This window comes from Manis javanica, chromosome 2, assembly GCF_040802235.1.
Source record: "Manis javanica isolate MJ-LG chromosome 2, MJ_LKY, whole genome shotgun sequence".
NCBI classification, from domain to species: Eukaryota; Metazoa; Chordata; class Mammalia; order Pholidota; family Manidae; genus Manis; species Manis javanica.
The window spans coordinates 214,782,148-214,854,236 of NC_133157.1; the positions used below are offsets into that span (position 1 = coordinate 214,782,148).

At 40.1% G+C, this 72,089-nt stretch overlaps 2 long non-coding RNA genes across 3 annotated transcripts; one reads left to right on the plus strand and one right to left on the minus strand.

Moving 5' to 3' along the window:
* Positions 1-8,586: 8,586 nt before the first annotated feature.
* LOC118972818 (uncharacterized) lies at positions 8,587-38,923 on the plus strand. 2 transcript variants are annotated; one of them, XR_005061918.2, is made up of 5 exons: positions 8,587-8,986; positions 10,914-11,082; positions 33,335-33,441; positions 34,195-34,259; positions 38,729-38,923. It is a non-coding gene; the product is annotated as an uncharacterized lncRNA (long non-coding RNA). The 2 variants fall into 2 exon arrangements; XR_012128524.1 differs by lacking the exon at positions 34,195-34,259 and having other exon boundaries at positions 8,600-8,986.
* Positions 38,924-61,650: 22,727 nt separating this feature from the next.
* On the minus strand, positions 61,651-66,888 carry LOC118972821 (uncharacterized). The gene is made up of 3 exons (XR_005061924.2): positions 65,372-66,888; positions 64,938-65,101; positions 61,651-63,919 (listed from the first exon to the last, which is right to left on the minus strand). It is a non-coding gene; the product is annotated as an uncharacterized lncRNA (long non-coding RNA).
* Positions 66,889-72,089: the final 5,201 nt, after the last annotated feature.

A 72,089-nucleotide genomic window follows, 5' to 3' on the forward strand; every position in this document is an offset into this window, starting at 1 on the left:
TAGAAAGTCAATGAAAAATGTTTCTTTGAAGCTCTGCAGTGTCTATGGATCCAGTGGGCTGCTTTGCCTTGTGTCAGACACACTTGGAGCTATGTCACAACACCCTCCCCTCATACTGTCAAGGTCACTTAAAACAGGCAAACGTACAGTGCTCCTGGTCCAAACAGCCATGCAGATAGAGCTGGGAGAGCGCCATGACCCACCGAGATCTACCTGTTCCTGGGCTCTGTGGATTGTGCCTATCTTCTTGCCTCACACCAGGCTGTAAGAGACTGTTTATCCGTGGTCAGTTTCCATGGCAACCACTTTTCCCACAGTACTATCTTTTTATTCTAGGAATTGCTAAAAGAATAAAAATCTATAGAAAATAATTAGGAGTTTTTATGCATGCTTTCTCCAGAGTGTGGCAGGTTGGGGAAGCAGCGGCAAGCAATGGCTGGGAAACTGTCAGGGCATCTCAGCATGCAATGCTATTAATACAAATCATAATCTCATGGCCAAAGTGGAGTATAACTTCCTGTCTCTGCTGCGGCAATACGTGAATTCTCATTTTTACTCATGGATGGTTACAAGGAGCAGGTGAAAGACGCTTTACTCCTGGTATCTTTGCCTTGGACAAGGTCCTGTCCAGATTAATGAAATTCAAGTGTCCACGGAATTTGGTGGCTTGATTAGCTATGGAATCAATGAAACCCACTGCATCCTTGTTCAGTGTTGGTCAGGAAGGTGCTGCTTCACTTGGGGTCTAAACTTTTGAGCAATAAAAGGTCCTTTTGGGAGCCTTTGGGAATAAGATGAGGTAAGAATGATTGCTGGATTGGGAGTCAGGATACCTGTTTTTGACTCCCAGATTAATAATTTAGCTAGCTGTGTGATCCAGAGCAATTCCACCATCTATAGAACAGGAGGCTTGGATCTGATAATTCCAACAAGCTCTGAAAATCTTGGAGCCCAGATTGGTGAGCTCTAAAGAGCTATGCCTGGATGGCAAGGAAAGACAAAGTAACCAGGAAAGGTGTAATAATGACAAGAGTGGCTACTTGTTTATGGCAAAATCAGGTCTTTGTCTTGGGCAGTGTGCTACGTGCTTTATGAGCAGCATCTCACTGGATCTTCATGATAATATTATGAGGGAGTAATTATTGTCCCCATTTTGCAGATGGAGAAGCTGAGGAGTAGAGAGATGGAGTACAGAGTTAGTATAGAACACAGCTCACCTCCAAACCCACATCTGCTGGACTCTAATGCAGACACAGGATTGCGCCCTACCCTGACAATGAGAGACAAAATTATTACTCAGTCCCCAAACAGCCTGAGCAAATGTGTAATATTTTATGTTCGTAAATCACCAAACTTATTACACTGAAAAAAAACAAAAGTGCCCCCACGGCAAGGAACAAAAGATCAGGCAGGGTCATCTCTCTACATCATTACTATGTGCAACTAAGATACACCTGTGAGAACAGGACTTGGAAATCAGCAGAACCAAGCTCCGGTTCAGATCTGTACTCCCCCACGTCTGGACCCCCCCCCATCACCTTTCATCACCTAAAGACAAAGAGGTATCACATCCAATGTCCTCTGAGAGATGGTGAGGTTTTTGGGGGATAGGGTTTCTGTGACCTTAGCATCTAGAACAGAGCTTGGCACAGAGTAGTCATCAATAACATTTGAATAAAGGATAAATGCTCCATATCTGTCACTTCTGATTCTAAGCTACCCATCTTAATTAGTATGCTATGAATCTCTAGTTTACTGCACTAACATTTCTCTTTAGTACAAAAACTAGTTTGGCTACCTTGATAATATTGCTGTATATGCCTAGGGTTTGCCTGCATTCCATTTGCCCTGAAGAGCCCCAGTGTGTTGTGTTGCTGTAATTGTAATGGTGGCCTTTCCACTTTTCAAAGTATTCAGGTTTGGACAGTAATTTATACAGATCCCCCTCTGTGCCTCACCACTAACGCTGCATGTCATATTCACACTGGAAACAGAGGGACAAGGAAGATGTAGGAAAATATTCCCAAAAGTTTGAGTTGCTGAACTTCAAAATGATTTGGTAGAAAGGACCCGACAGCTTCCTCTCTAAATATCTTCAGAAACAGAATTGAGCTGCATGTCACAATATTATTGAAACACCAATTTCTTCTGTGATAGGAATGGACTAGGGAACTCCACCCAGTAAGAACTACGTTCTGATCAGCGGCTCTAAATGATAGGGAATCATGTACAAAGCAGGGAAAGGTAAGCCACGGCTGTGGCAGGTGGCTGTTAAAGGCTGCAGAGCAAACCAGAACCGCTTAGCTCTTAGGCACCTGTTTATATCAAAGTGCATGATTTTCAAACTGAAAGGCCAAGAACAAGTGCAGTTAAGAGGGAACTGAAAGTTACAATAGGTGAGAAGGTAATTAAGGAGCGAGCCCCATCTTTTATATATTCATTCAAGTTTCCAGATGCAGACAAATTACATCCCAAGATACCAAAAGATCCTGCTAATACGAGTACGGAGGAATTGCACGTCATGTTGTAGATTCATGTAGAATGAAATGTATCAGAAAGCAGGAAAAGGGGGAAAAAACTGATTCCAGAACCAATGAACAGATGAGTTCCTTTATCACTCCGAGGAAAAATTCTGGGACCGATGATGTAAAATATGTGTGGTTATAACACATCAAACCAAATGGGGATACGAGAAAGCCCACATAAATTCACTATGAAGAACTTAAGCTTTTATTTCCCAGTTTGATGAAGTCATTAGAATATTTAAACAAAAGAAAGAAGTAACTTTCATCCTGCCTTCATATTAACAATATATGACAAGGTCTCTCCTTATGGTCTCATGAACACGTTAGCAAAGTGTATACCACATAGAGTGGATTATAGCTGTTACACTATTCTCAGGAAGACCCTAGTTTCTTCCTATTAACAGAAAAAATAACCCATGGCCCAAGGTAACCAAAGAAGAATTGGGGAAGCCAGGTTTCAAACTCAGCAACTTGCTTTCAGAATCCAAGCACAAGGTGACTATTACAATGTCCCTCCACTCTATAAAATACAGACGGCTCTCAATCAAATGCACAGATGGCGTAAAACCAGAAGAAAGAGCAAATGACAGAATCAACATTTAAAGATACCTACATAGGCCTGGAATGTGGTTCAAAGCTTTGCAAAAAAATGCAACATTGTTAATCCATTTATTGAACTAATATTTTCTCAAATCTGTGTACTGGTTTTGTACTAAGCAGTCTGAGAAGACAAAGCTTATTTGTAAATGATTTCTGCCTTCACAAACTTTCTATATAGTAAAACCCATGTTCAGCAATTAAGAAAAGACCAGTGGTAGTGACAGATTAAGAGGCTGAACTTTGGAGCCAGCCAGAACTGACCAAAGCCTTGCATCAGCCACTAACCATATCAGCTCACCCATGTTACCTAACCTTGAAAGCAGGAACATCATGTAAGATTCTAGCATTCTGAGAGTAATTAGGAGATTGCTGCAGGTCATGTGATCACAGTGGAACTCTGAAAGTGAAGTCTTTTGGGCAGTCTTGGCTCTGTCTACCAGATTCTGAATGATAGCAAAAATAATCATTGCTTATGGAGCTCTTACTATATGCTGGTGCACCTACCATTTGCTAGGTGCATTATACACACCTGAATTAATCAATTCTATTAACAATATGGAGGACCTGCTGTGTGCCTCTCTGTGCTGAGCCTCAGAAACTTAAATAGGAATAAGAGAATAGCTGTCATCAGCTCACAGGACATGCAAAATCATGCTTTCCCAGGAGAATACTTCTAAGAGCCTGACCAGAGCTTGCTCTCTGCCTACACTGGCCTCCCTCTCCTAATATCCTGGAAATCCTCCAGGGAATTGTGAACCCTTGGCCCCCTTTCCCCTGTTTTCCAAGCCAGGACATCCCTCCTTTTTCTGTCTTCATCACCTTTGGCTCCTTCTCTCTGGCCATTTCTAATTCACTCTCACCCACCCCAGCCGGTCCTTTCCCCGCCTGTCTTTCACTCCCCGCACCTGGCCAGAATGCTCAGCAGTACAGGTCAGAGAAACAACAGAATCGGCACCGGCGTTGGGTCATAGCACCTGGGTTCAGATCTTGGCTCTGAGTTTTATATCTGTGTGACCTTGAAAGAGATCTTTAACCATTTGGAGACTCATTTACAAATTGAGAGTGAACAAATTAGTGTGATAATTTGATGTATTTTTAACCTGAGGACCAATCTAGAAGACAGGTAACTGGAGATCAAACTTAACTGTGTCCTATGGATAAAACTGGGTTGGAGACCATGGCTTGAGCTATTATCACAACCAAGTTTCCTAATAAAATTCCTGAGAAAAAGACATTTCTGTGGAACCACTGGCTTCCTCATAACAGGCTGGACTAGAGCAGGGAAGCCAAGAATGTGTGAGTCTCAATAACAAGTTAATTTGCAAAATAAAGGAGGAAAGAGGCCTTCATCATGCATACTTAATACCTTACTAATTTCATGAACCCTTTTGATAACACCCCCTCCCGTGGGGAGAAATGAGAGCAGAAGTGGAGAGAAGGGTCAATGCTACTTCCTAGAGAACAGTGCAAAGAGTCTGTTGTACGGACCCAGGTGGAAACTCTAGAAGGAGAAGAAAATATTCCTCCTACACAAAAAGGCAATAAATGAGAAGACAGACACAGGATATGACAGTGTTCTAGGCTGGACACAGAAAGCTTTGATGGTAGATGTGGTTAATGGGAAAAAGAGGAGAGGTTGCCCATCTCAGTGTTTTTTTTAGAACAAGAAAATTCACAAAATCTAGATCATAGACTCCCTGGTACTGCACAGGTACAGGGCAGCAGAGGTTTAAGACAAGTCACTTCAACTCCTGCAGGATGATGTTACTGATGCAAACAGAAAGCCTAGAGAGCAAACACATTTGTAATGAATATATACATTTTCAGGTTTTTCTGACTTTTTCACCAATGGCAGTTATCATTGACTATCCTCCCTTGCTTATGCTTTGCTATCATGTAAGTGTGCATCTTAAATTTTTCATTTACCTAATAGTTTTGCTATCGAATACTCAGTCAAAACACATTATTCAGCAAGCAAAGCATTCAAGAGTGAGGCTTTCTGCCAGAATATCCAAGTACTATAACTTCAGATACTGCCTAACGTATGATTATTTTAATGTCATCCTTATGCTGTTGCCTTAAATGAGATGTTGCCACAGCTGGGTTTTCTCATTGGTTGTCTTTGGGTTATAATAGAATATAGTAGCTTCCAAGGACAAAAAATCAATACGCACTGCTAAAAATACCTTGGTGTTATCCCAGCTTGCAACTCTGCCAACCTTACAAGGGAAGGACTGAGCAGTGGCAATAGGTTTACAGGCCTTGGCATTTAGGATTCCATTTGATGATTTACAAATCAATGCAACAGAAATATCGCCAACATTTCACTTGTGAGGCCGCTCTCTTGCCTTGCTTTTCAGCAACACAAAACCCACACTAAAAACTGCACTGATGTGGTTCTGCTGTGCATGTCTCCACATCACCCCTGCTCTCGGATTCTTGGTCACAAGGCTGGTTGTGCTGAAGTTCCCTGGAATGGGTGTGTGCCTATGTGTGTTGGGATTGGGGAGTCATGTGTGCACTTTGCGTTCCCAGAAGCTCAATTTCAAAAATTCGGGGAGTCTGGGAGTAATGCCCAGAAGCACAGGAAAAAAACTCCTTTTCCAGTCCCGACCCAGGCAATGAGGAACTTTGCTCCTTGGGACTGGTCCAAACTGCTGTCTGGCTTGCGACATTTTCTCAGACTGGAGAACGTCCTTTCTGGTAAATATTCCCTCACTACTGCTGATGGGGAAAACTAGAAGTTGACAGGGTTTGATACCACATGTAACATGATTTAGTTTAAAAAGCATTTACTAAGATCCTGCCTGGTGTCCAGCCCTTTATCAGACCCTCTGGTGACTATAAGCCTCTAATAAGACACTCCCTGAGAATCATCTTACCATGCAACTAGTTAGCATCCAAGTGTGAGTCTTGGCTGAGCTGGTGGTAGGAATTCAAAGGAGGGTCTATTGTAGAGACCATCTGGATTGGCTTTTTGGAGAAGATGGTGGGTGTGACGGGAATTTAAGGATGAGTAGGATTTGAATAAAGTGAGGACCAACATGGGAAGCATGCTGACAATAGTAGGTCATGGGTTTTTCTTGAACTTGAGCAGACAAGGGACTAGACTTGTGTGAGGTTATTTAGGGAAGCTGCTTAAATGTCATTCTGAGCCAGAATTGGATATTGGCTAAACAAATGAGCTTTGAAATCAGGTAGGCCTGCATTTTAAATCTGGGTCTCTCCAACCATCTTGGGTAATTTACTTAGCCATTATCAACCTCAGATTGAAACCTGTAAAGAATACATATTATATACCAGACGAGATAGTACTGAAGATAAAATAATATAATTTATTCATTCAACCAATATTCTTGATGTCATCTTTGTACCAGATATAAAGAATTCAAACATTCTAGAAACTGAGGTGTAAATACAAACAGACAAAAGTGATTATGCCCATTGTTCACCACGTGGCTAACAATTAGAACCAATGATAATTTTTATGTGATGCCTTCAGCTTTATGAAAGAGGAGCTGAAGTGGTAGGGATTGTGAATAAGGAATATAGACCATCCTTGGTAAATAGAATGAAGGGAGGGTGGGCAGAGAGTGAAGCAGACAGACCAGCTAAGAAACTTGCAACAGTCCACATATTGAGAGTCAACTAGGGTGGGAGCAGGGGATAAGAAACTTGCTGAGAGGGTCTCAATGTGGCACATTCTCCCCTAGAATTGTATGTTGACATACCCAGGAAGAGTTCAGAGTTCCCAGGCTCACCCATCACAAAAGAACCATCGCTAGACTTTCCATTGAGTATATATTAAGGCATCCTGACCTTTATTTACTTCTGAGAACAGCAGTTTTCCCAGGATCCCAGTTGGGAAAGAGGCTTATAAATAAACCATTTTGCTTGTTCACTGAAGTAGCCCATCGTTTGCAAGGATGTGCTGACTCAGGTGATGCTGAGTGAGCTGGAATGTTAACATGAAGGTCTTTGAGGGGAAAAGAGACAACACTGCTCTTTCCTTTAAGTCAGAGAAGTAAAACAGAGGCGGCTGTGGTTTCAGCTCATTAAATGGTCTCCCGTGTACTCAGCAAATGCCTCCTCAAGAGCAATCGACAAAGGGAGTCTCTTTCCTCTAAGGGCATATACCTGAGAGCCTAGGAAATTGCCTGTTTTAAAGGCAAATAAACCACTAGAAACCCTCCCTCATATAGATCACTAATATAGGACTTCCTGATTTTTAAGTCATGAGTTTACCTGGAAAAAGAAAGCAATAACCATAGCAATAATAACAATGTTGATGGAACTCTTACCATTTGCTGGGTGCATTTTATTTTTTTTTATTTTGGTATCATTAATCTGCAATTACATGAAGAACATTATGTTTACTAGGCTCCCCCCTTCACCAAGTCCTCCCCACATACCCCTTGCTGGGTGCATTTTAACACCTGAATTGATCGATTCAATTAACAATGTAGGGAGGACCTACTATGTGCCCATCTGCTGAGCCTTGGGAACTTAACTAGGAATAAGAGAATAACTGCCATCAAGGGAAGATCAACACCATCTTCAAGCAGCTTGCAAGGAAATGCTAACCGTACTTTCCTGGTAGGATATTGATAAAAGCTTAACCAGAGCCTACTCTGCCCGCATTGCTGCCCCTCTCTTAATATCCTAGAGCTCCTCCAGGAAGACTGCAAACTCCAGAGAGCTCAGTAGAATATCTTGACAAAATAATACAATGAGCACTGGCCTAGGGTCATGGCATCTGGGTTCAAAGCTTGGCTTTGATCCATGTGACCTTGAGAAAGATCCTTAACCTTTCTGACCCTCATCTATAAAATGAGTTCACAAGCTATTGTGATCAATGTGATGATAGGTACACATGTACACAGCAACATATGTATATATTGATATGTACATATGTATTTAGATGTGAATGTTAGTATACACATGCACAGTTGACTACATATAAATCACAATCTACAATTACCTTAATTATGTATTAATTTGTCTATTTACCATTCTGTTTCTTACCACAAATTGCAAGCTGGAAATAAAATTGTTCTGTCTTGCTATTGCTCCATCTTCAATGCCTGGAACAGTGCCTCGAACATAGTAGGTATTCAATAAATATTTTTGTAGAAATGAAGAGATGAATTGTTGATGCTAGATAAATATTTTTTCTTTCTGAGCTTCAAGAGAACACTGGGGAGTTTGGCTTCTGTTCCCCAGCTGTGAATTATTGGAGGAAAATTTCATAATCATGCTAATTGACTTCATAACAAATTTATGATTTCCAACCCTAGCCAAGCTCTAACTGTTTCTTGAGAATTCTTTAACATGTGTCTGCACCATTTCCTTTCCTTTTTTCCAAAACAGTTGTTTCTAACCATCACTTTTTCCCCTGAGTTCCCCAGTCTTCCCGTTCACCCCTTCTACCCATCTGTGGAGAAAAGTAAGAGCCCACAGAATTTCACTCAGCTTTTCCTGTCCCTCCTGCCACATGATGGTTAATTTTATGTGTCAACTTGACTGGCTAACAGATGGGCTGTCAGATAGCTCGTAAAATGTTATTTCTGGGTGTGTCCATGTTTCTGGAAGAGATTATCATTTGCATCATTAGACTGAGTAAAGTCACACCAATTGGGGGGACATCACTCATTTAGTTGTGGGTCGGAATAGAACAAAAAGGCGGAGAAAAGGATGAATTCGCCCTCTGCTCGAGCTGGGACATCCAACTCCTTCTGCGCTCAAGAGATCGGCTCCCTGGTGCTCAGACCTTTGGACTGGGACTGAATTACACCACTGGTTTTCCGTGGCCTCCAGCTTATAGACCACAGATGGTGGGACTCCTCCACCTCCATAATCATGTGAGTCAGTTCCTGTAATGAATCTCCTCTTACGTATATCCTCTTGGTCCTGATTTTCTGGAGAAGCCTGACTTTATCTGTCTCCTGCTAGACCTTGCTCCGACTCTCCCCCACCTTCACTTTCTCTTCCCCCACAGTCTGTATGAATATGCCCTCTACTGACGTTTGATGGAATTCCTCAGGGGCATTAGCCCCTCTTTACATGTGCAAAGGGTAACAAACAAAGGCGCACCATGAACAAAACAGAACGAATCAGTTTTTTAAGGATTAACATGAAACGCGTAGGTAGCAAGAACCAAGGTCTGAAGATATAAAAGATGTTCTTACCGGACAAGTCTTTCCATCTTGGCGGCACATAATCCCAGGGATCTGAAAGAAACAAAACACACACATCAGATGGAAATACTATTTTAGCTTTATATACCCCATTAAAATGATGTTTGCACACCACTGAACTACATGACAACTTAAAAACTGAGGAGCAGATGTTAATGTCCCCATGTAATAAATGAGGAAACAGGCTCGGAGAACTGAAACGACTTGCCCAAGGTTACAACCTCCGTAATTTTCATGGTTGCCACTGGGCACCAGATCTTTACTTGAAATCCCAGGCTCTCTCCACCAGACCTGTCTGACCTCTGGCTTAGGTGTCACAAATCCACAGACATCTATTTTATGTTCCAGTTTTTGACCTGGACTTTTCTTCCATGAATGGATCCCTAAAAGGCTATGATTCCAGATGCATACTGTATAATAGGCTATGATGCATACAATATAAAGGTTGAGCATGCTATCTCAGAAGCCAGGCTGTCTGCTTTCAACGCCTGTCTATAAAAATCATTAGCTATGCAATGTTTAGTAATTTCCTTAATCTACTTGCCCCTCATCTGTAAAATGGAGATAATATCCTAATATCATACACTTATCTGAAGATAATTAAAAGACGTAAAGCACTTAGAACTGGAGCACAGAAAGGACTCCACACACACGTGAACTGTTCTTATGCAACCGAGTAATGTGTGAAGGTTTCTTTTCCCTTCCCTTCCTCTATGTAACACTATAGTTCACAGATACACATTTATCAAAAGCGTAGTAAGTGCCACCTTCCTTTTCCTTTTTCTCTGTCCTGATGTGCTTCACCTGATTTTGAAGTTTTGATGCAATTCCTCCATTCTGCTTCGGCAGACTCTTGAATGGGGTAGGCCACTACCAAGGTGACTTGCCAACGGGTTTCAGCCCCGAGCAAGTTCACTGTGGATTCAGTGTGACCAAAGGAATGACAGTAGAATGTTCTTGGAGTGAAAGGGTTTATACCCAACTTTATTTCCACAGTGGCAGGTCAGTCACTAAAATCCTGTTCCCTCAGAGCAAGTTTGCATGCAGCAAGCCAGTTTCCACCTCTTGGCCTCTCTGTCCTCGGCACTGCCACCACTCCAGCCTCTGCTCTGCTCTCCTGCAGCCTTGCAGCGGTGCCACCGTGTCGTACCGAGCCCTGGGCGGAGCTCTTTATATAGTCAATAACAATGTATTGCCCACACTTGTGTAGTGAGCTAGCTGACCAGGGCCAGGTGAGAATCCTGGCCATAGGAACCTTCACTTTATCCACACAAGGCACACCTGATTCGGTCCCCTTTGCCTCCCCATAATCCTTTCACCTATCTTGCCCTCAGTTATAAGCAAGAGCAGTATGGCAGGAATTATTTCTAGAAATGGTCCCCAAGATCCCCCACCCTAATCCCCTGAGCCTGTGAATTGCTCCTATGATTATGTCACATGGCACAGTTGACCTTAAAAAGAGGTTATCCAGATAGTCATAATCTAATCACAGGAGCCTTTAAAAGTAGAGAATTTTCTTCATCTGGTTGCAAAAGAGAAAGTCAGAAGGTTTCCAACAAGAGAAAGAACTGGTATTCTTTGCCCGTTTCAGGATGGAAGGGGCCACATGAGAAGGCATGTGGGCAGCTTCTCAGAACAAACTGCAGTCCCTGGCCCCCAGCCTGCCAGCAGACAGGGACCTCCATCTTACACCTGCAGGGGACTGAATTCCGTCAACACCTGAAGGAGCTTGAAAGGAAGTTCTCCCCCAGTAGCTCCAGGTAGGAGTCCAGCCCATCCCTCCATTGCGGTCGCGGTACCCTGAGTAGAGCCCAGCTTCGCCGGCCCAGCACTCCTGACTTACAAAGCCACATGGTGATAAATGAGTGTTGCGTTGTGCTAAGTCTGGGACAATTTATTTTGGCAGTGACAGAAAATGGATACAGCCAGGAGCCCACCAGTTCTCCTCAGGAAAATATCTGTGCTGCTGGAAGGGGGCCAGCACCAGGGTTCTTGCACTGTTGCTCAGTATTAAAATCTTTTCTCTGAAGCTGGTATCTCCATTCCACTTCTGAAAATTGGGGATAGGAGAATGGACAAAAAGGAAATGTTTGAGACAGAAACACTGCCTAATCAAGGCCTCCAGGTAGGGTTTTAGCATCTTGGTGATAAAACTACTGTTATTTGTATGTGACAATTGTAGAAATACTTTGAACTTATGCTTTGGGTAGATAAGTTTGTAGAGGAAAGTGTGGAGTCAGACATCTCCTGCTACCACCGACTGGCTGTGTAACCTTGAATTAAATACTTGGTCTTGCCAAGTCACCCCTATCTGTGAAATGGGGAGAGTAACAGCACCAAGGTCAGTGGTCCATTGGGAGGGTTAAAAAATGCTTATAAAGTACTTTCTTCAACACCTGGCACCTATTAAGTGCTCAATAAATGGTTATAATTATTTGTGTATTCATTCAAAAAGTATGTATTAATCATCTGCTCTGTACCAGGCATTGCTAGGCAATATGTGAACACAAATATGAATAAGGAATAGCCTCCACCCTCAAAAATCTCTCAGTGTAGTGTATCCATATGGATCCTTTTCATTTATTCATGTATGTAAATGTTCCTGTGTGTGTTGGGCCCAAGGGGGGTGAACCCTGCATCCCCTTGAGACCACAGAAGAAGAAAGCAGGGCATTCAGAACTCGTGGAGGGGTGCAGGCCCGGCCACCCATCTTTCTCCTTCTCCTCAGAGGTAGGCGGTTGTTTGCTCTGGGAACACTGACAATATGACTATTAAATCATTCGGAGCTAGAGGTGGGAGGTCCCAGCAAGGCCTTCCCTCTCACCCACCAACTCTGGCACAAAGAGGAAATGTTAAGCCTCATACACACGCCGGCAGGCGTGCCGCAGGAAAAGGGTTCCCTGTGCCAAACAACTGTGCCCAGTCCTACCCTCGGCCCGGGGAAGCCCAGTGATCCATCAGCTCAGTTGTTTGGGAGTCCCAGAGCGCCTCCAAACAGACCCATTTGCTGAAACGATAAATATTTACTCTGGGTTCATCTGAATAACCCAGAAAAGGGATTCTGTGTTTTATCAGTAATAAAAAACACTCCCCACCTAAGCTTGGGTTCAGAGCTTTTTGTCTTTAAATCTTCCCCCCCTTGAACTGTTCAAACGCCCCCGTGAGAGAGGAGGTGAGGCCGTCCTGCGCCTGGAGCAGGCTGGGCTGGGGGCTGGGCAAGGGCGCCCAAAGGGAAACGTTCTGACAGGGGCCGTGTTTTCCTTTACTAAGCAAAGTATGTGTGGCCTCAGCCTGGCTCCCACTACCCAGGTAACTGAAATATTTGCCCTTGGGAGAGAAGGGGCAGAATGTTCTCTTAAAATGCTCCAACCAGTGAAATAAGAGATTTTAGATAAACAGCTTTCGAGGGACCCCATTTCCCGAGCTATGCTTTGATCACATGACAACAGCACCAGTGAAAATACTTTTGTTATCCTTCCAAAGAAGACACAGTAAAAAAGGCTCGCCTGGGTCACGAAGGTGAGAATATGCGCCCGGGGGAGAGAGGAGTGGAGGCCAGTCTGGGATGAAAGAATCAAAGAGCCAGGCAGGAGACTCTTCACAACAAGCCTGGGGTGACTGTTTTCACATCCTCCAGCCCCACTTTCCTTTTTTTACCTCCTGCCCCATCTCCTTTCTGGAAGCTAGACCAACCGAGCAGATAGAACTCATATTGTGAAATAAAATAATTGTATCCAAGCACAGGCCCAATGCAGAGCCTGGACTATAACAGACCCTCAGAATCTGCTAAGAATCTGCTCTTTCCATCACAAGGGTGTTCTTTCTTTATTCCCTCTGAGCCTCAACTTCTCTATCTGCATTAAGGGATAATAACACTCACCTCCAGGGTGGTGTAAAGATAGATAAGCTGACATAGGTGTATGCACCTACCACAGAGATTGGTGCACTATGGGGGCCCAGTAAGTGTTAGCACAAATCTTACCATTAAAGGGCTTTGCAAACTGGCAGTAGAACCAGGTGCTTTGAACACCATCAGTCCATTGGTCTCTCACCATGGTGGATATGTCTATACTAGTTCCACAACAGGGGTTAGGCGCCCATATCAATATAACAATAAATGTTCAATTAAATTTTTAGTGCAAGTGATTAACAGATGAAAGAAATAATGAATGCATGCAAAAATGTGATGATAAATCTCCATAATATTCTTTTGGATCATAATGTGCTGTCTTCCAGTCTCACAGGTCACTTACCTTCCGGTTGCCATAGGGTTACCCTAGCTGCTTTGTCAGCATATGGGGGCTTTGAGCTGTCATGGATGCTGGCAAGAGAATTTGCATGGCCTGGTCATAACTGGAGAGGTGTTTGGGGAAGAGAAGAAAGTCTTATTTCTCTCTGTCAATGTTGTAGCTGCAAAATGAAGCTCATCTTAGTCCTTGCCTTCCTGTCTGTTATGGTCTGTACCCATGGTCCTCCCAAGACCCCAGGAACTGGGACATCTTGTCCACTTGTGACCCCACCGAAGGACAGCTTCCCCACCTCATAATGCAATTGTTCCCAGAGAGAGAAATCAATCTGGTCCAGATTTCAGGACAGACCACATCCCGTCTCAGTCTTGGGTTGTTTGTTTTTGTGACTCTCCAGGTTTGATCCCAGCACCTGGTCTGAATGGAGAGTGAGTATATTATTTTAATATCTTTGTAGCATCAATCTATTAATATATAAAAATATATTTATTTTATCATATTTACATATTTGTATTTATTTATATTTAATGTATTTCATGTAATTTTCATTCTTTCCTTATTGCTAAAGATTTATTGAGTGCATAGTTTGTTGAGGCATTTTTTATAAACACAGTGGGTATCATTCCTGACACTATGGAGCTTATATTCTAGAAGAGGTAACAAATAAGTAAGAAATAAATACACAACTAAGTTCAGATATGTTAGCTGATAAATGGAAACAACGTGTGAAGACTATAAAGCTTCCTTTTAGAACTCTTCTATTCTATCACTCATTCATCAGACATTTAAGTGCTTACTGTGCACAAACATTCTCCTTGTGCTACAGATAGAGGAGTGAGCAAGATACTGTCTTTGTCCCCAGTAACATGCATTTATCTTCTTTTTATCCCCTTCACCTTCTTTGACCATCCACCTACTTCCCTTCCCTATGGCAACCAGCATACCTTTAGCTAGGGAGTCAGAAGTTAAATATAAAATTATACAATTAAGTGTTTAAGGAGAAGTACAGGGTGCTAACAGAGTATAAAACAATGCATTATAACTTTGTCCCAGGCTGTCAACAAATTCTTCCTGGTAGACAGTCCAAGTTATGGTCACTAATGAATTATACTTTGCGGTATCCACACCCTTATGAGGTTCCCTTCCATACTGACTCCTCTGGCGTGGCCATGCAATTAACTTTGGTCAGTGAGATATTAGCAAGCCTAAAATGCACAGAGGTGTGAAAAGCCCTGAGCACTGCAACTACCCTCTCTTGATGCTGGGAATTCTTCTGCTACCACATGAAGAAGCCCAGGCTGATCAGCAGGAGATATGTCACCCAGCCAGCACCTGCACCCAGGGACAGATGTCTGAGTAAGAACATGTTAGACTACCCAGCATAGTTGAGCTGCCAGTGACGTCAGGAGAAGACCTAGCCAGCCAAGACAAGCCTGAACTACTGACCCCAAGAAACCTAACCAAGTTGAATGGTTTCTGTTTAAAGTCCACAAGCTTTAGGATAATTTGTTATGCAGCAAAGGCTAACTGATACAGAAACAGATACCTAGAAGTGGGCTGTTTTCATACAAAAATCGAACACATGAGTTATGACCTTTCAGAATGGAAAATAGGTGGGTGGGGGAGGGTGGAAAGTGGGTGAAAAGTGAGGAAGCTGTTATCACAGTCTTGTAAATAGTGAAAAAAACTTTTTTAGAGCCTGGAGAAGTACTAAGAAACTGCTTTTGAAAGCTGGAAAACAGTTGATCTGTTTTATGTAACAGTGCCAAAATGTCATGAGTTAACTGGAAGAGAAAACTATTCCTAATGAAAATGGAAATTTGGCCAAGATTACCAGGAAGAGTGTTGAAAGTGTCCACTGGCTCCTTTCAGCTGCGTGTGGTAAGGTACAGGAAGAGGGAGGGGCTAGGGAGAGGCCTGTTTACTTTGTCAACAGAATTTAGAGGAGCTATAATGTAACCAAGGCCTTCTGTTTTGGAAAATAAAACTATTTCACAGCCTTTTTTTTTTCCACAGCTTATTTTTAAGTAAGAAATTGTCTCAGATTGAAGATCTAATCAAGGGTGTGGCCATACAATTCTTTAATATCTCTAATAAAAGATTTAAAGTTATGCTTAATAGGCCTACTCAGCTAAACACTACTGTTTCTCAGAATCTTAATGGCATCATCCTACTAAAGTCTTATCTCCAAATAGCCCTGGTAGGTCTAGTGTGAGAAGGCTACCTTAAAAAGGAATTTTGGATATAGATTTTGACTAGTAAAGTGGATGTAATGCAAGACATGGCACACCCAAAAAGGTTTTAAGGGAGTTTATACAATGTAAGATTAAAGGACATGAGGACTTTCCTCCGAGTACCGTTTTTCTTTGAATAAGAGGCAGTTTGAAAAAACCTCTAAAGTGAAGATTGTTTTAAGTTAAGAGGTGCTATCTCAGAGGATAAGGACACGAATATTGCGGGTGAAACAGGAGCATAGAGAATAGCAATCTAAGGAACCAATCCGCGCGAGCCCACAGCATGGGAGGGTTGCCTAAAGCTTGCACCTGGTGGTATTTTATGATGTCTATAAACCAGTGACTGGTCTTTTTGCTTCCATTTCCTTCGCTTTTTGAATAGAAGTATCTATTACAGTTTTCCTGTTCCTATGTTATTATGAGTTAACTATTTGGGGGTACATAACTTGTCTTTTTATTCTCCTGTCTCTGTATCAGAGAGAATTATAGGCAAGGAATGGCACTCAAGGAGCTTCACCTGCATCTTGACCTAATAGAGATAACAAGATCAGGGACTCTGAGACTAATTCTCTGAGGGAATGATATTCGGGGGCTCTTGTTAGGGAGTTAATATGTTTTGCAGGTTAGAGAGGCACGAATCATTGGGGTCAAAGACCGTGGTGATGCTTTGTACGCCTACCCTTGGGTAGACCCCTCCCACATTGACGCTGGGCTTGGCCATGTGACTTGTTTTCACCAATGGAACATCAGAAGTTGTGATGGGACAGTCACTGTGCATAGAGACTTGCTCTTTCTTGCTGCTGCGGACTCTGCATCCTATGAAGAAGCCCAGGCTAGTCTGCTGGAGACATATGGCCCAGCTGAAAGCTACTATGCCAGACAGGCAAATCTTACACTACCTATCCCCACATTCTGATCACCTAGATGACTGAAACTGCACCAGTGATCCGAAGAGGATAAGCAGAAGGACTTCCCAGCCTATATGTTGACCCACAGTTCCATGAGAATAAAACAGATGTTTCAGCCACGAGGTTGAGGGCAGTTTGTTACTCAGCAAAGGTGTGTACAGCTTCTCTGAGGCAGAGATACTTAAATTTAAATATGAAGGTTCAGTGGAGATTAGTTAGGCAAGGAGGAAAAGGGGTGATTTTTCAGGTAGAGGGAAAGCATAGATGAATAACTTACATGATGAGTTTGAGTAGCAGCAAGGTTGTCCTAGTGGCTAGAACAAGAGTAAGAATAATATGAAATAAGTTTGCAGAGGCAGGAGGGAGCCAGATTATTCATGGCTTCTGTATTTATTAACTATTGCCACAACACGGCTACGTAATAAACAACCACCAAATTCAGGCTTAAACCACTGTAACCTGTCACATTTCAGCCTCAAATTTAAGATCAGCTGCTCCAACCTGGGCTCAGCAGGGTGGCTCTGTTTCAGGACGCTGGTGAGTCTGTGATTGGCTTTTCACTGTGGTTTGAATTCAAGTCTTTTCCACATGTTTTCATCCATACAAGAAGGCAGAAAAGGCAGTAGTTACCCAGAAAGCTCTTTTCATGGTGGTGGCAGAGGTGCAGGAGAGAAACCTACTCGTGCCAGCACATTTCTGTTTATATCTCATCTACAAATATCCTACTGGCCAAAGCAAGTCACTAGATGAGCCCAAAGTCAAGAGCAGGAGGTACATTCTGACCATCATGACTGACAAGGAAGTAATTCGGCCAATGCAGGTCACACCGTTCATAGCAGAGCTATTCATAGTAGACAAAAAGTGGGAGCAGCCCAAATACACGTTAACTGGTGAATGGATTTTAGGAATGCATATCCATACAATGAAATACTCTTCATAAATAAAAAGAAACAAAGTACAATATGATGAATCTCAACGATGCTATGATAAATAAAAGAATCCAGACAAAAAGGACTGAATCGTATGAGTAGGTTTATAAGAAATTTCAAGAAAAAGCAGATCTATAGGGACAAAGTGTATCAGTGGCACTTGGGGCTGCGAGTAAGAGTGGAGATTTATTGGAAAGGGACAAAAGGTTGATGGAAACGTCTAAAACTGGATTTGGGTAATGACTGCATGACTATATAATTTACTAAAAATCAATGAACTGTTCATTTACAGTAAGTGAATTCATAGTATGTAAATCATATCTCAATACTGGTATTAAAATATATAACTAATGGAATGAATGATCCCTTCATATTATGTTTATAACAAGGAAACATTTTCAAAGGCACTATTAAATGCCTGACTTGATATGATGTGGAGGTATTTGCAAAACTAGCTGACTACTGACTATAAGCAATGGATGAAGTTAAATTTTTTTCTTCAGAATTATTATTCTGAATTTTAGAATCATTTCCTTGATATATTCAGCTCTGGCTGTAAATAATAAACTTTTTTTTTTTAATTTTGTCCTTTGAGCTACCACATTTTAAATTAGTGCAGTAGTAAAAAAAAAAAAAGGCACACATAAAAAGCAGCTGCAATTAATGAAGCATGCTCTACTTACTGACTTTCCATATAATATGTACAACAGAAACATGCTCTTATAAACAGGTCAAGAACTGTAAAATGTTCACTAATTGATGGAATTTATTCTGTTTGGAGTAGAAATGGATTTAACAATCATAAGAGTATTTCAAGGGATAATAGAAGCAGGAAGGAGGGACCTTTGTTATTAGCTAATCTAGCAATTATTCCCATATCGGAGCTTGTGTTCTACAGGAATACCAACTGAGTTTGTTAAGGAGGTGCAGCTGGATATGTGAAAACAGCTGCCTACTCTAATGCAAAATTCCTTTGGTTAGGAGAATGCACTAACATTAATCCAAGAGATGGACAATTCTCTAAGTGGAAAATGCCAAGTTCTAGCCCAGGCCAACAGCAATTCCTCACATTTCCTTTAAAGGCACATGGAGAAAATGCCCACTGCGACATCACTTCACTTATGAACTCTTCAAAACTATTGTTTATGTGTTAATCTTTTGTACTGAAACCAGGTGACTGCCTCCTGAGATCCTGGTCAAGGGTGGGCTTAGGAAATTGTTTCCTTTCTACATTCTCTTCCTATTAAGAGGCTGGAGAGGGAGTTAAAAAACTAAAAATGAACACAATAAGAACTGAATGTCAGAGCCTACAAAACATGGTCACAGGCATTGCATCAAAGTTAGTATTTATTCAACAAATATTTGTCAAGATAGTTTCATGAGCCCTGTTCATCCTGCTGGGTGCTCTACTCATGTTATTAAAACTACTGCCTTTGAAGAAATGCTAGCTTAAGTCCTTGAGGTGTTCATATAATCATTTGGTTCTTAGCTTCATGAAGTCTGTGTCATTTCAATGTACATTTGTGGGTTCAGGGACTTAAGGTGTTTATTGTTCAATGGCTTTCCCTAGATTGCAAATGGTCTGGGGAAACAGGCAGACCTAATATACTACTGATCATTTTGCCTCATAACTCCATGACTTGAGGCACGTTTCTTTACTTTTCCAAGTTTCAGAGTCCTCATCTAAGGGAGATTTAATGATACACATTTCTTGATGTTCAATGAGAAAATTCTCTCTTGATCCCACTTCAGCCCCCATCTACTGCCCCATTTCTCTTCTTAACAGAAAAATTTATTTTTGAGTTTGTACATTTAATCTCCAGTTTTTCTCCTCCAATTTTTTCTTGACCTACTCCATTTATGTTCACTTCTTAATCACTTAACCAAGACTTCTTGCCACAATCAAGAAGGATCTGCACATTGCATGCCTTCAATAGCCACCTGGTTCATTTCCATCCTTCCACAAATGTCGTGTTAAATTCTACATCCCATCATGTTAAACCTCTACTCCAGACCTTCCAATAGTTCCCATCTCATGAAGAACAAGAACGAGACTGTCTACTCCCTTCTCTCTGACATCATTTCGTATCATTCTTTCTAGGCTCATCCATGTAGACCTCATTGGCATCTGACTCCTTCTTCTCTCTTTAGAAGCATTTCCTTTTTTGTTCCCTCTTCCTAAAATTTTCTTCTCCCCATAATGCATGGATGACTCCCCACCTTCTTATCCAAGTGTCAAAATCTCAGTGAGGATTTTCATAACAATCCTATTTAAATCTGAAGCCTTTCTACCCACCAGCCACTACACATTCTACCACACACACACACACACACACACACACACAATTTAGTTAAGAAACAAAAGCTCTAAGAGGTTAAAGAACATTCTTACCATTCTCATGATTCATGTAGTTGGCGACAAAAATTGAGTTTCAAGCCTCCAAACTTGTGTTCATTGCAGAAGAAATGTTGGGTTAAGGGTTAGGAGGGCCATGTTTGCAGTTCTACTTATTCGTATATGCATATGAGATCTTAAAGAAGCCGAATCAACTGGCTCTATATTTCCTCATTTGTAAATGATATCAAAACATGATTCTTCCTGTTGTATGCATTTTTTTTTAAGATCTCAGTTGTCACTGGGAGCTAAAGATTGTCCTATAACTGTCTAGTCCACTCATGTAAGAAGTTGTTGTTATCTTCATTCCCAACACAGTACTGCTAGTAAGTCACTATAGCTGATGATCACAGAGAATAAACTTCTTATCCCCACAGTTATGTTTGAATAATTCCCTTTTTCTGGGGAGAATCAGAGAAAGAGGCCCCTGGAATTGTCTTTAACTCTGTGGTGAACTGCTAATTTAAAACCACAGGGTGCTCTCTGAGAAAATGCAGACTTGCATCTGATAACCATTTTATGGGAATGTGCCTCGGTCCTTTAGTTGTGGTTCCCCGCAAAATGCCATGATGAGTGACATGCTTCCAGCAGATGAAAGCTCCATGGGGGTCTGTGCCAGAGACCTCTGACTACATCACTTGGCATTTTCTGATTTCTGCCTATTTTCTGTATAAGTGAATGTCTCTGGGCTACACTCTCATTTGAATTTGGTATTCCAGTGAAATTCACATGTGGTCAAATGGAAATACTATCTCCAGAATGATGTAAAGAACCAAGATGACTAGACTATAACATCTAAGATGCATTTTGTAATGTGTATAAATGTTGAATCATTGTGTTGTACACCTGAAATTAATATACTTCAATTTGAAATGAGAGTTGTCAAACTCCAGGAATATAGTTTGCATTTAAAAATACAGGATTCTCTTTGAAAAGCAATACAAAATGGTGGAGAGCTCTATTCCAGAGCTGGCCTGCCTGGTTCAAATCATAGCTCTGTCACTTACAACCCACAGGGTTTGGAGCAAATCAATGCACTTGTGGACAGAAAGCCTCAGCCTTTGCATCTATAAAATGGGATTACTAATAGCATTATATAAGGTTCTTGTTAAGAGTACAAAGGCATCTGAGATCATGAAATATTTGTAATTTCTCCTATAGCACATTGCCTTCCATGCTCCTAGCTCTTAAAGCTAGAGACATGTTTATCCTCTATATACTGAGGGCTTACTCTCTGCCCAGTGATATGCTAGATGCCAGGAAATGAGGATTAAACAAGTACATCCCCTTGCCCTCCAGACAGTACAGTGGGGCAAAGGGAACACACACACAAACAACTAACTATTGCAAGTCTAGTGTTTTTATAGAGGAAGCATATTAATAGAATACAAATTCTTCTTGGTTTTTCAGAGGAAATAATATTTGGGCTCTGTCTGAAGGGAAGATTAGGAATTAAGCATGTAGACAGAAGATAAAGCACTAATAAGACAGAGACAGGAAAATACACGTTGGCTCTGGAAGCAAATATGCAAAGGGAGCCTCCTCTTAATGTGGTTGTGTGCATGTTGGTCTCACCCCTTATATTTAGAACGTCCTAACGGCAGAGACCATTTCATCTCTGCGTTTCCCTACAGGAATGCCTTATATTACATGTATAAGCAATGTTTGGTACATTGGTTTGGATAGATAATGTGATTTAGACAACAAGTAATACAGAATTTCAGAGGAATGAGTGATTCATTCCATTCTAGAGGTTTCATGGAGATTTAAACTAGACTAGGAAAGGATCAAGAGATTTGTTTTTGTGTGTGTGTGTAAGTTAAATTTTGGTAGAGAGGAATCATATTAGAGTAAAGAGCATGAGCGGATGTACTTTTAATCTCACTTGAGTTATCTTTTGGGCTCTAGGAGGCACACAATTAGAGAGGTATATGTACTAGTTCCATGTTACCCCTTCCTTGGCCAACCTATTTCCCTTCACCTTGAAGAGGTCTAAGAGGGCCCTCAACTGTCATATTCCCAACCTGTGGGGATGGGAAATGAGACTCAAGTTAGCATCCACCTGGCCTCACTAACTTGTCCTGAGAAGGGCAGATGACCAATCAGAATCACCCTTAATCAGTTCTAAGAGAGAGACTCTTCATTTTGGAACCTGGACCATGATATTTTCCCACCAAATGGGAAGAATCTGTGTATATGAAGTCAAGAAATAGAGAATAAATCCTGTAAACATTATGTGAGACCATCTCTCCAAAGTTCCACAATTTCCTAGTTACATTTGAGAAAAATTTCTCTCCCTCCCTCCCTCCCTCCCTCTCTCTCTCTCTCTCTCTCTCTCTCTCTCTCTCTCTCTCTCTGTCTCTCTGTCTCTCTCTGTGTCTGTCTCTGTCTCTCTCTCTCTCTCTTTCAAGTTGGCTTGTGTTTTGCTTCTGCATTTTCAAGTACAAGATTCCTCCCTAATAAAAGATGAGTGGCAGAAGTTGAGAAACCATCATTTTGGGAATTATCCGCTTATAATCAGGGGTTCAAGTGACACACGGAAGTAAATTCTGGCATGTGTGACCTTAAAAACAGTTCAATTAAGAAGCCAGGATTGGACTCAATGTGAATAACTGACTAGTCGATGAGGTAGACTCTAATGATGCCTCTATTTTATTAAAGATATTATCAGATGGCCTCCCACTAGGATTTGAAAGTCAGCTAGACAAGCAACAACCTATGATGACTTAATGTATGGTCATAGTCTTCAGTGACCACCTACTATTCTCATTAATTTTTTATTCATTTATAACCCAGTCATTAAGTTATTACTAGGCCATTCATTCAAAAAATGAACATATGACCAGTTTGATGTATGTGAGAGAGACTGGATACATTCTAGAGAATGGTAGAACTAACTGGTATCTAGTACATATATCAGAGATGATTCTCTTCAATTCCCTGAAGCATGCCTGCCTCCAGTCGGTGTTTCTGCCGACTACTATTAAAACAATCGGTGTGTAATCCTTCCAGGCTATAGTGATGTTGTCATATTGTCAAAGGACTTCCCAGTTTCGAATTGATCTTTACCCTTTCTCTGATCTTTACCCTCAATTTCCTCAACCAAGAACTTGACCTCCAACCGAATGCTCCTTTAGTTACTTTGTAACACATCTAGCGTGTTTAACACCTCTGTTTCTTAGGTATCTTTTGTCATCCATCATAACTTAAAATTCCAGAATACAAAATAAGTAGAGAAAAGAAAGCTCACAGAGAAAATGAACAACCTGTGTTGCACATTGCAAAACATTCTCGATTCATGTGAACCTGGTCGAGTGACATTGGCTGAGGCTGCTTAGAGTGCGGCTCCCCAAAGCTCACTGCCCAGCTGATCCTGACTGAGAGCACAAAGAAGCGAAAGATACACTAAGGGAGCAGGGTAATATGTGGAGATACTTATGCAGAAATAAAAATAGTACAGTCACAAATAGCTTTTAACTACTAAGTGCTGGATGGAGAGCCACTCAAGGGATATTTATGCTTTTATTTTAGGAAGGAATTGCATTAAGAAAAACCTGGAGGTTAGAAATCCCATGCAGTATCCATTGTGCCACAGAGATGATGCAATCCCTCTTCTGGGTGTATATCCAAAGGAAATGAAATCAGCACCTCAAAGAGATTCCTGTATTCCATCCCATGTTCACTGAACTATTGTTCATAACAGCCAAGATACGGAAATAAACTGTCGATGTATGAATGGATGAAGAGAATATGAAATAATATATAACATGCATAATATAGTACATATATAATATTGAAAAGGATGGCAAAATAGCCAGTTAGACAATTTGCCTCTTAAGTCTGCAAGTGTAAATAAGTTGTAGTATAGGTAATTTTTTGTTTTAATATAAGAACGAGTCTGTCCAATTCCTGCCCTACATATTAAAGCTTTATCCACAGAAAATATATAAACATAAATAGAATATATTATATAGAGAGATATATCTATGTTGGGATAATATTCAGCATTAAAAAAGAAGGAAATCCTGCCATTTGCAGCAAAATGGATGAACCTGGAGGACATCATGCTGAGTGAAATAAGCCAGACACAAAACGACAAATAATGCATGATCTCATTTATATGTGGAATCTAAAAAGGTTAATTCATAAAAGCAGACAGTAGATGGTGATTGCCAGGGGCTAGAAAGTGGGGAAATGGGGAGATATTTTTCCAAATGTATAAAGTTTCGGTTATGCGGGATAAATAAGTACATGAGCACTAATGTACAGCATGATGACTATAGTTAATAATAAACACTGTAGTGTGTACTTGGAATTTGCTAAGAGAATAGATCATAAGTGCTCTCACCACACACACAAAAATACGGTAACTATGTGAGGTGATGGCTATGTTAATTAGCTTGATTGTGGTAATCATTTCATAGTGCATATGAGTATCAAAATATCACATTGTACACTTTTTAAATATATACAATTTTTATTTGTCAATTGTATCTCAATAAAGCTGGGCAAGGTAAAGAATACCTGGAGACAGACAAAAATAAAGTTTTATGGAAAACAGAAGCTAAGTTAAGTTAGAGTAAAAAGTGTATCCAGGAGAGGAAAGGAAAATTATTTGGAAAGGCATTTTAGAAGGAGAAGGTTTTAGGTGTATAATACACCTGCTGTGTTGGAAAGATGACAGACAACAAGAGAAATCGGCCCTCCTTGACCAAACTGACTTCACTCCAAATACTTGCTCACTGTGCGCATCCTCAGCAACCAGAGCTGCTTTCGAATGTTCTCTAGTGACATGCGGTACCCCACTTAGAAAAAAACCTCAGGGCAGATACTGCATACGCAGCCGGCCCAATGTTCACACTAAGAGGAAACCTGAATGCAGTTTGGTCTCCCAAAATCTGTTTCTTCCTCTTAATACCTGAAGGGTATCTGCCTCTCCCATCAATGGCTTGGTAGATTTAAAAGACAACTAAAGAGACTGGTTGAGAATGACTGAACTCACTTCATAGATTGATTGTGAAAGCGTTTAAATAGTTAACAAAAACAAGCAAGGAAACTATGTAACATTTTAAAACCCACTTTGTCAGTCTCTTAAAACATAAGTATATCTGCCCCACTATAAAGGAGAAAGGCCCCCCGCCAAGTATATGTATATATCCCTTGCGAAGGTGTAAGCCATCTTATATTACAGGATTCTTTCTTCATTACTTGATTTTGCACAAGGTATTACCAATTAGGCTGAATCCACCTAATACAATCAGTAAAAAGAGCAGTTAATATTCCAGGTGATATCATTGTACAATTTTAAGTGTTGAGTGATATAAGTACATTTCCTAAAAATCATTTACAAGGAAGTACAGAAAACAGCTACCATAAAGATTTTAAATATATGTCTATAGAGTGAATGAAGACCTCCCTTTAGGTTATATGACTGGATATTTTTGCCTTAGAATAAAATATCTAATAACAGCATGCTTTGCAGATTCCATAAGTTCTATGCTGTATCTCAAACAATTTAGAGAAGATGATATGCTCTGGAAAAGAGTGTTAAATGTCTTTGAAATGTTCTTATAATGAAGACACTGGTGTCAGAGACACTAGCAAAGAGTTTATATAATTTTTTAATGAATGATAAGACTCACAAAAGTTATTCAATATTAGTATATTATTTTCTAATATGTAGTATAAATATTTATGTGCTATAAATTATTAAATTAAAATGTATAGACAGTAGACTCTTAAATATGTCCCTAAAATTTATGTATTTGATTGCCCCAAAACATCATTTCAGTTATCTCATTGGGATAAGAGGAGACTACCTTTTATTCTTTTCTGGTATAAATGGTAATTTTGGTTTCAGTAAAACATAATGCAGTAAATGCTTTTATCATATGAGAATCTGAGAGAGTTTTAAGAAACTTCACCTAGGCCATACTATTAGTACGTCTCAGCACCTGGATTAAAAGTCCAGCTTACCTAACTCCAAACCTCTGAATGTTCCTTGCTTTACCATTCCTCTCCCAGGAAACATAACACACATATATTTGGGCAGGTATCAACTGGAATAACATGGGCACAACCAATCAGAATGGATCCCTAACTGCAGTGGCTGTGACATGTAAGCAAGTGGTATGACTGTATGGTGTGCACTTGAGTATCAGCTGTGTATGTGTGTGTGTGAATGTGCACACACACTCTACACATGCTGCCCTGGTTCAGGTGATATCTTAGATGTGTTTCCTCTGATCACTTCAAATTTAATTCTAAACATCAAAACTTTCATTGTTAATTGAGAACCTACTATATACATGCCAGCCATAGTACATTCCTTTTAGAGATGCTACAAGTAGGAATTTAGCTTTGTTCCAAGTTCTCTTCATCCAGCCTTGAGCCTTTCTGGTCACAGGTCAGGTTAAAGGTCCAGTTATCTTAATTAGCTGCCTTCTTTCTCTTCCTTCTGTCAGTCCCTTTGTTTCCTTCCATTGTATTTTTGTCTGTGTGCTACAGGAAGTTTGCGAATTCCATTGCATGAACTCAGCATTCTGCTACCATACTCTCAGGGCTAGGCTGAATGTTCCTCTCAGCTCCATCATTTCTTCCCTCTGGCCTTTCATTCCTTTTTCTTGGCAGCTGCTCTCTCCTCCACATTTCCCCCCACTCCTCATGAACAAAGGGCATCAATTTCACTGCCACTCCTCAGTTTCTTGCCTTTTTCTCTTTGGGATGGCTCTCACTAGGATGGTCACAGTCTCAAAAAACACCAGTTTCTTTGAGGACCAATGATAGAAGATTATTATTCCTTAAAAATGAATAAAAACATACCCCTTAAGGTATTTCCTGATTCTTCAGCATTGGACTAGTGAAAATATATATCATTTTTGGATGTTAATTTAGACTTCCTGGTTCCTACATCCGAGCTCCTACACTTTGTCTACTTTATTTGTCCTCCTGGGAGGAGCACTTTTACATATTGGCTTGGTATGTGGTCCCCATTATTAATTATAGAACTATAAATTCCAGTTTCTTCAAGTGTAGAATAGACACAGTAATACCTGGCTCACTAGGTGTGAGGTTGAAAGAACTAATATATAAAGCACTTAGTCAGCTCTTATTATAATTATTGTCATAATAGAGCTAACTATGTTAGTTCTTATTAGAGTTATTATTTGTTATTCTTCCCTTTTTCCTCCTCTGCCTTCTTCTCCTCCTCTTTCCACTCCTTCTCCTTCTCTTCCTCATCCTCTTCCCTGCTCCCCCATCCGCTTGGACTCTTTCTTCTCTCCTGGGCTCATCAGAGTTCATCTCTTATATTTGTCTGCTGAATTTTCTTGACCTTGTACTGACACTGTTCACACCTGAACCGAGCTAGCTCTGCACACATCGCTTCTGCTTAAAGATACAACTGCACTCTAACCACTTCAACCCAGTATACCTGGTTCAATTTGTTCAACCCCCAAAGAAATACACATTGCTTTTTGTGCCAGACAGTGTTTTAAGTTCTGGGGATTATAGCAATGGAAAAAAAATAGATAAGTTTCTGCACTAGCAGAACTGATATTATAATAGGGAGAGGGGTAGACAAGCAATAAGCATAGAGCTGGTGATAAACAGTATTAGGAAAAATAAAGGAAAGCAATAATATGTAACAAGTGGTACATGTCCTGTCCTCACAGAGCTTACAGTCTAGTCATGGGAGAGATGAAAACATAGACAAGCATTAGGCACTGTGATTAATACTCTGACAGGGATGTGCTCAGGGTGCTAGGGGAACAAAGTTAAGGAGGATTCAACCCAGCCTGGGAAGGTTAAAGAAGGTTTCTTGGAGGAGAAAAATCCCAATATGAGCCCTAAAGGACACACAGAAGTCACAAGATGAAAACACATATAAGAGCAAGTAGCTGATACAAAGGCAAGAAACAAAGAGGCATGTGCTGGAAAATAAAAAACAAAGGGGAAAAATATGTGCAAAATGTTAGGAAGATGTACATAAATCCTAATTATAGTACTGTAGAAAAACTAACATAGAGTATAAATCCTCTGTAATGCATATCTGCCTTTCTCTTTCTCCCTCTGTCTCTGCTCAGTAGTAAGTTTTCACGCAGTAAACTGAACAACCCAAATCCCATGTAATTATGGCAAGACAATCTACTCTCTGCACTCCTGTGTGGACATGTACGTCAAGAGTAGCCAATCGCAGAAACCCGTATTTCAATAGTGAGTTTCAATGCAAGCTGGTTCAGTCTTTCTACGAGATGTGGCTGATGAGACTAGGGGAAAGATCTTCCCTTTTGGCTGCCACAGTGATTTTACGTTTTTCCCCTCCAAGACTTATATTACACATTTGGTCACACTCTATGATTTCACAGATTAAACACTTATTTTTCCTGTATTATGTGAGTTTTTCTGTTACTACAACCTACCTCATACCAAATCAGCACCTTCCTGAGGGTCCTAATATTTGTAAGAAATGACAGGTCTCAGAACCGTAAGAATTGTAACATGACCATTTGAATATTTCTTCTTGAATCAGCCTGTTTTTGTGTATGTGCCCTTCCAGGAATTTATCTATTTATACTCTGTAGTCAAACTGATAAGGATAAAGTTCTTCTTTATGCTTTCTTATTATCTTACAGGGTCTATAGGAACTGTAGTGGTATCCCTTTCTTTATTGATGGTATTGATTATTTCTGCCATCTCTCTCCTTCTGAAATTTCTGCTAGAGGTTTTTCAATTTTATTTATCTTTTTCTAAGAACCACCTTTGGATTTCATTGATTTCCTTTTATTTTTCTGTTTTCAGTTTTATTCTCTTTATTAATAAATTCTTCTTGCTTTGAATGAATCTGATCTTTGTGAAGCATAGAGCATAGATTTGAGACATTTCTTCTTTTCTGATATAAATTTCCTTTTAAGCATTGCTTTAGTTATATACCATACACTTTGATAGGTTGTGTTTTCATTTCCACTCACAACCCAGGCATGTAACTGCTATCTGGTAGGTAAAGGCCAAGAATTCTGATAAACATCCTAAAATGCACAGTAGGTAGTCCCACTCCTCAAGGTTGAGAAAACATGCCTTAAGATAATACCATACATCTTTCATTTATTAGTTTATCTTCAAGTTACATTAAACTATCTCAAGTATAGTATAAAACTTTCCCAGCAATGTAGTTCTGATTTCTCCCTTTCACCTGTTTTATTATTTTTGTCATACGTTTTATTTTTACACATGCTATGAACCACAATACATTGATATTATTTCTACTTCAATTGTTTAAAAATAATTTAAAATGAGATAAAATACATTTCATATTTACCTTCATTTTATCAATTTCTTGAGATCCTTATCACTTTATTATTGGAATTGTTTTGATATTACCTGTTTGATGTAAACTTAGGTTCTTAAATTTCTGATTTAATGTATTTCATTATTTTTGAAAATGTTTCCCCTTTTTTTCTTACTTGTTCTGGAATCTCAATTTGTTTTGTCTCAGATGCTCTTCTTTTTGTTTTGTTTCATTTAATTATTTCATTCTTTTTCTCTTTATGTTCAGTATGAGTAATTTTTATTGGTCTGTCTTGGGGTTCACTGATTTCCCTGGCAATGCTGAACCTCATAATGAGCCTGTAAGAGGCATTTTTCATCCTGCTGTTTTGTTTGCTTCCTAGCACTTTTTTTTCTTTCTTCTTTTTGTTTATTATTTCCTAGCATTTTTATTTAAACACTATTATAGTTTCTATGTCTCTGATGAAATTTCCCATTTTTTTGTGCATGTTATTCACCTTATTCTCTAGGACTCTTAACATATTAATCACTGTTATTTTAAATTACCTATAAGATAGCTTCAAAATCCAGCTCATCTCTGAATTTGGTTCTATTAATTGCTTTGTCTTTTGACGTTTTCTTTCTTGTTTTATTGTATACTTTTCCATTTCTGAGTGAATGCAATACTTCAGTTTAGAACACTTGAGACATGGGTGAATGGTATTGATGAGTATCTCCTTTGCCTTTGGTTCCCAGGGGTCCTGTGCTTTCACACAAACCCACACTGGGCTTTTAATAATTTGCTCAAAAATTTAGCTGAATTCTTTTTATCCACCTGTATGATGCTCACATCATTTCATCCCAAACTTTGCCATCAGTGAAGAAAAGCTTGAATCCCGTCTCTCTTTAGAAGTGGCTATTGTCCCTCAAATTTCGATCTGTGTGGTTTCCTATAGCTTCAGGCCTTACAGGGCTGAAGAAAAGTTGTGATTTTTGAATTCTATTAAAGCTTTTACTTATTGTTACAGTAGACTAAGCAACACTCTATTTTTTTTCTATCTTAGGTAGAAATGAAATTATATCATTTATTCTTTCAACAGATATTTCTGGAGAACTCATGGTGTTTCAAAAAGCACTCTCTGTGCTACATCACAGGTCAAAAAAACCAGTCCCTAACTTCAAGAAGCTCGCAGTCTTTGGGGGCAAACATGCTTCACATTTTAATTCAACTTAGTCAATGTTCTTAAGGAAATATGAGCAAAGAACTATGTAATTACAGAACAAGGTGAATATGTCTCCACAGAAGGCTTAAAATGGGTGATAGAGAAAGTTACATCTGAGTTGGATTTCAAAAAACAACTCTTGCCTCCATTGGAGAATAGTCAGAGAGAATTTTATGCAGAAGGAATGACAATTGAGAAAGCAAAGTGCTGGGAAGAATCTGTTGTGGCCAAGCAATCATTAGAATTTAATGTAGCAAAATGCACAAAAGGAGGATGTGTGTTGAGGAGGGATCATGTTTGTAATTGATTTTTAAAAGAAGCCCTGGTGCTTTATTTGGTTATTATTATTGTTTTTAGTATTGTGCAATGCATATGGACAGGCCAGCACTAATGCTTGCTGGGTATGCTTAAACTGAGTGCTTTATTTTCCCCTCTGTGATCAGTCTTACCTACTAGGTAATAGGAAATTTATGCCTGCTCTCTCTCCCTTTTCATCCACTAGTGCATTTCAACTCCCATCTCTCCTTTATTTTTAAATTTTCAATACACTTTCTATCACATGAAAATCTCTATTTAGTGCTTCTTGTGAATAACTGGAAGAGCTGGCAATTCTGGTTGGGATTCTTATGTGTAAGTGATAAGCTGAGACTGCAGGGCTCTACCCTCTTTTAAGAAGGTCCTGTGCTCTTCCTAGTCACCACCTGGCCCACTCTGCAGTGTCACTTTATGGGCTTGGTCCCTGTAGGATTTTGAGCATTCTGCCCTTGCTCTGTTATCTTCAGGTACCCCTCCCTACCTACAGCTGGCTTTTCCCTGCTCCCAAGCCTTATGCAGGTGGTCATACCGGAGCACTGTACCTGCTGCACTGTTTTCTTTAAATGTTGAACATCAATCATATCCCCGAGTTAAAGTTTACAAGACACACTCACATTCATGATTGTATCTGGCATTCATCTAGTGATGTCAGCCTGAAGATATGGAAAGCCTTCCCTTATTATGTGTGCTTTAAATATATGAGAATGGCACAGGAACAGACACACAGATCAATGGGACAGAATAGAGAGCCCAGAAATAAACCCACACATATGCGGTCAATTAATGTATCACAAAGCAGGTAAGAATATATAATGGGTTAAAGACAGTCTCTTCAATAAATGGTATTGGGAAAAGTGGGCAGCTACATGCAGGAGAATGAAACTGGATTACTGTCTAACACCATACACAAAAGTAAACTCAAAATGGATTAAAGACATAAATATATGAAACCATGCAACTCTTAAGAGAAAACATAGGCAAAAATCTCTTGAACATAACCATAAGTAATTTTTTTCTGGATCCATCTCCTGAAGCAAGGGAAACCAAAGCAAACATTAACAAGTGGTATTACATCAAACTAAAAAGCTTCTGTAAAGCAAAAGATACCTCAACAAAACAAAAAAGACAACTTATAGTATGGGAGAATATATTTGTAAATGATATATCCAATAGGGGGCTAACATCCAAAATACATAGGGAGCTCATATGCCTCATAAAAAACCAAATACCCAATTAAAAAGTAGGCTGAGGACCTGAATAACATTTTATAGATACATACAGATGGCCAACAGGCACATGAAAAGATGCTCCATGTCACTAATCATCAGGGAAATGCAAATCAGAATCACAGTGAGATACCACCTCACACTAGTCAGAATGGCCACTATCCAAAAGACAAGAAATAACAAGTGTTGGTGAGAATGTGGAGAATTGGGAACCTTCCTACACTGTTGGGAATGTAAATTGGAGCAGCCACTGTGGAAAGCAGTATGGAGTTTCCTTAAAAAACCAAAAAAGAGAAATACCATGCGGCCCAGTAATTCTACTTCTAGTAAGTTACCCAAAGAAAACAAAATCTCTAATTTGAAAAGATATATGTACCCCTATGTTTACTGCTGCATTATTTATAATAGCGAAACTATGGAAGCAACCAAAGTGTCTGTCAACAGATGAATGAATAAAGAAGATGTGGTATATATATATATAACAGACTATCATTCAGCCATAAAAAAAGAAATCCTGCCATTTGCAAAAACACAGATGGACCTAAAGGGCGTTATGCTAAGTGAAATAAGCCAGGTGAGGAAAGACAAATACCATATGATTTTCTTTTATGTAGAATCTAAAAACAAAATAGAACAAAAGAGCAGTAGACTGATAGACACTGAAAAGTCACTGGTGGTTACCACGGGGAAGGAGCAGGAGAGTGCAACAGGTAAAGGGGATAAAGAGGTGCAAAAATAAATAAATACATAAAATAAAATGAATATGTATTTCATGTGAAAAATTTTGGTAATTTTTAAAAAGGACAGTTGTCACCTCAAAAATGTGGGAGACCAGGAGTCTCCTAGAAAAAATAAATAACTGTAGTAGAAATGGAGGCCCATGCCACAGAGTTAGTCGATACTACAATTCAGCTAAAAACTCACATCTTTCTTCATTTATTTTCAGACTTTTCCCCCACTCATCAGGCTTCCCGTTTTCAGCTATTCTTTATAGAATTCCAACCATTACTAAGCAGTACTTCACCTCACTGCCTTTCTCCAGGTTTCCACACACTTTGGCTTCCATATTCTGTCTTTTTTCACTAACTTGAGGTAGTCTGGAATGATGAGAATGTAAGTTGCTTCAGTGGTTTAAAAGTTTGTGCTCCCCTCCCCCTCAAAAATAAATAAAAGCTGCTGAGTCTATAAATTTAAAAGGAGAATTTAGACCAGTAATTATAGTTATGGAGTTAAGGAATTTTCAACGGGTTTTTTTTCTTTTCTTTTCTTAGGCTTATCATCCCAGAGTGGATCTGAATTCCTGATCCTCTATTTCCAGTAATTTCATGGGAGAAGTACAAGTTTGTTTACCCAGCATGCCTAATGACCAATTAGTAGGGTAAGTAAGGGGAATCAATTGACATATTATTTGAGTCTGTATTTTGAAACAGTTACACCACATAGCACATATTCCCAGAGAAATCAACTTCCTTTTTAAGCACGACATGTTTTTAAAACAAGAATTTGCTCCCTCCCTACCCACCCAGATAAAAATTTAAGAATTCAGACATCAACTCAAATATGAATAATTCAGGGATGTGCCATTTGTGTGGAATAAGAATGACTCACCTTTTAAAACATTATTTGTGAATTTGACTTTAGCTGCTCTGTGATTAAATCTTTTTTTTCTGACCAAATATTTGTGACATGAACAATGGAATGGTATTTATCACTAGTTCCATACTGCCAAAAGTATATTAAGTAGAAAGATCTGACCTCATTAAGTGAAAGGACATCACATCTAAGAATTCAGGGTGCAATTCACACCCGTTCTCCTTGTCTTAACTCACCCTTCTACTCCACTCAAGTTTTTCTGTTAGAGGACATAATGGCAAGTACAGACTAAAATATGAGTTGCTGCTTCTCTTTCATCATTAAGAAAAATAAGCAAATATGGTATCTAAAGCATGGTTTATTTTTATATCAAATGCAATCACTCAGAGTTTTGTGCATTATAAAGCATGTAGTTCTTTCTCAAAGGATAAGGAAGGGATATAGGTGATTTCTTCACTAGAGTGATTTAAGTATCTAGATAAGCATAAATATTGATGTGTCTGATGGTATCTTTTTTTCTCTCATTTCTTCATCACAGCCATACAGTCCTCGCCTTCATACTGGCATCTTTTCTCAAGCCTCACTAAGCTGCCAGGAAATTTGGTATCAAATTGAATCATTGAATCATTCCTATATCACTGCTATGTACAATGATGGGATGAATTATTTTGGGGTGTTGAAAGCAATGGTAATAGTCTAGCCTGGGATTTCACAGGGTATATTAGTCAGAAATGAATTTATCTTACCGAACCAATGGGAGATCTATATACAAACATATTTATATATAGTCTGTGTGCATGTATATATACACACATATGTATCTTTATATGGAGACATCTCTGTAAGATAAATTCTAACCAAAATGAGCAGGCGACGAGAGACAACAAAAGGCCAGGCAGTTTATTTGAGCAAAATCCCGGGCAAGGTTCACCAGTCTGCACAGACAGGCTGGAGAAGTCGCACCCAGCAGGGCAGGCAGCGAGTTTTTAAAGACAGTAGGGGGAGGGGAAGGCAGAGCATACATTTACAGTGGCGCGAGGATTGTCTAGCCTAAGGCACGGTTTTCAGGTTGGGAGGGAGCAGCAGCCGGGGACTTTGGCACGTGATCAGTGTCCAACATGCTCACTCCTCCCTCTGGTGCCTCCAGCCTTGCAATCTCTATATGAAGATTTAAAGAGATTTTACATATATATATATATATATATATATATATATATATATATATATATATATATATATATATATATATATAGAAAGAGAGAGAGAGAGAGAGAAATAAAGCTGCAGCAGGGGTCAGCAAGATGGATACAGGAGAGTCAATGGTTTAGTTCCAGTCTGAGTCCAAAGGCCTGGGAGCCAGGAACACTGATGGTGAAGCTCCCATCCAAAAGCCGGCACACGTAAGACCCAGGACGTGCCAATGTTTCAGTTAGTGTCTGAAGGCAGGAATAGAGCAGATGTCCTGGTCTGAAGACAAACAGGCAGGAAAGAATCCGTTCTTACTTAGGGGAAGGTCAACCTTCTTGTTCGATTCAGGCATTCAGATTGGAGGAGGCTCACCCATTACGGAGAGTCTGGCCTTACTCAGTCTCCCAATGTACATGATAAGCTCATCTACAAATACCCTTACAGAACTGCCTGGAACAATGCTTGACTGCTTATCAGTCCAGTCTAAACCTAACCATCACGCCGGGTAACCCCTCAAGCATATGTTCCTCAAAGGTCTCCCAGAAATGTTTCAAGCACTCCGTTCCCGGCCGCGGTGAGGCCGAGGCCTCTGTTTCTTGCCGGTTGTTAGCTTGAGGCTGCCCTCAGCTCCCTGCCATGTGGGCCTCTTTAACATAACAGCTTCTTTCATCCAAAGACAGCAAGACAGAGAGAGAATCTGCTAGCAAAATCAAAGTAACGATCTTTTGTAATCAAATCACAGAACTAAGGAGCCTGGTTAGATAGACCTGACTTCCTATCACCTGTGCCATATTCTGTTGGTTAAAAAGTAAGTCACAGGGTTCAACCCAAACTGAGGTAGAGAAAGTACATAAAGATGTGAACACCAGGAGGTAGGCAATGCCGGGGGCCTGTCACAGAACTGAAGTGCATATGGAATGTCTGAGTGAGGAAGGAATACCAACCAACATGGAAGGATAAAGGGGGGACCTACCTCAATGCTATGAAACCTGGACTGTGGGCCATTTGAAAACCCTTACTAGCTCCATTTTGGCCAAATGAATTTATGTGATTCAGCCTACTTCTGCATTTGTTAAAATGGATACATGTTTTTCATGTTGTTTCTTGACTAGTATTATTCCCCTTTTCTTCTACTGCTCTCTCATTCAACCAGATGATTAAGGTAGAGCTGACATAACCTCTACAGAGATGGGCCCAGCTGTGCACAGCCATACTGACTCGGTCAGGATGGTACATGAGATCCATTCTGTGTCCATGAGAAGCAGGTCTAGGATTTTTTCTGGAAGTATTAGAAAAAGGAAAGCCTTTTCTCAATGAGGTTAGAGCTGAGTGTGTGTAAGCCTGAAGCTTCCTGTGGCCAACTGGTGACCGAAGAGGGAAAACCTGAATGCGAATCCAGCTAACACAGTAACTCAATACTGAGCTACAGAGACAGAGACGGATTCCTAAAGATGTTGAGCACCTAGATCCAGCCTTGCCTGAAGTTACAGGAACCAATACACTTCTGCTCAAGTCCATTTGACCGGTGTTTCTGGCATTGCCTGATCTATACAGAGCTTAGAGCAGTATGCAGCACACAGCTGGCTCCGGACAATTATACACTAAGGAATGAAAGAGTGATTTTTGGAATATCGGCATTGAAATCTAAGGGACAGGCAGTTGGGACACATTCCCCCGACAGAGTCCTTCTGAACCCTAAAATTCTATGGTTGGCTGCTTACCAAAACACCTCTTTGAGGATTCGCCTTTGAACGTGTGTCCAGAATATTCAGGGATGGCTGAAGGCAGTTCTCTTCTGTTCATTCCTCATGGTGCCCAGGCTATTGCTGTGTAGGTGGGCCAAACTCATAAACCTCTATCTCTCAGAAGCCTTAGGCACAGGAACCTGGCCCATGGAAGTTCCAGCACATAAGACCCTTAGCAGGAAGGAAAACTAATTTAAAAATGTCCTCAGCTTTCCCAGGAAATTATTTTCACTCCATCTCTATAAAAAGTACCAGATTTGACCCCTTGTCTCTTCCTACCTCCTTCTCTGCTAACATGCCTACAGAGGTGGTGGGAGAACAGGGGGCCAGACTGAGGCAATGAAAGTCCACTTTTCATGAAAACGGTCATCAGAAACCAGTTTGTAATAGCCAGAGGCCGCCAAGAATAGCTAAGGCTAAGCCAAGTTGTTGAATTGGACAATTCTCAATCGAGTGAGGAAATACATAGCTGTTACTAGTGATCACAGCAGAAAGCATCTCTTTGAGATAAAACTGGAGACAGAAAGAAAAGATGTGGTCAGGCTGCTTTTCTCACTGCATTATGATTATTTATCAGGCAAGTTCAGATATCTTAGGTAAATACCTTGATTGGATTTTGATATTTAAATTGATAGGGTTGAAAGGTAAAGGCTGAAATGCAACCAATACTCAGGCCAGTGAGGTTCCAGCCTGAATTCTCAGAAGAACTGGTTCATTCTCCATTTTTCTTTGCAGCTCCTGGTAGCTAGAACCTGGCTGGCCAGCCCAGAAAACAGGCTGCCATCCAAACTAGGTGGCATTGTAAGGTATAGCCTGGACCCGTAACAAAGAAGAGCATATTCAGGTGCAAAATGCAGACATGCAAGGACCAAAGCAATTGCACTTAATAAAGAGCCCAGGTGATAAGGACTTGACCTGGATCTGTGCACAGGGCAAGCACTTAAGTATAGCAGCACCCACCCCGACCTCCAGGGGAATTACTCAGATCTCATCCATTGTGACTCTCAGATCTGTGAGGCCTAGGGCCACCTTTCTCCTTTCACTCTATCTCCAGCGTCTTGCACATGGCTTGACAAGCATATTTGTTGATTGTATGAATAAATGACTGCTTCTCACAAAAAAGAGGAAATGTTTTAAACTCCATGACTAAGATGGAGTTACAAAACATTTTAGAGCATTTCAATGAAAAAATGATTCCTTATATCAGCACACTATTTAGTAGTTTCTGGTGTACAAAGAGGCTTAGCATTTAAATATAATTTAATCATCATATTATAGATGTCAGGCAGGCTAGATATTTTTCATTTATTTACCCAATCAACATACGTTAAGTTCCTTTAATAGACAGTGTGTTAGCAGTTGGCATATAAAACTGCTTAAGATATGATCTACTCCTATGCCCTGAGAAAGCTCACAATGTAGTAGAGGATACACACACACATAAATAATTAGACAAATAATTACAATAAAATGTGGCAAGTGTTAATGGAGGAACCAAGAACACACATAATTTGTTGAGTACTTTGCCTGTGGCAGCCAGAAAAGTTTCATGGAAGTGATGGCAAATTAAAGGAAGAAAGAGAATTTGGCAAATATCCAAAGGTAGGGTAAGACTTTGCAGAGAAAGAATGGAGCAAATAGAACATTGTTTCATACAATAGAATAGAAAATATTTGCTGAGCAGTGGCAGAATATGAGACTAGAAAGAAAGTAAAGGCCAAGCCATCAAGCGTTTTGAAACATCAACCACGAAACTTACCTGAATGTTATGGGAGCCATTTGAAAATGTTAATGGAGAAAGAGGAGTAAGGGGTTCAGGTGTGCATGTTATTATCCAGATTTCCTAGAAGGGAAAGCTGGGTAACAAAAGTTAGATGAATTTTCCTGAGCCATAGGGAGAATAACAGGAGAGCCAAATATTTGCTGGATTGTAAATGAAATGCCAAATACCCACTTCCTGTTCACTGTTCAATCATTGGAGACAACATTTGTCATGTGGAAAAAGAGTTCATTATAATCAGACTGGAAATTCATGTACCTGAAAACCTCTGGAAGGGAACATGTAGGGAATGAATAAGACAGAATAGCAGATACAAAACAATTCTTATCCGTCTGAATCTGTTTTACATTTCATTCCAGATGCTGCAAATTAGCACCGATACAATGAATCTTTGCAAATTAATGAGGATCACAGTGGGAAAGAACCTATCAGCCACTCTGGTACCAAAACCCTCCTAGGCAATAACCTGAAATAAACCTTGGAGTCCTGACCCCAGACTAGTAGCCTGCTTCATACTCTTTGAACAAAACAATTAAATAATCACATTCCTCATGGCTCAACTTTCTGAATGTATTAATTAGATTAAAACACAATTTGTCAGGATCCCTCAAGAGGAAGGGTTTGCTGAACGTGTTTTCTCCTGCCCTCCAACTTCCAAGGGCACACCTGCTTTCCTGTGGAGGGAGCCTGTCCCTGCCCAGACAAGCCTCTCTGCCACACTCCTGATGGTATTGCTTCCAGAACTGGCTCCCCCACACTCTCTTGGACTGGTCCACCGATGGCATGCTTTCTTCTCTCTACTTCGGCCAACATCTGTCATTCAGCTCTATTTGTGTTACAAATCCTGTCTTAAAATACAGAAGCTGGTTGATAACTCTTATTGGCTCATTTCCAACATTCCATCCATCCATCCATCTATCCACCCTGTTTAAGATGGGCTTAAGTCCTCATCTGCCTCTTCCGTTCTCTGCAACCCTAAGCAAACTACTTAACCTCTCTGTCATTCAGTGCCCTCATCTGTGAAATGAGAATGACAACAGGTCAGACCTCATGTGGCTTATATGAGGATTGAAGAGTTAATTGCTGTGAAATGATTCTAATAGCTCCTGGATCATTAAATTGGCAGCATCTTCGTACTAGGATTTGGGGGATTCGGGTATGAAAAGGGCACTACTGTACCTGCCTCAAAGTACTAAAACACAAGGAAGATCCAATCGTACATCCGGTTAGATGCAGTGACAGAGAGATGCCAGTGGCATTCTAAGAGCACAGAGGCTGGGACTGGGATGTGTGCAGCCAGGCTGTGGTGTTCCCTGCCAGGGCTCGGCATGTGCAGCCATTCATCTTGCAGGGCTCTGCCAAGATGCCCAAAAGCTTTATTCTCTCACTTCAGTTGAGTCTCTCCCAAGTGATAAGCCCTTTCTGACTCTCTTAACTAAAATATCAGCACCCACCGCGCCATATCACTCTCTGTTCCCATTTCCTACACTATTTTTCTTCATAACATTTAGCACTGGCTAGCATTATATGATGTATTACTTTTATTTTTATTGGTTGCTCTCAAGTTTTGGCCCATGCAACCTGGAAACTTGTTAGAACTGCAAATCCTTGGGGCCCATCCCAGACCTAGGAAATCAGGACGTCTAGTGTTCTAACAATCATCTGCAGGTGATTCTGTTATTTACATAACTTTGTGAACTTGGTTTATAGTTTGTCTCCACGGGGGACTGGCAGCTTCTGGAATCAGGGATGTTTTTCATTTTCTGTTTATTACTGTAACCCCAACATTTAGATCTATATCTAACACATAGTAGGGTTCAGTCAGTAGTTGTTGAATGAACAAATGGGTGACTACATCTCACTTGGTGGCCAAGTGAAAATCAGTACCCAACCAGTTCCCTACCACTGGATCTATTCTCTTTCACAACTTGGCTGCATGATACAATTTCAACATTAAAAGTTAAATCATTTCTAGTTAGGTTAAAAGGCTGGAATTTTTTTTTTTTTTTGGCATACATAGACATTTTTTTTTGTTGGAGAAGATACTTAGAAATTGCTTGGTATTTATATAGGAAGAGAAGATGCATACAAACACTATCAGAGGTCATCAAAGCAGACCACTTGAGCGTAAGTTTACGTTGAAGCTGGTTTCATAATGCTCAGGAGAGTTTGATAGGAACCCAGTTCGCAGAAGATTTCTGCAGAGTAAAAAAAGAAAAATTCTCACATCTGATAGGGTGCCTGCGTCCACCAGCAGCACAAACCTACCAAAGGGAGTGGAGCAGGCAGGGGAAAGGGGGGAAGGCAGGGTGGAAGACAGACAGACGGAAGAGAGGTGGACTCCGGCGCTCAGACCTATGGCCCCATTTTCTCCAAGGCAGCAGTCATGCTTTCTCTCTTGTTGAGCACCAAGGCAACAAGCCCACATCATGTCTGCTCCTGCAGTTCTGAGGAGCATCTACGGCAGGTTAAGAAGCCAAAGAGAAGAAGCAGATCTCTTCCCTGGAGAAAAGTCTGAAGGCTGGAGCATCCATATGGGGCCCAGCACTCAGAGAGCATCAGATCCATCCCTAAGAAAGAATTGGACAAACCACGTCTATGGTTAAATGGTAGGGTGTGTTGGCGGGGAGGGAGGGGGCAGGGAGCTGGAGTTGGGGTGAGTTACAAATCACCTTAGCAAAGGACCAAAAAGCACCACAGCAAAGACCAAAGCCAGGGTCCAAGTATGTAGCCAGTCAGCAGTTGCTGTTTCTGTGACAGGCTAGGACATGCTCAGGAAGAGGGACTGCGAACCAGCTTCGCTGTGTGCCCAGCACCATGCTGCTACCAATGCTATTTGATTCAGCTTTACAGCAATCCTTGAAAATACATACAGTTTTTCCAGTCTTTCCCTTAGTCAATGGTAAAGTCAGTTGTAAAGAATACACCGTCCACTTCTCCCCACTTATATCCCTGCTCCAGGGAGATCCTGTAAGACTCTAAGGTCTCAGCTGAGGGTCTTCTGATGGTCATTTCCAAGGGGAGACTCTCCTAACCTCAACTAAGAGGATGGGCCCTCAGTTATTTGTTCTCATTGCACTCTGAATGTTTCCTTCAGACACATGTCATAATTTTGAATGATCATGCATCATGCTGCCTCGGGGGTAGGAGGGAAGCTTCATGAGGGCAGGAGTGACATGCATCTTGTCTACTGTGCATCTTCTCCATCAAGCACAGGGTCTCACACACAATCAGCAACCTGCAAATGTAGCCGCCAATGGGCGACTCCCTTTCTGATGTTTTCATCTTCTCATCTACCCCACACATGACAAGGTCAATGTTTCAAAAATACTAGATTCATCAGCATTACCAAATCCTTCAGGCCTTCGCACTGCCTGCAACATATGGTCCAACCCAAGATAGTGTTTCAACTGAGACCTCGAAAATCCTTTCCAGGGTGGTTTGGCCTGTCCCCCAGGCAGGACCCATTATAACCCCTACACTCAACACCCGTGAGACTCCCTGCCTACCAAACTCACTACCTTTAAAGGATCACTCTGATCTGGTTCCAACTCGGTGAAGGATTTGATGGTTCTAATTTCTAAGGGAGAGCAAAGAGGGAATTCTCAAATGAGGAGACCTGTATAGTAAAACATGAGAAGACTGGCTCTAAGTAGATTTTATATTTCAAAAATGTGAAGATTCCTCCTTAAAACTGTGATCTCAAGGCATTTCTTTCTTTCAGACACCTGGATTGATGGTCACTAAGGCACTGTGGCTCCTGAGCCCCTCTGTCCCTGCTGTCTAATGAAAATATTCCCAAAGCACCACAGTCCCAATGACAGCTCTTCTCCCTTAGGCTTCAGATGGAAGGTGGGGGTGGGGAGAGGAGTGAAAGGGAAGTTGTGTGTATTTAGCTACTGAATGCCAGGCCCTTTGCCATCTGCCTTTCATACAACATCACCCCATTCATTTCTGAACTGTAAGAAGTTTTATTTCCTCTTTAGAGAAGACAAGATTAAAGTTCAGCACATTTTAGCAATATGAACAAAACCACACAGCAAGCGGATTCTCAGACTCTGATTTGCCCGATTTTCAAAATGCCGATTCCATCACACTCTTGCTACTCCAAGTGTGGGTCTCAGCATGGGTACCATGTAGAAGCTGCTTAGACATGCAGAATGCAAGGCCTTCCCCAGACCACCGAGTCAGAATCTTCATTTTCACACACTCCGCAGGTGATGCATACACGGTAAAGTTTGAGAAGCACTGATCTCTGCCAGTGTTTCTCTCCCTTAGCTGCCCATGAACCACGTGGAGAGCTTTAAAATGACCCCCATTCTAGGTCCCACACTCACCAACTAAGAATCTCTGTGAGCAGGGCCAGGTCATCAGTGTGTCTTTTAAGTTGCCCTCCTCCCCACCCCCACCCAGTGCCCAGTGATTCCGATGTGCAGCCAGAATTAAGAACTGTCCTGTACCATTCTACCTCACGGGGAAACGTATCAACCCTTCTTCCAGTCGAGATCCCTTTTAAATATAGTACGAGGCTTGGCACACCAAACAGAGGTTACTGATAGACATTCTGGTATTGAAATAAAGCCTCCCATGCAGCAGAACTACACTGTTTGTCTCTGTTAATGTCACTCTTAGGGATGTCAGTTTTCCAAGGTCAGCTAAAATAAAAAGACTCTAGTCAGGTGCTTCTTTGCATTCCATTCACATTTCAGAACTGTTTAATGGGGGACTAGTGAAATAATGTATTCTAAACATTTAACTCCCCAATTGCCACCATATTAGTAAATGCTAAACAGGTCTTTTTAAAGTTCCATTCCTTTTTAACAGGAAGTGACAATTTGTTGGAGCGAAGATGGTAAGAGGTTGAAAAGTAAAATAGTTGAAGCCTGCCCATTAAACTGTTAAAATCACAGTGACTTTCAATCTCAGAAAAAAAAGAGATGGAGAAAATATTTATTGTTTTAGTATCTGATAAAAGATTCCTCTTACAAAGAAACACCAGTCAGTATAGTGAAAATATATTGAGAAATGTCCCCTTGACAGAAGTGAGTTCCTAGAGGATGTAGTTAGGATGGATGCCCTGGCTTCAGTTATAGGGAGTCCATCCGCTTTACAGGAGGTAAAGGGTGCAAAGGGAGAGAGAGAAAGAGAATTCTGTGATTCGATGTGCTCAGTGATGCGGCCCCTTACAATGACATGATGAATTCCAGTCCACCCCTGGCTATGACTGAGTCTCCTTTAGAAAGTGATAAAACAGGCTTAGTTCTGCTTTTAGGCTTACGTGGACCAATTCAGAGGCTGCAGCTGAAAACAGAATTGTTAGTTCTTAGGCATTTGCTAAAATCTTGGAGAAGACTTTGGATATCCCTGTTCTCTGGAATTTAGTCCTAGAAATTAGTGCTCTGATTGACTGCAGCCTGGTATTTCAGGCAAACATACCATTTTCTTCCTTCCATTACCATAGTAACACTTGGAACTTTTGTTGCTGTAGTTAGTAGATTCCATCTCCACTATGGAGAGTCAGCCCTCCAAATAATGATGCAAAGTTTGAAATGCTTAGTTCACTAGACATCACGTGTTATGGGCCTTTAGTTTAAATAGGGGCATGTTCAATGTGGCTGGAGACGAGAGTCCTTCCAAAAGACCCCTTTCATCAAGCTAGAAGAGTCAAGTGTAGTTTCCAATGTGTGTAGTTTTTCAAGCCCACAATGCTTGTTAGTTTCCCTTGTTTGCTTTGCTCAAAAAGCCTTGCTAGTATCTGGTTTTCACTCAGGGTCTAAGGTGGACCTGCCCAGGACATTAGCCATCACATGAGCCACTAATCACATTTGAGAATGAAAGAAGTCTTCCACTAAAAGCATCTGAAAGTATAAAGAAACAGAGGAACTTGAGAGCCAAGTTCCAAATATTTCAAGAGGGTTCAGCATCAAGCCGGATAAATTGCCCCAAGGGCTAGCCAGGGTGCGAAAAAGACAATGGTAGACACGCTACACACAAAGAAAAACAATCTTAGTCTGTGTAATGGGTTACATTATGTTCCCCAAAAAGATGTGTTTGAGTCTTAATCCTTGGAACCTCAGAATGTCCTCTTATTTGGAAATTGCATCTCTACAGATGTAATTACATTAAGATGAAGTCATAATGGAAGAGTAGGCCCTAATTCCTGTGACTATTGTCCTTGTAATAAGAGGAAAAAACACACACAGAGACAAACACAAAGAGAAGGCCTTGTGCAGACACTGGCAGAGACTGGAGTTGTACAGTTGTAAGCCAAGGAACAGGTCGATACACTAGAAGCTAGAAGAGTCAAAGACGGATTCTTTTCTAGAAACTTCAGAGTAAACATGTCCTTGCCAAAACCTTGAATTCAGACTTCTGGACCCTGGAGATATGAGAGAATAACTTCCTGTAACTTTAAGCCCTCCAGATTGGGGTCCATTGTTACAGCAGCCCTAGGAAGCTAATACAGGATGCCACTGTATTAACAGCCTGTATTAGCTTCCTACATTTGGGAACCCCACAGGTAGATATACCTGGAGGCAGGCAGGTTTTATTTACTCAGGCTGTACTTCTTTACCCAGCTCCCATAATATTCAACATACTTCATTATTTGTACATTCTGATACCTTGGATCCTATGTTCCCTGATAATAGAGACCACGTCAGTCTTACTTAGGGTGGATCCCCAGAAGCAAGCCCAGTGCCTGCCACATAGTAGGTATTCAATAAATTTGTCCAATTGAATCAGTGGGTTGACCTGGGTCACAGGTCACAGAGGAGGGCAGAGGCTGGCACGAAGATCTTTCTGATGCTGAATTTCCCTTCTATTGGAACAGAAATTAGCTTATTAAAATGCTTGTCTTCCCACTTTGTTCATGTGCATGTGGATGTGGTGATTTGCCTAGGGAAGCAGAGAGCAAGTGGTACCTACCTATGTGTGTATTACACCAGCATCAGGTGGGACTGACCTCAGAGGATCCTGCATCGCTGTATCCCAAGGGTTACCACATAGGCAGTGGCATCTTCCAGTACCTATAACCTGGATGCTGCCAGCTGTTGGGATTCATCATCTTGACTATTCACAGGCTTCTCCCTTTCAAAAGCCAGTGGGTCTGATGGATGAGATGGCCTCTCCCAAGGGCTCTGTCCTGCCTGTGCTGCAGTTTTGCAAGCCTAGTAAGAACCGGCTTTTATTTCAAGCACGTCTCAAGGCTGGAGGCTTTTAGAGGGGAAAGCAAATGTGCAAAGGAGAAAAGACTCCAAGAGTCCAGATAATAAATGGGGTTTAAAATAAGTTATCTGCCTCCTTTTCAACACTCTACCCTGGTCTAATACCATAAAGTCCGTGCCTGGTTAGTGTAATTGAGCAACAATAAACACAGCTCCTAATAAATAAAATCCAGAGTTGTTTCTTTGTAATATCCTCTTCATTGTTGCTACAGAAAATTGAGCGTTAATAAATCAATAGTTCTCTCAAACAGGGCTAGAGTATATCCCAAATAAAGAGGGGGGTATGTGTGCTCCCCACACAGCAGTTGTGCACTGATAATGACCAAGCTGAGCCCCTGTACAGATGTGACAAGCACAGCTGCTTCACCAGCCCAGCCATGGATCTTTCCAGCAGGAAAGACTCCTCAGAACTCTCAAGGGTACCTTGGTATGCAAGAATAAAATACAGCTGGAGAGACTTTGCCCTTTTTAACCAATCACAAATGATTTTTCACATTGTAAAAAAAAATAAAATTCAAGTCAATTCTATTTAGATGCTAATAGAAAATTATATTAGATGCCTCTTGTGTACTTATAAATTACATATTCTCTTTCTATAAATATATAAAAGAAGCCAAATTGTGGTAAAATACATATATATGTACCAAACACACATGTATGTGTATATAATGCTTTCCTCATAGCTGATCACCATCTTCATTTCAAAGCAAAATTCTCTCTAATAATGTAAACTCCTGCTCAGAATTAACATTTCTTCAGGATTATATTTAATGTTAATGAGTTCATGTGTGTAAATACTTAGAAAAGTGACTGGTGCATAGAAATAGTTCAATAAAGGTGATTTGTTATTATGCTTGTTTGGTTAATTATTTGTTCAATTAACTAGAAACAGTTGCTGAGCATCTACTGTATTTCAAAACACAAGGGGGGAGAAAAGAGGCCACCTCTTCTCTCTTGGAATTTAAAACCTAGAGGGAAGAAAAATACTCAACACTATCACTCTATGTAATCAATGTAATCCAGATGTGTTTGTAGTCCCACCATGAGAAAGAGATTTATCCTGATATTTCATTATGCTCCAGGCCTCCTTCCAAATGACAGGTCCCCTAACGAAGGCAGATTTATGTTGACTTGCAATGTTGTTAAAGTCCCTTTTCCATAGAGAAGTAATAGGCCCATAATTCGTACTGACTTCCTGCCATTCTTGTTGGCCATGCCTCTACCCTTGTCCCTTGCCAGCCTCTACTTTCTTGACTATCCGGTAATTCTGCAAAGCTTTTGTCAAGGAGCACACAGTCTCTCTCCTCTCATCTAGTATCCTCATAAGAAACGTCATTATCTCTGTGGGCAATTCATCACCCCACCTCCTTTGAACCTTTCCTCTGCCCCCCTTCCTCCACAGGCATGACACCCATTCCATCTCAGGAACATTCTACTATAGCCAACAAGACCCACTCTACTTCTGAAACAAGTTTCCCCATATCTAAAACCTTGAATGCCAGCCTTTCAGTCTGACCGTGACTCCCCCTCCTCTGAGATCTCTCTCTAGTCCATATTTTCACCAAGCCTGCTCTTGGGCTTCGTTTGGTCCTCTGTGAACCCTTCCCTTTGCCCCACAAACCTTCCTGTCCCTCTCTTAGCTTCCCTTCAGCCCAAATGGAACGGAGGTGCCTTGGTACATCTCCAGCGAGTCCTCGCGTCCTTGTGCTACATGTCCATTTGTATGCCCACGTGTCACACAGTCCCAAGTAGACTGGCACCATCACAACTTTATGCTCTTTGATGACACCACCTAATCACACAGTGCCACACAGGACTCTTTTGTGGATTTCTGGTCAGTTCTTCCCCCTTCCTCCTGGTACAGCCTGCTTGCTTTGTCGCTCCAGAAAGTGACCTTCAGTGTGATTGTATTTGGAGGTAAGGCCTTTGGGAGGTAATTTGACTTAGATGAGCTCATCAGGGTTGGTCCCTGATGATAGGAGTAGTGTCCTTATAAGAAAAGGAAGAAACCAAAGCGCTCTCTTTCTGCCACGTAAGGACACAGAAAGAAGACCGTGGTCCACCGGCCAGGAAGCAGACCCTCACTGAACAAGAAACTGCTGGCAGCTTGATCTCAGACTCCCCAGATTTCCGAACTGTGAGAAAAAAATGTTTGTTTGTATTGTTTTAGGAACCCAGTTTATGCCATTTTGTACAGCAGCTCACACTGACAAGGACATCCCCCAACCAATCTTCTCACATTTTCTCCAGCCTCTAAGACCTCTGTTACAACCCCTCTTTCTTTTTTTTTTTTCTTTTGAAGAGTTTGTATCCTTCTTTTAAGAACAGAATTTGGTCCCTGTCACCACATTCACCTCATTCTCAAAGATGCAGAATTTGTTTTCTAGACCATGATTTTCTTTCTTTTGTGTATCTCCACCAGCATGTCAGGAACTGGGCATACAACATACAATCTGTTATCACCTCATCTTCCTATTTCTCCTTCTGTCATGTTTCTGTTGTTCCATGTGACCAGTCTCTGGATTCTAGCAGATTCTGGTTGCTGAAAAACCAGACTGATTAGTGGAAATTTTTGTCTGATATATTCAGAAACTCTTATAAAGGGATATTACCACTTAATAGGTAAATGAAAATCTGTTGGTTCAATACTTCTCATTCTGTTAAGCTACTTTGGGATGACAAGCACATCGTATACCAGCATTTGGGTTGTGATGAAAGAAAACCATTATCCATCAACCAACACTTGCTTTAAGATCAAGCATATTGCATTCTAGATATAAGGCAGAGTTCTACCATTTATCGACTATATGGCTTTCTTTACACAACTTATTTCTGCTTCCCAAACCTCTATTCGAGCATGTGGAAATTAAAGGAGTTGGAATAGATGATCTCGAGTTTTCTTTCAACTTGAAAACACTTCAACATTGACATTTCTATTAATTTAAATATTTAGTAGAGTGATTACTATGGGTTCTACACTGTAGTAAATCCTATGGAAAAGTGGAGAACGTATAAAAGGACACTGAGAATCTCTTCTGTACATTTGGGTTAGAAATGTCTTTTTATACATTTGGGATAGAAATAAAGTTTATTGGAGCAAAAGTGAGGAAATCTTCATTCTAGTTCTGACTCTACCACTGACTTGTTGAATGTCCAGGGTAAGAAATTCCTGTTTCTGGATTGTGCCTCAGTTTTCCCTTACATACAAAGAAGATAATGAACAGTTGATCTCTGAGGCCCCCTGGAGTTCTGTGATGCTATTGTCTAGTTACAGGGAAAAAATAAAGACATCAATTAATTCAAGAATAAAACACAGTGGTACAAAATTATCCCCCACAGTCACTGAGCTGCTTCTAGTGAGGATACAGATGTTGAGTAATTTATGCAGCCACCTCTTTTAGAATGCTTGCTTACACTCTGTGGGAGCTGAGCCAACTCTTCAGTGATCTCCACTCAATGGCTTGTCAGTTCCTCTTTTAATAGTAACATTGCACCCTCAATGAAGTGTTGAGGCATTTTTTCCTTGCAAGATGAAAAGAGGTGGTCACAGAACTGGCACAGATCTGGGCTGCAGACATCCTTCTAAATCTCTTTTCTTTGAGGAGCCAAGTGATTCATTCCGGAAATGTGTGAGTGCCCAGTACAGAGGAAATTAGGAAGATTATCTCCCCTAACCTCCCTCAAGTTCCCCCATTCTCTTGATGTTTGCATACTGCTAGCTAGAAAGGTTTATTATCCTGTTCCTCAAATTTTATTTCAGGAGTGGGGAGCATACAGTTGAAGTCTAATTAATGCAATAAACAGAAGCACATTCTCACTTCTGCACACTTAAGAATACTGGGGAATACAGGGAAAATACACTATTCAAAGGTATAGTTGTCTAGAGAAGAGGGCTCCATCCATTAAAACCTCATTGTTTTCCTTCCGTATGTCAGTAACTTCCTGTTGCATTGGGTTTCAAGGCCAAAAAGCTCTGCTTCAAAAGCTTAGATGACCTCACTTCCTTCATCTTTCCTGCTGTTCCTGCCTCCTGGCCTCTCTGCTGCCAAGCCATGCATTCTCTCAACAGAGCTTTGTTGAATGTCTGCAAGACAGCACAGTGTGACGACAACAGCACTTGATTAGGAGGGGGGTGGTGACTGCAGTTGCATTTTGGGCCCAGACCTGGTCACTCTGCCACCACGGGAGAGCTCTTGTTTCCTCTGTACTTCAGTCCCCCATCTGTATATTATTCTGCCCATAATTTGTCAAGCCTGTACACACTAGTAACCTCTCTAATTGATGAGAAACATGTTGAAGACAGAGGCCCTGGCTCCTTTATCTCTGTGTTCCTAGGCTCCAGCAAAGGCCTATTTGCAGAAGGGATTCACTGTCAATTTGCAGAATGAATAATTTAATGGCTAAATTGGAGGCTTCCCGTCTTGTTACAACTAAGGCTGCTGAGAGCTAATGAGAGGCAGGCAGTCGGGGTCAAATGGAAGGAATTCCTCCACTGCAGCAAGACATACACTCAAGCATGCACACATCATATAGGCAGTCAACTGCCCCATCAATAAAAGGAAAATGACCTTGCCCATCTCACCTATTTCCTTTAGGTATATTTTTCTTTACAATGATCTATGGATTATGGACAATTATTTTTCTGTGATTTTACCTAAGGATATAAGAAGGTTGAAAATAAGCCTGCATTTACCCAAGACTCATATCCTTTAGGGATGAGTTTACAGGTAGCAAAACGCTAATGACCTTGGAAATTATGAAAAGGAATCTAGCAAAAGGGAGGCTATGAATGTCAGTTGAGCCACTTCCCTTTGGGCTGCTAGAGATTCAACCATCTTAACACAAGATGCTGTATATTTGAGTCCAAAAATAAGGCTCCATCCTAGTTAACAGATAACCATAATAAAAATTGCCAGGCTACCTCAACATTACCAAAAAAAACCAAATTCTTCCTGGCACATCCTAAGGGGTGTTGACTCACAAGGTACCTTTAGTGTTGGCTTTAAAATCAGTCAGGTCTGGGTCAAAACTTAGCTCTGCCACTGTCTCAAATACTGTTTACTGAAAAGTCACTTAATTTTTCTGGGCTTGAGTTTGCTCACCTATAAGCAAGAGATAACATAATATACTTAATTGATGGAATGGTAGGAAAAATAAGGTGGAAGATGAATAGGTTACTTTTTTGTCCAACTACCATGTTGTGTCTGCATCAATGATTATCGTGACACTGAAGCCATGGGCAGGCCTTTGGGGATCTACGCTCCATTTGGGGAGCCTGGGTGTAGTCTCATGAAAAGCCAGCTAGAAATGCAAGGAAACATCATGGGAGAAGGCGTGGGACTACGGCAGATGAAGTGCTAAATGAGTGGACGGAATCTATTAAGCTGTGTTTTCACAACTCACTGCTGTGTCTGGCTCTCAGAGAGCCATCGTTGCTTTAAGTAGCTGCCTAGGGGTCTATAAAATGTTTAAGAGCTTTGTCCGGTCCCACACAGAGAGCTTTAAAAGTTTAAATGGACTTTACCCCAACCTCAGGTTTCAGTTGAACATCTATGTAAGGATTCAGTTTAGTATCTTTAAGAGATTAAGGAGTCTCCAGGGGCCTTCCTACTAGCCCCAGAATCTTGGTAGAGGGAAACACACTGGCTCTGTTTCAAAATTAAAAAGACAGATGCACCAAAGTGATCTTCCCCTGACATCCAGTGCAGGTTAGATGTCTAGGCATAATGCCAATTTGTCTCTTATTTGGGAAATGCATGCTTGGACATCATCCTAGCTTCCTACAAAAGGATTGCACAGCTTGATCCCTTGCAGAAAAGAACCCATAAGCACATAATTGACATTGTTGAGTGAGACTGACAAAGACATATCTATAACAGTGACATGCTCATAAAAATTATTTATTGAGAGCTACTGTAGGCCACAGACTGTGCTAATCTCCCTTGATACAACATTACTGACAAGAGCTTTGTGAACTAGGTATTTTATTTCCCATTTTTCAGAGGAGGTAAAAGACTCACAGAGATATGATTTGCCCACAGTAAATGGCAGAGCCCAGATTTGGCCCAAGTATTTATAATAATACTTATTATGATGATAATAAAAATAATAGTAATAATGATATCAATAAGAAAACCAATTAAAAGGTCAGCCACTGTACTCAAAATACGATATGATTTAATCTTCGTAACAATTGCATCCTTTTCCTACAATTGAGGAAAATGAGCCTTGAGATTTTTTAAAATATATCACCCACATTTATGTAGCTAGGAGTGGTTGTCTCACTCCCAAGCCATGTGCCCTTTACACTACTCTGCACTGCCATTCAAAAAGAAAACATAATTTACTGTCTCCCTAGGCAAGAACTTTGCCATTTCAGTCAAGAGCAGGCTGCCTTGTAAGACATGTAGAATTTGTCTGATGGTGGGTAGAAGAAGTGGACTATTTGGGCATGTCTGGGGAAAGGACATGCAGGCAGAAATTTCCTATATCTTGGTTGATGTTGAAGGGATTTGCCTAAACAGTTCTGAGGATATAGAATAGCTCTATACTTCACATCTGTGATGCCAGAGCTCAGAGCCCTAGTCAGGTAGATGACCATCATGTGCAAAGAGCAAAGCATGGGCTTGGGAGTCCAGTTCAGACCAAGGCTCACCAACCAGGGGCTTGCGGCCAGTCCCACAGACAGATAGGTTTTATCTTATCAAGGCAGAGTGTAAAGAAAAACCAAACTGGTTTATGATTTTTAAAATTCAAGAGATTTCACAGGAAAATCTAGATTCCAAACTTTTTTTGAGAGAAAAACAAAAACTCAAAAGATCTGATGGCTCTGGGCCTACACACCTGCCTGGTGGTGGTCAGGCCCCTTGAGAAGGATGGGCACTCTTGTTTGCCACGATGTCCTCCCTGCCCACTCCACTCATTTAGGTTATTTGTTCCTGTAGATATCTGAGTTTGCCACTCCTGTTTCAGAACCAGCAGTATTATTAACTAGCTAGGAAAACATAGATGAATCTCTAAAAATCTTTCTAAAAATAGGAGCAAATTTGAAGAGGTCAGCAGTTTTCCAACTATCGTTTGAGCCACGGATGGCTTTCTGTTCATGAAACTTGAAACTCAAGTGTCACAAAAGACATTCATAAAGAGGGGAGAAGGCTCATGAACCACCACCAACCTCAGCCTATTCTTGGAAATATTCTTCAAAGGTATTAGGAAGAGCTCCCAAGTTCTAATCACCATCGATTTAAAAGCTCTAGACTGACTTGAAAGGTTAACTCAAAGTTGGGAGTGCAAAGATTCGGAGGTTTTCCTCACAGGCATCTTCTTCCTTATCTTTCCTAAATATGATCATTTATTGGCCTCTCAATTCTTTTTTGTGTACCTTTTCTATTTCTTTTCTTTCTCTCTTTTGTTTTATCTTGAAATGACTTATTTTGGTGTGCACGTCACCCAGGAATGTTCTTCAATATTTTTAAATTAAGCTACAGTTTACAAACAAAATATTCACCATATTCTGGTTTGTTATATGAATATGTAGTACAGATTTCACTGTGTGGCACAGATAACAAACCAGAAAAGTGGGGTGGAGTGGGGGAGAGACTTGTAGAACCTGAAATGTTGCATGATCTCTAACAGTAAAGAGGAATCTGTAGGTCATATAGACAAAATTAGGGTCTTAACTTAGGCATTACATGATCTGGATTAGACCTCCAATTCTGCTACCAACTAATTTAAAGGAGTTACTTAGATTAATTATCTGCCATGGTTGAGAAAAATCACATGCATAGTTTAGTATGGTACCAGAGACATAGTAAGTATACAAAAACATACGCAGCATTGATTATTAAAATATGATCTCTGAGATCCATTCTTGCTCTAAATTAAGAATCCAACAAGACACAGTGGAATCAAAACCCTTAATGCTTCTCCACAATCTGACGCTGACTAGCTGTGTGGATCATCAGTAAACTACAACTTCTGAACCTCAATCTCCTTATGCATAAAATGGGGTAACTACCCCCCATCTGTCAGCCATCAAAGGTATGCATGAAGATTAAATAAAACCTCTTTGTGAATAAATTTTAAAAACACGTATTTTGCTGAGGAAATAGAAAAGGTCTTTATAATTACCTGGCTGCGCAGAAACCAGAATGGTAAAAGGGTATTTAAAATAACATCCGGGTAACAATTTTTCTTACCTTTTGAGAAGTTTTAACTAAGTGATTTCTCACTAAGTTATGAAGAAGAGTCCTAGACAGTGAATAGAATGCTCACATTGGGAAAATGGAGACTATAAATACCTGAGCCAGAGCAACAGACTGAGACTCTCGTCTGCAGAGAAGGACAGGGAATGGGATACAATGGTGGGTAATTATTAAAAGATAAACTGAGGGATATTAAAACCTTTAAGTGTTCATTGGAGCAAATATCCATGTAAATCAAGAAGCACTAAATTGGATATGCGAGGTGCACCCCACAGACAGGTGCAAGGGGAAAGATTTTTACAGAGAAGATGCAAAGCAAGGAAATTAATTTGACTGTAGCTTAAGCAGCCGCCTCATTCGGGAAAGCCTAGTTGGCTGTGATTGGCTGCCCTTCACTTTCAATTACTTAACCTTGTAGCATTTGCAGGCTTAGGTTTGCGTTTGGTTGAGTAGGCTGCTAAGGCATTAGGTCCACCTCAGTCTAATGGCTTTCTTGTTTAATCACTTTAGTGGCATGAAGACATTATCCAGAAGTCAAAGGTCCAGATTAACTCATTTAAAAAAGTTCAAGGCAAACAGTTGTTTGGAAAACAGGTGTCAGAACATGTAGCACACGAGGTCATGGTGAGCAGAGGAAAACAATATTAACATTTAATGTTCATTGAGTATTTGCTATGATTCAGGTGCTGTTCATGTGTTAACTGACTGAATTCTCAGAACAGTTCTGTGAGAAAAGCACTATTAGTGCTTTCTGCCCCCATTACAGATGAGCAGCCGGAGCAAAGAGAGGTGAGGTGACACATCGGACCTCTTCACTTACCCTCCACTGGAACCCACAGTCGGTCCCACCCCAGCTCCTCCACCAACATGCTTCCTTGTCCCTGGGCTTCCCGTTGGGTTCAGAGCTGGAGATCTGAAGGAGGACCATGTTTTCTCCAGCATCCCTCCCTGTGGAGGCATGGCTAACTGACTGCATCCCTCAACCAGTGGCCACAATTCCCTTCTTCATGTCCCCAGGTAAAGGCTTCCTCTCCTTTTCCCTTCATGTGTCAGGGTGGGAAAGAACAAGCAAAGATTAACCCTGGGGCAGTAACCCTGGTGATTTTCTCATTCCCAGACCATCTTCGTAAGTAGTCTTTCTTTAAACTCCTCTTGAGTTACCAATTTGAGTATGTCCTCTCTTCCTGACCAGATTGATAGACAAAAGTAACCTGTCCAATGTGATCCTGCTTGTACAATTGGAATTTAAACCCAAAAATCTGACACCAGAGGCTACACTGCCTTTGCAAGAGAAAGTCCACAATCAGACGGGCTCCCTCTTACTGCCTGAGGACAAGATGAAGCAGGTTTTTCAACCCTGTCTAACAGGAGCATTAATTCCAAGTATGACGAAAGTATTGATTTAAGTGTTGAGCAGAGAAAACTCAGTGAAATTCTTCTTTCAAGGCCTCATGGACTAGTTGTGTTGCTAGACAATTTCCATATGAGAAGATCATAGTAGAGGAATATGTGATGTTCTCTGGGAGAAGGCAGAAGAATATAGTGGCTGAAGAAAGCTTAGAGGACATGTGTCATTGTATAAACTGATCTGGGGATCCCCCAAGCTTTTGGATGAGGGCTTCTGAATATAAAGTATTGCTTAGAGAAAGGTAATTATTTTCTTCTAATGTCACAAGATTTTTCTATGTTATGAAGCAGTGTCTACCTAGGGCAATATTTGCAGTAAAAATAAATTATAGGACCACAAAATATCAGGCATCTTCCAATAACTGCCTTGTGGTCTAACAAGGTAGGTACAAATTCTTTATCTATGCAATATTGGTTTGTGGTTGGCCCATTCCTAGGAGGCCCAGTCACTGGCTATAATATTAGTACATACAGGAAATAGGGAAGGTTCATTAGTTCAACCATCAGCTTTTCATCTCTTCATTCCTTTCATGTATTCCTTCCTTCATTCACTCATTTATATATTCAGGAAATATTTACAAAAGGTCTTCCACATTTAGGTTCCGGAATGGCTTTTGGTTATTCTGGCTGTGTTGAGCCTTAGCTTGAGATTGCATGTGATGTGTCTTTCCAATGCTCAGACTGTAGACATGGTTCTGGAAAAATCTGTCATCTGACATCACACACTTGAAGCATTTCATACTGAACATTTTTCTCCCACGCTATACTTTTCACTCTCCATTTTCTCTATTATTTCTGACATGAACCTGTCACAAATCTGTTAGGCAACACTGGTAAAGGGAGATAATTCTATGTACCTTGCTTTGGTAACATGCTAATTTTTAAATAACTTTTGGATTAAAAAATTTTTAATTTCTGCCTGAAAGAAGAATAATGTTACAGTGTTTCATAGGCTAGAGTGAATTCCAATGTTAAGAAATACACAATACACTAAAATAGTTCCCTTACTTCTTGGCTATGGTAGACAGAATAATGGTCCCCCCACAAAGATGTGTACGACCTAAGTAAGCCCCAGGACCTGTGAATACGTTAGGTTACATGGCAGTGTGTGTGTGTGAGGAGTGGTGTCCTATAATCCTGCGATCTTGAGTTGGGGAGATGATTCTGGGCTATCTAGGTGGGTCCAGTGTAATCAGTAGGGTCTATATTAGTGAAAGAGGAAGTCAGGAGTGTGAGACTGATGTGATGTGAGAAAGACAGACATGCCTATTGCTGGTTTTGAGGAAGGAGCGAGCCACAAGCTAAGGAATGTGGGTAGAATCTAAAAGCAAGAAAATGGACTCTTCCCTAGAGCCTCCTCATGGAAAGTAGCCCTACATCTTAATTTGAGCTCTCTGAAAACCATTTTGGACTTCTGACCTGTAGATGTGTAAGATAATACATGTGTATTGATTCAAGCCAGAGTTTGTAGGTTTTTGTCATAGCAGCAATAGGAAACTAATATAGTTTACTGAGAATTTCCTTTGTAAACATGAATTGTGAATTTTATTAAATTTTCGTCTGTGCTTATTAAAATGTTCACTTATTTTTACTCCTTTATTCTATGAATGTGATGGTTACTTTGATTGTGGAGTGCTAATTTGACCTTGCATTTGAATTTCCATTATTGTGATCATCTTTTTTACAGAAGACAGGATTCAACTTGGTAATATTTTGTTTGGGAATTTTGCACCTAAGTCCACGATCCTTGCCTCCTTTTGCACCCTAATTTACACTTCTCTGTACATAAGGTACTATCCACAGACATTGGGAGTGTCAATATTGTATAAACTGGAGGACCTGGGGCTTTGCCAATACTTGAATCCTATCTTTGCTACAGAACTATTGTACAATTTGGAGTTAGGTCTCATCCCATCTCTATACATGATATCCCCTATCTAAATAAGGATAATAATAATAAAGGTAATCCTAAATCCTAGGATTATATGGATTAAATAAATAATAATCCCAGCATTTGGCAAAGGTTCTGGAATTTATCAGTATGAGTAAGAAATCCTAATTTTCAACCGTTAATACAAATTAGTTCCAGCGATTCATCATTCACACTCTATCTACCTAATCTCTATGTGAAACTAAACTTCCTCTTAGATTTTGGGATAGAAGGCTGGCTATTGATGCCTTATATACCTTCTTCAGTTGGATACGTGATGTGCAAAGGAAAGGAGGAAGCACATTCCTCCTTAAAAATCTGTTGAAGCCCTTTTCTCAATGGAACCTCCTGTCTTTGAGGAAAAGTGTGGCTTCTTTCAGGTTTTATGAGCCCCTCATGTCCAGGGTGAGCCAGTTACCTAGGGCGAGTGGCTCTCATGGAATAGAGCTTCACTATTTGATAAAAACAGATTTGAAATTTAAAAATTGACTCCTAAATTATTGTTATCAAATTTTCTCTTGGCCTAGTATCATTTTCATGCTTTGATCTTGGTTTTGAAATTCGTGTTGGCAGAAAAAAAAAATAGCACAGCAATATGATCTCTGGTTTAGCATGACAGTCCCATTGTTGATACAGGACAGGATGGGTTGTCTATAAGGCATATCAATGAGGACTGGATTCCGCTTCATAACACAGAAAAAATGATGTAACACTGGCTTAAATTAAATGGATTTTCCCTCTCCATACAAAAATCCAAAATTAGCCATTCAGGTTTTACATATCAACTTCATGGTATCAGGGTCCTGTCCACCCTTAGGATGTGGTTCAACCTCATGATTCATTATGGCTGCTTGAGCTCCTACCATCAATGTCCACCTTCCACACAGCAAAATAAAGAAAGGGGAAGAAGAAAAACTCAACTGTCCTTTTAAAAAGTATCCCCCAAAGTGACACAAATAGTTCACTTTCATTTCAATGGAGAGAGATGTTAGTTTCATGGCCATAATTTATGTAAAGGGAGGCAGGAAAATACAGTCTTTTATCTAGGTGGCAAAGGAACCAGCTACAAATGAAGGTTGTGTAACTAAAGAGGAATATGGAGTGGTTATTGGAAGATAAGTGATAGAGCCTTCCACACACATTAACAGCCATGTCTTCAAGACTTGCTCACACACTCTACCACAGAGCCTTGGACTCAATTAGGAAGAATGAATATTATCTATTCATTCTCTTCTCTTTCTAATTAAAAAATATTATATACAAATTATCTCAGAACTAGGGATAAAAAATACTTACAGGGGTCTAAGATGGGACATAAAGCAAAGCAAATTTTTTTCTTTCCTGTTCAGATCCACAGACAACAATTCCATAAGCATCTCCTTTTTAAATATTTTGCATATTCATCCAGAAATATTTTAACCCATGCAGGTGTACCCTACACACTTTACTGACCTTTATTTTTGTTTGAGTAACTTTAGTGATATGTGTTCTTTAAAAGTTGGCTAGAACTCAACTATGAAACTTTTGCTCTAATACATCTTTTTTCCTATGCATATCTTTAATCATCTTTCCAATTTCTTGATCATTGGTCTCTTCAAATTTTCTACTTCTTATTGAACATTATTTTGATAATTTCCCCTAGATTTATAAATGCATTATGGAGTCTCATGGAACAAATGCTTAAAATTACTTTAATCTTTTCATCCTTAATATTGCATAACTTTGCTCTCTGTCATTTATCAAGTTAGCAGGTTAAACAGAACAATTTACTTATTTTTGTAGTTATCATTAAATAACTTTTTTATCCTATTCATATTCATTTTTTACCTTGTTTTTGTTAGAACATATCTGAGAAATTTTTCTATACTGATATATGCAAATCTAACTCATTCTTTTAAATGGACATGTTATTTCATCTGAAAGCTATGATAAAATCTTTTAAATTAGTCTCTAATTAGTAACGGTAGAGCAAGCTAGAAAGCTGTTTATCAAATGTGCTTATTTTCCCTCTGAGCAGACAACTAAGTTTCATTTCTAGATTCCCTTGTAAATGGATACAGCCACGTGACTGATACCTGGCTGACGGTTTGTAGGCAGAATTCACATGAGCCTCTTCCTCACTTAGTGAATAACCTGTGTTACCACATTTTCCTCTCATTTTTTGGACAGCATACAAGTCCAATATTAATGATGGCTGAGCCATGCAATGGAATAAGGCCACATCCCCAAATTTCTCTTTGGAAGATGTGTGCCCTGCAAACTAAACACACCTATCTTGACTGCATATGAGTGAGAAATGAACTTCTATTGCAACTAGTTATTGTGACCAATGGACTGATTTAGTGTATCTATTAAAGATAGCATCCCTATAACTAATTCATAAGCAGAATGTACATTCTTTGATGCATGACTCTGAACTTATAAAAATTAACTGGTAGACTCAATTTGTTGATCCAAATGTATTCGGTTTTAAAGATTTTATATTGCCTCCCTAAGAACCTGAATCAATTTATACATTGACAAACAACATATGAAACAATTCTAATCAAAATGTTGCACTGTCATACTACCTGATCTTGCAACCTGGTTGTGAAGAGTGGTAGTAAAAGTTGTTAGGTGAGGCTGAGCATCTTCTTTATGCTCATGACTTTTATAAGTTATTTACATTTCTTTTGATAAGTGAACTGCCCTTTTATGCCATTTTTCAGTTTTGCTCTTGAGTTTTTGGTCATTTTCTCAGTGACTTGTAAGGGATTGTGTACATCAAGATTTTAAAATATCTTAATGTTCACACATCCTTAAAAATTAACCCCTTTTTCTTCATGTGCTGCAAACAGCCATCTCTAATATTTTGCTCACCTTTTGGCTTAGATTATAGCTTTGCCACAAAGAAATTCTTTCAGATTATTATCTAGTCAAATTAATATTTTTCTTTCAAAAAATTTGGGTTATGCCTTCATATAAAGGCCTTGCCCATTTTCTAATGATACTTACTTGCGTGATTGTCATATTTAGATTCAAAAGGTTCATGCATCGAAATGATGTTTAGGTAAATGTGAGCTAGAGAGTATGGCTTAATCTTTTTTTTTTAACCAAATGGCTAATTAGTTGCCAAACAGCCCTTATTAAATATTCTCCATTGACTTGAAATGCTTCATCATCTACATGTCTCCACATATATGTACTCTATTGGTAGACTCTCTATTGCATGTAATTGAACAACTGTCTCTCTACTGGGCCAGAACAAAGCATTTAAATTTGCACATCATTTTAACCCACTCAAATATTTGTTAGGCTTAGATTCTCTCCATTCCCATTATGTTGCCTTGTATTACACATTCTCATTTTTCCACCTACTTCAAAAAAAATCAATTATTATTTTAATTGTGCTCATATTAAGCTTATAGATTATTAAATTTACATACTAATAGAGAACTGAGAGCTTCATATTATGCAGTTTTTAAAGAAAACTTTATATAAGAAAAAATTATTTATAATGCATCAGTTCCCTTAAAATTCTGCTTCTAATATTTTTAAATAGATTTTCACTTTTTCTAAGCATACAATCATTTCATATACAAATAATGACAATTTAATCTTCTTTCCAATGTTTGAAAGTATTTCTCCTTCCTTACAAGTGTCATTTACTATGGCTTTCTAGAACAAAGTTAAGTAATGGTGAAATTTTCCTTTTGCCTGAAATTAGATGATTTCTTTTTGTGTGGATTCAAATGGTGCAATACTATATCTGGAACATATTCTTCAGAGGTGCCCGTTCCTTGGGTGCAGGGCTAATGATGTATTCTTTGTATTTCCTTTTATCCTTTTGTCATTTTTGGTTTTCCATTTGATAGGTTTTGGGGAGGAAAAAAACACGTAAACATGCATTTATTCTTCACACTTCCTAAAGTCCAAATCTGTAAATCTGCTTTTGTAAATCTGCTTGAAGCATTTTATTATTCCTGACATCTTTTACAAGAAATAATTGGATAGTTCACAGATTGTTTAGGGACCTCAAACAGGAAACACATTCGTGTTTTAGGCTGAAATCACCCATGTAATTATATTTATGTCAGTCTGCAAGCAGAGAGTTTCTTAGTTATTATTATTGATGACTTCTACTGAGGATTTCCTGAGAAGCGCACGTATGTTCTAAATCAATGGCACTGTCTCCACTTAGCACCAAAATGCCATGAGTGAACCCAAATCAGGGAGCCCAGGTAGAGGCTGGCGTCATGGCTCATTAATCTCGTTCAGGGGAAGTCAACCTGCACAGCAACAAGACTAAGAGGCAGTGCTTTGAGGGGTCTCAGGCACCTGCTTTCTCATTGTGAAAGAGGAAAAGAAAAGAGTTCATAGACCCTGGGAGCTTTCTGCCTCTCAATGGAAAGAAGACTAGAAGCATTTGGTTCCTCGTACTAGGAGATGCCAAGATTCCTGGCCCATGACCTCTATTTGCTTGAGAAGAGCAATACAAAGTCCCATGTGGAATATGGGGCCGTCTGAATCTTGAGGGCTCCTGTGATAGAAAGCTAAGTTAGGGCCTAAACACCAGGAATGATCAAGTGCCCAGTAAGTCAAGACCTTGTGCTAGATGAACTGTGAGGAGTTTAAAGGGAAAAAGCACAGTTTATTTCCTCACTGGCCTTCCAGCTCAGTTGTTGAAAAAGAAGACAACTTTTTTCAACCCCTAAGTTCCTGGTAAGTATTCCTGAAGAGATTCCAGACTAGTGACAAGCACATAGACATGAAGAAGACGTAAGCATATGAATGTGAGCAAGACACACAGTAAGCAAGGTGCATATTAGGATCAAGAAGGGGAGATGGACGCTGACAAAGCAGTGTAACAGGTACTGGGGTTGCAGTAATGAAGGGACGGTGTGAACACATACAAGCCACATAACTCGGTTTCTCTGAACTAAATGCTTCACCAAGAGAGGTGGCATATGGATGTCTTAATGGATGTATAAAAGTTAGGCACAGAAGGGTCACGGATTTTCTAGGTAGAGGGAACATGAGCAAAGTAATAAAAGGTGACACATATTATGAGCTACCTGCATGCTAGCAACTAGCTTAAGCATTTTAATATATATTAATTCATTTTAGCCACAAAGTGATTTGAAATCAACCACAAGAAGTTCATCATGTAAGGAATATAGTCAAAATATTGTAACAACTTGGTATGGTGATAGCTGGTACCTAGAATTATCATGTATATAAATGTTGAATGACTATGTTGTACACCTGAAACTAATGTAATATTGTGTGTCAACTACCCTTCAATAAAAAATACTTATCTAAAAATAATAATAATAAAAAAAAATAATAAAATAAAATCTTTAAGAAAAAAAAAGTTCATCATGGTCACTGTGAGAAATGGAGGGGTGAAAGCAGGAGATGAAGCAAAGAGGGATGTAGGATTCAGATCATGGAAGCTTATCCAAATATTTGGGCTCATGTGTCTGACAGTAACAAATAATACTGAAGAATATGCATTGATGGTCAATAAAGTACTCTAATAATGCAGATGTTTACTGATAACTTTTATTTGGAAAATGGGAGAGATAATTGTCTTTCCCCTATCTATTCAATGAGGTTATTTGGAGGATCAAAATGAGTATATAACCATTAAAGCGCTCATGAACTACCAGGTCCTATGCAAAGGTTGATTCTTATGATTTGTAGAGGACATTAAAGGGCAAGAGGAACTCATTTCCCCAGTATACAATAGTAGGCTGTTTGCAGGGAGAATGACCTAGGGTCCAGATGACCTGAGAAGTAGCTCTTATTCCAAAATGTTTGGCTATAGCCTGGACTCCCTGTTTGAAGGGAAAGAAAAGTTTTAGGACCTGGTCTCTGGAAACAGTATGAAAGGATGTCTATAGCTCAACTTGACTTTTTCTTTTAAATATAAATGCAGAGTAGGAAAGCACAAATCCCTTTCAACTTGGAGATTAAAATCAGCACTCAAAGGAAGGGTTGCCAGCATGCATTTACAAGGCTCCCAGATATAACTCTGTTAATCAATTAAGAAAATGGATTATCATGCCTCATACTGGTTTGCAATGTGTAGGTTACAGAGTCCTTCTCCAGACATTATCCCTCTGGTCATTGGTGGAACTAACTTCTACTGTGGGTCTATAATGTGTGAAGTATTGTACATAAATGATCTATATCCAAGCAACAGCCCTGTCAACAAGGTCACATCCTCCAAAGAAAGCAGAGCTGGGATGCAGAGCCATGTCTGTCTAACTGCAAAATCTATTTTCTTTCTACAAAACCACATTGTTTTGCACACTTTCAAAGAATGTGCCTCCAAAATGTGAGTTGCTTTCTAGGTACGATTTTTGGATAAACCTATCAAGTGTCCTAGGTCTCAGATTCTCATGTTTATAATGATAGGATTGGACACAATTACTTTGAATAAGCGTTTTCCCTCCAGCAATCTATGAGCCGTTGGTACAAATGATGTACATCAATAAAGAGTTATACAACTTTGCTCTCCATGGCTCTCCCCAGCCCAGCAAGGTGACAGATGTCACAGCCAGGTCTCCCTGAAACTCAGCTGAGGTCTTCCATATGTCCTCACCCACAGGGGACAGGGGAAAAACAAGCACAATCTAAGGAAACTTCAGCACATTAACTCTGCACCTGATTGGGAAATGTACAAATTTTTAGATTCCTTTCAAATGAGACTGAGTGGCTGATAGCCAGAAAACTAAAATATTAAGCAGACCTGTAAAAAGAGCAAAAATATTTGAAAATAAGAACCAGGAACAGCATCTGAAAAAAAAAAGATAAAGACACACATATAAACTCTTTTGCACAGATAGGGATCTCATATAGAAAATCTAAGAATTGCTGGTTTTTGCTTAACACTCCCCCTCTTCTGAAAAGTTCAAAAGGCCAGACCATCATGTTGGACTTCAAATGCAATTTCAGTGAATTCTAATAAAGAAGGGATGTACTGACCTGGAATTCACTCCTCTCAGGGGCATTACTATCCAGAGGAAAGGCTTTCAGCTGGAATATTCTGGATGCACTATAAACTGTAGCAATATGCACCCTCACTGTGCTCAGGAAGGGAAGCCCTTAAAGCAAAGACTTCTCAGAAAGGTGGTTTCTTTCCCTCACATTCTCTAGCCATTTTTTCCCCAGAGTCAAATGATACAAAGAGCTCTTCTGTGTAATTACCCACTGAATTCAGTGACCACTGAAAGGGGGAAAACACTTATTTCAGCATATACTGAGGGAGAAATGTCTTGATGCTTTATTATTATACGTCTCATAGAGTTTTAGTCTTTCAACATGCTGTAATTGAGGGTAGCAGTTATAGGACAAGTGGAGACCTTACATTTTAAAGGTGCAGTTATGGCATAAGGGAAACACTAACTGAGTACCTGTCATATGTCACACATCTCATAAGGTGTTTTCTTAAATCATCACACAATGTCATGAGACAGGTACTATGCTCATGCTCATAGATGAAGAAACCACGACTCAGAGAATTTGATGCGACTAATTCTATTTCTAAACAACTTTAATGGGCTCACCATCCTTACTATTGAGTCCTGGATTAATGTTCTTTGAAACTCTCACTCAAGCCTCCATAACTCATGCTTTGGCAAAACTGGACTTACTAGCGACCCCTGCATTGGTGCGCCTCCCTCACGCCCTCATGACCTTTGTACACGTTCTGACCTTTGGTTGGAAAAGCCCTCGGATATCTCCACAGCCCCTCTCAATCCCTCTGGTGAATCTTTGCTGACTCCCCCCCAGAAAAAAGTATACTCTTCCTCACCTGTGCTCTCATGTCGTGGATTCATTACACGAGGTACCACATGACATCGCAATGATCTGTCTTTGTGTCCATAACCCACTGAAAATTAAGCCCTCCTTGAAAGGCAGGACTGTTGTGTTTTGATTTCCAGCAGCATGAAGCGAGCACTCGTTGGCACTTTGTGACTGGGAAGGTGGGATGTGGGGAGGACCAAAAAGAGGCGATGAGAGAGAATCAGGAGGAGAGAAAGTGAGGGGGAGAGAAGCAGAGACAAAGGAGGAACAGAGAGAAGGAAGAAGGAAAAGAGAACAAAGGCAGGAGGGAGGGAAGAAAACAGAGGAGGGAGGAAGGAAGGAAGTTATGTCAATTATCTATTAAAGCATGAGAAATTATCCCGAACTAAAACAAGAAGTATTTCTTTTCTCACAGTCTTTGGGTCAGGCACTCAGAAGTACCTTGACTCGGCAGCCCTGGCTCAGAGCCTCTCAAGGGGTTGCAGCCGAAGGGTCTGCTGGGAGTGGGGTCATGCGAAGGCTCGGCTGTGGCCGGAGGGCCCATTCAGGTGGCTCATTCACGTTGCTGGCAAGCAGGGGCCGACAACCAGCAGGAGATGCAGTTCTTCACCTATGGACCTCTCAAACGGGAAACTTGAGATCCTCATTGTATAGCTGGTGATGTCCCCGCAAAGCATGTAATCCAAGTAAAAGAATAAGGAGGAAGCCCCAAAGCCTTTTATGACCTGGCATGAGAAGTCACATACCATCATTTCTGTAAAATCCTATTGGTTTTTACGTAAGGGCAGGAGGCAGGGATCGCTGTGGGATATCTGGGAGAAATGATTAATTTAAACAGATCTCAATGACAGTCTGTGATCATCCCAAAACACGACCAGATCAATACAATCCTACACTTTAATTCTTTTGAAAACAGCAGGACATGCAGATATTAGAAGGGGATTGTGGTTTGTGGAGGTAAGCATCACATAAAGAAATGGGTACATGAATGCTCAGCCTGTTTTAATACTCCAAATAAACTGGGGTTTGTTCATCTGATCTATTTCTGCTTCCCACAGCATCTTTTAGACTCTCTCTGTGGATGAAATATCTTTCAGTACCACTACAAAAAAAATGGTATGGTGAAAAATAAATATGCACATTCTTTGAAGCAGGCAATGCCCAGCTCGAATCTGATTCAAGGACCCGTTGACTGGGTGGTCAAGCCAAATTTCCTGAGTTTACCTCAGCCTCAGTCCTTTTCAAACTGGTTCTAATACTACTCATAGGGTAGTTTTGAGATTGTGTATCACAGCACCTGCAAAATGTCTCAGACAATTCCTAAAGCACGGGAGAAACTATTTATTTTGCTATTTCCCTTAGTTCTGCTGAAAAATGGAAAAAAGAAATCCATACAGTTAGAGGTATTGTCAACCACAGTGACAAACATGTAGATATTTGAGAATATCTGAGTAATAACTGCAGTTTTCTACTCTTTGTCTTGGTGATTTGGAATTTTGCGGAGACAATTACATTTAATAATACCAAATCAGAAAGGACAGATATATGTTAATAGTGAAAATCCAAGTCAACCCTGAACTTGAGAGTTTCAGAGACCTTAGTGACCATAACAATGCTTCTTGACACTGGCCCACTCACTATAGTACCACTTGGGGAGCAATTAAAAATACCTATGTGTAAACCCCTTTCCAAGAAATTATCATTGGGTTTTCCTAGGGCTGGTGTTTCAGAGCTAACTGGATGATTTTAATGGTTAGCTGGCTGGAAAAGCACTGATCTAATGTAACTTTCATAGAACACGTGAAAACACTGAGGCCAATGATTTCAAACCCTGCACAAAGCCACCCTCGCATTTATTTATGTTTAAGACGTATGTATTTGACCAACAATAATTGAGGTTATGCTAGAAATTGAGTGCTGGATATTACTAATGTTTTTAAATACTTCTACATTTACTTTCTGACAGCACTAAACATGTTCAATTTCATTAAGACCCTTGATCTTGAAAACTAACTTGTAAGATAAATTGGAGTCAAAATTAACTCCATCTAAATGAGCAACCTGAGGCTCAAGGAAGCAACACAAATATTGTAAGGAATGAAGCAAAAAAGCAACTTTAAAAACAACAAATTTGACTGGATCTATACTGTTGGAACTCAACCAAGAATTAGGAGAAGTGCAAGTTGCAGTGCTCCAAAATCTTGCAACTACAGACTATCTACTGTTAAAAGAACATATGGGATGTGAACAGTTCCCAGGAATGTGTTGTTTTAATATGTCTGATTTTTCTCAAACTATTCAAATTCAGTTAGACAATATCCATCATATGATTGATAAGTTTTCATAAATGCCTAGGGTGCCTAACTGGTTTTCTTGGTTTCACTGGATATGGCTGGTAATTGTAGGTCTGCTTTGGTTATGTAGCTGTATTCCTATTAGGTTAATGTGTGCACGCAATTTAATTAGCAGTTTAAAACCTATACATGCTTATGTTACACTACAAGAAGACATGTCAAAGAAATAATCAATCCTCCCATGTTTTCTTCCGTCTGCTACTTCTATAGCTTTTCTTCTTCCTTCCTAATTACAACCCTTAAGTAGAATTCGTGCCTCATATCGAAATTACCGAGTATCCTAATTCTTCCAAGTGGTAAAGATACCTCAAGACAAATGCTGGGCATAGAAGCCACAGGGCATAAATCTGCAAAGAAGTAAAAAGCTAACCTTTTCAAACAGTATGGCTTCTCTCTCACTTACCAACTTTACATTTCCCTGTATGGCCCCGGAAGATGACTGGTTAGCCAGAGACGGGTAAGATTCCTCAAGGGAGGAACAACCTAAGACAGGCACAGTCGCAGGGGGGCCATCAGGTGAGAAATTGGAGATCAACAGAGGTGAGGCTTAGAACTGCACCCCACCCCCGTGTTTTGAGAGAAATCTTCTGCATCGTGGATGTTTTGTTGCCCTTGTCTAGCTTGGATTAATACTTAGCTTATAGGCACACACCTGATCACCTACATTTGCTTTCTTAGAGCACCAAACTATGCTTTCTACCTTTATCTTGCATCTACCTACCACTTCAGCATTTTATTAAAAATAATAATAATAATAATAAGGGAGAAACGTGGGATTCACATAAATCAAGTATAAAAATCAAACAAATAATCATATTTGAACTGATTGTTTATAGTTCATGATGCGTGATCAAAACCGAAAGTTTCTGTGATGACTGCCCTTGCACTGTTCACCATGTAAGAGCTTATTCACTATGTAAGACCTTGTTCACCATGTAAGAACTTGTTCGTTATGCTTCAGAAGATTGGAGACTGTTGAGAATTAGGCTTGGGGTTAATTAATGATTGTGCATTGAGTCCCCTATACAGAATTTTATTGTTGTTAACAACCATATGATCAATAAATATGAGAGATGCCCTCTCAAAAAAAAAAAAAAACAACTTCATTCAAGAGGGAGGACCCCAAAGGAAGTCTTCTAATTCCAAGTTCTTTGTTTAGACACCCACACAAATTATACTACTCAGTTTTGATAATATACAGTTTCTCCCCTCTCAGAAGCCCTCATAGGAACTGAAATGATATGAACTGCAGAAGAGCCCAGAGATTCCAAAGTCAAGGGCTGTACCATGGCTATGAAAGAATGAGCTCGAATTTGGAAAGTGGTTTTCTTTATTTGAGCTTACTGTTAACTATCCTATAACCCAGAGCCACTTGCATCAGGTTTTTGGAAAAGAATTATCTTGGCTGCACACTGGTTCACTCAGTCCCTGCAACGAAGAAATAGCAACCAGATAGTCCATGCTCAAAGGGAGCTTCCCTCTTCACCAGGATTTGAATACTGTATTATTTTCCTGCAGATGGTGCAACAGACTACCATGTCTTGGTAACTGGAAATGATAGAAATTTATTCTGGAAACCAGGAGTCCAAAATCGAGGTGTCAATAGGAACGTGCTCCCTCCAGCATCTAGAGAAGAGGCCTCCCTCATCTCTTCCAGCTTCTGGTAGTTCCAGTGTCCCTTGGCTAATGGCTGCATCACCCCAATCTCTCTGTTTTCCATGCCCACTGACCCCCCACCCCTCACCTTTCTATTCACGTCTTCTCTTCTGTCTCTTGTAAGGACATTTGTCATTGAATTTAAGGCTTGCACAGGGATAGCTCATCTGAAGATCTATCTATAAAGACACTTTTTCCCAATAAAGTCATAGCCACAAGTTCACGGTGGTCGTATCTTTTAAGGGGCCACCATTCAACTCACCACAGATGTATTTTCTTATAAATTGCTTTTTCTGTTTTTCACTGGTTATTTGAAGATTTATTGTACCTAGCCTCTTTCTGAGCTCTCTTTTTAGATCTTACTGTTTTTCAAGTGATGCTTAGAATTTCTAGAGAGACAACCATCTGTATAAGTGATCATTTTGTTTGCTCCTTTCCAATTCATAACTGTATTTGACATTCATATTTCTGAGACATGGTTCTCAGAAAGCAAATTATCTTAAGAGCTGGCATAGGAGTTATTGCTAACAGCTAAAGGAAATCAAATTTGCCAAGGCACAGGAAGAAAGTAAGAATGTTGGGGTAATTCAGGTCACACACTTAAGGAACTGTGATGTCTTCAAAATTATCTAATTTCTTCCCTCAATTTTGCCAATGTGCATACCAAGGCTCAGATAACCTAAAGATACCCAAGGACGCTCAACAGAGAAAGAATTAACAATACCAAAAGTAAGTTTCCTCTCCTTTCAATCTATAATAGGCAAACTATTTTAAATTTGAAGGTGTAAACTGTGTTACACACTTAAAAATCTTCATTGATTGCTCTTGTTTTAAAAGCAAAGCCTTGCATAGCCTGCAGGGCCCTGGGTAATCTGGCCCCTGCCTATCCCTACCACCTCCCTTTATGTGTCTTTTAGAGATTTTTCTATGTGTTCTGGACACTTTTCCTTGAATCTGCTGAACTGGTCTGAGGGCTTTCATGGACATTTTTCTTTCCGGCTGGAAGAAAGCTCCTTCTCCACGTGCCTGTCCTCTCCCCTTGCGGGCCCCTCTTCTCTGTTTAAGTCTAATTGTTCAAAAGAAGGTTGGTGTCACCAGATTCGATTAAAGCCCAGGTTTTCATTCTTATCAGATATCTAAAGTCCATTCATATCATGTATTACAATTATTAATGTTTTACATCATTTATTTGTTCAATGTCTGTCTTCCCCACTAGGCTGTAAACTGCATGAACATATTCATTATTCATTATTGTATCTCGCACCTTGCCCAGTACCTGGTCAAGTATTCATTTAAATTTAAAAACTGTTGACTAATGAAGCATTCAGATTTAGCTGGTTCCGTAACTCTATAGTCCTTAATTCTTCAGTCCTTCAAAATACTCCATTTGCTTCCCTTTCTGCTATTGCTGCGTATTTCTTTGGCCTCATCTTCCTCATTTCTTACTGCCTAAGGCTGAGTGGTTATTTTAGAAAAACGCAATGCTTAAACACTACCAAATAACAATTATCAACACTTAAAAGCTTCAGAAAGATTATGCAAAAGACGTGAAGATTATCTGTTATGATTCAGAATATATCTTAAGTGGTCCTTTTTTAAGCGGTATATAAAAATATCTTTCTTTATGCTACAATGAAAATAAACTTAATAGCTAGCATGTGCAGGATGTCTCCTCTAAGAGAGGCATTTATTTTCGACTCTCATTTCCCAGACTTACAGAATCTCATCTTTCTTGAGTTTACCATAAACAACCAAACAACAAAATTCCTTCTGTTGTTTAAAAATGTTTTGCAAGGCATGAGCCATCTCTCAAAACGGACCAAAAGCATAGAAGTTCTCGAAATGAGACCCCTGCAATAATCCCAATTACACATTGTTCTTGTATCCTATCTGTGCATGTAAAAACTAATCATAAAATACAACAAATCAATTTTTCATGAAGGCAATAGAGCAATTTTTTTCACTAAGAGCCTGACATACTATTTTCTGGAAGTGTAGAAAATGGCTGTGTTCTCAGCATCTCTCACATAGCATTAAGTCTCAGGCACAAATTGCGCTGCATAAAGGAAAACAAAATCCCATTCCAAACGTCAGGGTTTTATCCCCCTGTAATGTGTGTAAAATGTAGCCATGATGAGTTCCTGAGCATGAAATCATCTTTCTTTCCTGTTGTTAACTTGTTAAAACTGTACAGTGATACTGAGTAGCACCAGATTTCCCAACCTAAAAAGTTATGGTCAGTGGTTCTTTTTTGATCATATGGGATATATTAACAAGTATTAATAATAATTCCTCATTATACTGTCATGGTCATGTTCCACATGGAAGGAGTTTCCTCTTTAATTATAAGTGCATAATATACAAGAGGAAAAGATAAAATGAAATATCATCTACCCAGTGGGCCCAGATGGGGACGGAAGGAAAACTATGATAAATGGCCAAGGGTTAAAGGAAGGAACTGGAGATGTATAACCTGGCTCTGACAGGTGGGCCCCTGAAAGCTGTCTGCGCACTGAAAATACAGTCATGTTGAAGAGAGTTTAGGCTCTCTGTTTTTCATTCCTGATTGGAGAAAAGGACCCAATGGATAAAAGCTGTAAGGACAATAACTTTTAGTTTTCTTTGAGGGAAAGTATTGTTACAGGCTTACTGTTGAAGATTCAGTGGGTGGCTAAGAGGGCAGCGGTTAACCCCACCCCCTCTTCTGAGTGAGCAGCCCTCTCTCTGCTGGAGCTTAGAGGAGACCGTTTTAGTGAGTGTCCTATGGAAGGATGGCCGACAGCAATGACTTTAAACCACAGCCTGTCAGAGCAAGGGAAGCATACAGAGAGGCTGGCATCGACGTCCCTGTTTCTGTCAGTTGTTTGAATCCTTCCCATTGTTATGAATTTTCAGAGAAGTGTTTGAGTGTTTGTCCTCCAGTAACTTTTCACGGTCACCACTGCGCAGTGTTGATTTAGTTTCATGCTTGTTTTGTTTTTTAGTATCACTTGCAACTGGTAGGTAGTGATGTATTTGAAGCATTTTAATGCACTGTGAACTCATTATTCTTTTTGATTCCCAAATGTCCCATCTTAGGCCAGTGAAAGCTCCTTCAAATTGTCTCCTGTGTCCTTTTGATGAGGCACCATTAGTCTTTGAGTGCCTTT